Genomic DNA, 53,738 nt, shown 5'->3' with positions numbered 1-53,738 from the left:
GAATATGGTAATCACCACAGCTACCCGAGCAGGAGTTAACACGTTAGTCATAGAAAAGTACACACGAGTTGGACCAGGGCTGTCAATCGATTAAGAACAATTAAGTAATTAACCACGTGGCAGACTGCGATTAATCTCAAATCTCGACAAATTACATTTGAGAAAAAAAAATGGCGGATGTGTCGCTTTAATTTGAAACGAAACAATGAGATGACAGTGTTGTAATCAGAATCATAATCAGAATACTTTTTATTCATCCCCCTGGCGGAAACTTGGTCCTATTAGACACTCACGCTCCAGTGAAGAAAAACCAACAAGATACAAGATCACAAGAGAACAGAAATAAAAAGAAATAGAAGATGAAATAAGAAATAGAAATAAGAATAAAACATGTAAACATATGTGCACCACGCTCCAGCATATAACACCCTGTGTTACTGCAGCATGAAACAAACAGCACAGACAAACACCAGACAGGGTGAAACAAGAGGAAGGGTCAGTCTGATGACTATTGCCTCAGAGTGTCTGACACTCTGAGGGAGGAGTTGTAAAGTTTGATGGCCTCAGACAGGAATGACCTCCTGTGGCGCTCTGTCGTGCATTTCGGCAGAATGAGTCTATTACTAAAAGCACTCCTGTGCCCGACCAGCAGGTCATGGAGTGGGTGGGAGATATTGTCCATGGTGGCACATAACTTCAACAGCATCCTCCTCTCAGAAACCGCCTTCAGAGAGTCCAGCTCCACCCCCCCCACAACGTCATCGGCCTTGTGGATCAGTTTATTGGTCTTGTTTGCGTCCGCTACCCTCAACCTGCTGCCCCAACACACAACAGCAAGCAGGAGAGCACTGCCCACCACAGACTCATACCACATCCTGAGCATTGTCTGGCAGATGTTGAAGGACCCCAGCCTCCCCAAAAAGTAGAGACGACTCTGTCCCTTCTTGTAGAGTGTTATTAGCCCAGTCCAGTAAACATGAAAAAAAGATACGTCACAGATAAGGGTTATCTTTATGTCTTTAATCACAGGGCGTTCAGAGGGATTTCGAGTTGGACCTTTACTCTCAGTTTTGCTCAGGGGCTTTGTAATAATGAAACTGAAACATACAATATGACCTCAGATTCAAGAGCGCTAACTACTGGGGACGGATAACATATTGTAGCGAATTCGGGGGACAACGCAACCACAGGAAGTGCCGCGGCCGGGAAGCGAACCCGTATCGCCCGCAGCGCAGGAGACATCGCTAACCGCTAGACTCCATGCACGTTACAACATACTGCTTAATGCTCATTTTGGCCAAAACGACGGGTCTTGCCTTTACACTTGCATTGCCCTTCAGTAGTAGACTTATCTAAAGATATGACATAAAAACGCCCACATATACTTGGTTTTAGGGGTGGCATGTCTCAGGAGGTGGAATGGGTCACGTAGTAATCGAAGGTTCGTTGGTTCGATCCCCGGCTGTGTCACGTTTGTGTGGTGGCGCGGTGGTGAGCGTGGTCGCCTCACAGCAAGAAGGTCCTGGGTTCGAACCCCGGGGTAGTCCAACCTTGGGGGTCATCCTGAGTCGTCATCTGTGCGGAGTTTGCATGTTCTCCCCGTGTCTGCGTGGGTTTCCTCCGGGTGCTCCGGTTTCCTCCCACAGTCCAAAGCTACACATTCTCACTCCTAACTCGTCACATATGGACGCTTGTTGAGAACGACCTCTTCGTCACTGTTCAACGCTCGAGGTACCCCTTTAACGTCAACTTTCAACGTGGAGGGTAGTTGTAGGCACAAAACAAAACAAAACAAAAAACATTTGAGATTCTCCCGACTGTTTTTTTTTTAAATAAAAGTACAGAGTCTAGGGGTCCGCGGTGGTGTAGCGGTCTAAGCATCGGCTTTGTGTCGCTGCAGTTGCCCATTGGGGACCGGAGTTCGCGCCCCGGTCTCGTCAGATCGGACTATCGCCGGACTCTATGAAGCAGCAATAATTGACAGCGTTGTCTTGGGGAGGGGGGCGGAGTCGGCTTGTGTTGGTCACGTGAATGCGTCTCTGTGTGTGTGGGGGAAAAGCAGTGGTTCCGCCTGGATTCGCCTCGCCACTTTCGTGACGAGGCGTCTCCTTCGAGACTGCCGGCCGGAGAGATGCAGTTGGCAAACGCATGCAGTACGAGGGTGGGGGTTTGAACTAAAATAGGGATCGATTGGCCACTAAATTGGGAGAAAATCAGAAATAAAATTATTTTAAAAAAAGAAGTAGAATCTAAATCTATCTTTTGTCTGAGTGCATTCATCAACATGATCTCACAAGAAATACGTGAAATGACCACAACCTCTTAACACTCACATTATGTGGTTGTGGCACGTAACGTGTGGTTTGATTACATGTCGGCACCAGGGGCGATTTTTTTGTTCTCTAAAAACACCGATTTGTGTGTGGAAATAACTCATTTTGATGTAATGAGGTTAGGGTTAGTGTTAGTGTTAGGGTTAGGGTTAGGGTTGGGTTTTTTTGTGTGTCTATGAGTGACCTCAGACCCTCCACGACGCAAGCTGACGTTAAAGGGGTACCTCGAGCGTTGAACAGTGACGAAGAGGTCGTCCTCAACAGGCGCCCATATGTGACGAGTTGGGAGTGCGAATGGGCTCTCCAAAGACATGTAGGTCAGGTGAATCGGCCTTACTAAATTGTCCCTAGGTGTGTGTGTGTGTGTGTGTGTGTGTGTGTGTGTGTGTGTGTGTGTGTGTGTGTGTGTGTGTGTGTGGGCCCTGTGATGGACTGGCGGCCTGTCCAGGGTGTCTCCCCACCTGCCGCCCAATGACTGCTGGGATATGCTGCAGCATCCCGTGACCCGGATTGGGATAAGCGGCTTGGATAATGGACGGATGGAAGTTGTGTGAAATGGTTGTGTTTAGAATGAACATGTGTTATTTGACTAAGTTGTACTTTTTCAAAGACGTCAGCCCTTAATATATCTCAGTGTAGTCACGTTCAATCAAGCTCTTACGACTCTAAAACTATTTGTCATGTTAACCTTCTGCCAAAACAAGTGGGCAACGCTTGGAATTTCAAATACACTACACTTAATGTACTTTAATACATACCAGATCGGTCGAGACCCGGGTTAACAACGACCGCCATTGGTGCTGTGACCTCACAAGGTACCGATGGAAACTCTAAAACCCACTGTGGTGATCCCCTAAGCAACAGGGAATAAACTGAAAGTAGAAGAACACTTAATGTACCTTAGTGTAGTCAACGTCAATAAAGTTGAGAGGGACTCAATAAGGATAAGTCACATTAACTGTGCCAAAGTAAGCGAGCACTGCTTAATCCAGCCATCCATTATCCAATCTGCTTATCCTGCTCTCGGAGTCGCGGGGATGCTGGGATGCTGGAGCCTGTCCCAGTAGGGCGGCAGGCCGCTACTCTCTACACACACTTCATGCTTTTGGATACACACTGTCGTTTTACTATTCTGCCACCCCTATACGCCCTGCATAAGCTGGCAGACAGACAACTCCTCCTCCAGTCACCACGCTGAAGAGGGTGCCTACTTCCCGTCAACCATTAAACACAGTGGAACTAAGCACCCTCTTCAGTGTGGTAATTGGGGGAGGAGTTGTCTGTCTGCCAGCTTATGCAGGGCGTATAGGGGTGGCAGAATAGATACCCTGGATAGCCCGCCAGGCCATCACAGGGCCCACACACACACACACACACACACACACACACGCACACACGCACACACGCACACACACACACACACACACACACACACACATTTATACCTAGAGACTATTTAGTACGGCCGATTCAGCTGAGCTACATGTCTTTGGGCTGTGGGAGGAAACCGGAGCACCTAGAGGAAACCCACACAGCACTAAAATGAATGAATGAATGAATGATTTCAAACATGTAAATAAGCAGGATATAACGAACAGATAAGCTATTGCCAATAATCTGAAGTGATGGGGCGTCCGGGTAGTGTGGCGGTCTATTCCGTTGCCTACCAACATGGGGAGCACCGGTTCGAATCCCCGTGTTACCTCCGGCTTGGTCGGGCGTCCCTACAGACACAATTGACCGTGTTTGCGGGTGGGTAGCCGGATGTGTGCTCTGGTCGCTGCACTAGCGCCTCCTCTGGTCAGTCGGGGCGCCAGTTCAGGGGGGAGGGGGAACTGGGGGGAATAGCGTGATCCTCCCACACGCTGCGTCCCCCTGGTGAAACTCCTCACTGTCAGGTGAAAAGAAGCGGCTGGCGACTCCACATGTATCAGAGGAGGTATGCGGTAGTCTGCAGCCCTCCCCAGATCGGAAGAGGGGGTGGAGCAGCGACCGGGACGGCTCGGAAGACTGGGGTAATGGGCCGCGTACAATTGGGGAGAAAAAGGGGGGGTGGTCCAAAATAATAATAATAATCTGAAGTGATCAACAAAGCCACACTTCAAACTCAGCGAACAGATCTCTGTATGCGTCAGATTATTTGTCACATGCTGGAAAAGGAGGAGGAGGAAGTACACACTCATCTTCTTACCCCTTCTCTCCTACTCTTAAGTTAATTCAGCTACTATACATTACAAACTCAATTCCCACTGTACTGTATAGTTCAAATTCAGTGCAAGTTGCGCTGCACAATACAAACTCAACTACTGTGATCAATAAGAGAAAAAAACAACACATCAAAACACACGAGAGAAAGAGAAAAAAAAGAAAAACACATCCTAATGCCATGTCCCAAGAATAAACAGATCTAAATGCTATGTACAACCCACGTACCCACTCGGTGTCATAGAAAGACAAATGGGAAAAAAATGTAATTAGAAATGTTTGGAGATAAATAAAACTTAAACAGCTAACACAACGCTTCATCATCCCTATGTCTCTTCAGTCCTTTGTACTTCTTCTTGAACAGTGTAACGTTTGTACTTTGATGTCTTTATGCATGCTCAACAATCCAGCTAAGAATACCAGAGAGGGTTGGATCAGATTCAGTTCATCTGGACACGTTTATTGACAGATACGTTTCATCCCTCATCTAAGTGGGACCCCTTCAGTCTAAACTGACTGCAGGTGTCCCCACCCCTTTATAAACAATACAGTGGCATAACCACCGAAACCAACGATCAGTTTCATATGCAAATATGAGTGTGACCATTAACTAGAGCTTCAATGGCCATGTGTACTATTCACAGACGATTTGGGAATGTTTGCAATCACAACATTGTAAGATGGTGACAGACGTACTTAGCCCCCCCCGCCCCCCCCAGTTCACTGCAATGAGTCGACTCTTGAACAAACTGAGCGAACGAACCCAAAAATATCAACAAGCACCAGAAAGGCTTTAGTGAGAGGATCAGCAGCCTTATTCAGGTGAACATTAAAATCACCGAGCATTAGACTCTCATCAGAATGAGTAACAACACCTGAGACAAATTCTCCAAATTCTTCAAGAAGTAGTGAGTAGAGAGCCAGGTGGTCGATAGGGTATCACAATCTGGACTGAGCAGAGTCTGTTCGTGGCTGAGGGAGATGGACCTAGAGTAAGAGCCCCAAAAGATTGGAATTTAGATTCAAGTTTCGAAGTTAAATTGAAAATAGAAATATATTAAGGCAACAACACCACCTTGTTTATTTGCCCTAGCTACATGGGCAAAAGTATAGTCGGATGGAGAAGCTTCCTTTAAGGGAAGGAAAACATGTGGTTTCAGCCATGTTTCACATAACCCAATCATATCGAAACTATGTTCAAGAATCAGATCATTTTTAGTAAGGCTTTGGTAGACAGTGATCTGCTATTTGTATAAAAAAATTTAAACATCCTGTTGAAGTGATCAGTAGTAGGCAGAACTTTAGAGCTTGCAATAGGTGAAATATTAATTGGAATTAGAAACCTTGTATTATTAGTTGTCAATTTTGACGACCTATGCTTTGATATGTGGATATATGGCCCCACTTTTGAGAACGTTAACTGTTTGATTCTGTAGTTTATTAAATACTTTGTTGCACATTTCACCACTACCAGTGGTGGGAATGATTACACTGGCCAATGAAGGTTTTGCTTCCCGAACACTTTTGGGTGTATTCTATGGATTTTGGGCTGCTGACCATGAATTTTCTTATCACATACCGTTTTTTAGCTATAACCTATTGTAACCGGTTATTTTCTTGCCCGGTGCGGGATTCGATACGGGGTGTACTGCGCCACAAGGCGACATCACTAACCGCTCGGCTAAAGGGTCAGACCCGCTAGCTAGAGACTAACGTGAATTATTAGTAGTTTACACCATTTTTGTGATTTCCAGTCATAGACATATATAGTATATATAGACATATATAGTATATTGTCCACAAAGCAAGCTGTTTTGGTCAGTCCAAGCATGGCTGGGCATGCACGCAGTGTAGGCGTTAAGCAAATGTTGTCTTGGGCATGGCTGGACATGCTTAGTCAGGTTAGATGCTGGCAGACAGGCTGTAAAAGCTGCTCACATTTACAGATGCTGTTTGGATGCATGTTGATGCACATTTTCTTCAGGCAACAGCATAGTGAGTTTACCTAACAATAGGGTTTATTGTCTTCAGGAAGATTTAATACAGCAGAGATGCCTTGTCAATGTTGCAACAGCTGCAATACATTGTTACATCTGCGGTGAGTACACGCTTAAGGCTCAAAGACGCACCATGACTGCAGTGATTAAGAAAGCCTATGAGCTGTACTTCAGATGTAAAGTTGGTGACCAAGAGAAACGCTGGGCTCCTCACATTTTTTGTGCAACATGTGCAGTCAACCTGAGAGCTTGGCTCAGAGGTACTGAGAAGTCAATGCCATTTGCAGTCCCAGTGATATGGCGAGAACAGAAGGATCACGTGATAGACGGTTACCTCTGTTTGACCAGTGTATCTGACTTCTCTACTAAAAATAAGAACTCTATTGAATACATGACAGTTTGCCAGTACCGAAGCCACCAGAGACATGGAGCCTAGATGAGGCAGATAAAGATGCCACAACGCATGAACCAGATGTGGAAAATGACATTGATCCAGATTTTGAACCCTTTTATTCCTGGTTATCTTCATCTGATAACACAGCCAGATTAACTGACCTGGTCAGGGACTTAGATTTGTCAAAAGCTAAAGCAGAACTACTTGGTTCAAGATTGCAAGGATGGGGTTTGCTGTCAGCAGATACAAAAATGTCAATCTTTTGGAACTGTCAAGAACATTTGACAAACTTTACGCAGCTTGACAACCTCTGTTTCTGCACCGACATTGATGGATTGTTCATGGCTTTGGGTTGTGTGCGGGACCCACAACAATGGCATCTTTTTATAGACTCATAAAAGTTAAGCCTGAAAGCTGTCCTGTTACACAATGGCAATGTCCACCCTTCAGTACCCATTGGCTATGCAGTACACATGAAAGAAACCTACAATAACATGGAGCTGTTGTTGAAACACATACAGTAATACATTTAAAACTGGAACATCTGTGGTGATCTAAAAGTATTGGCACTGCTGCTAGGAATGCAGCTCGGATATAGAAAGTACTGTTGTTTCCTACGTGAATGGGATAGCCATGCTAAAGAGTCCCATTATATTAAAAAGAACTGGCCGCTCCGTAAGCATTTCATTGCAGGGCAGAAAAGTGGGGCGCATAAACCACTTGTCAACCCAACAAGATATTTCTGCCTCCTCTTCATATAAAACTCGGATTGATGAAAAATGTTGTGAAAGCAATGAACAAAGAAGGTGATGGATTGTGCTATTTGAGACAGATATTTACAAGAATAACTGATGCCAAGAAAAAGGAAGGCCTTTTTGTTGGTCCACAAATCAGACAGTTTATCAGTGACGGAGTGAGAAGATCTGCTAGTGGGGCCAGAGCAAATCAGAGCATCAAAGGCATTTAAGGATGTTGGTGAGAATTTTCTTGGCAACTACAGAGCACCAAACTACATCGAGCTGCTTGACAACATGCTTAAAGCATACAAAACCATGAAGTGCAACATGGCATTAAAAATTCATTTTCTGCATTCACACTTGGACGTCTTCCCTGCTGACCTTGGTGCAGTCAGTAACAAACATGGTGAAAGGTTTCACCAGGACATTTCGACCATGGAAAAGAGGTATCCAGGCAACTGGAATCCATCAATGCTGGCCAACTATTGGACACTGACACGAAAGGCACCAAATGCTGAGTACAAATGAAAATCAGCTGCAAAACATTTCAAGCTCAGTTGATTTAACACAATGTGTCATCATCATAATGCAATTAAACATGTTAAATTTAATAAAAGTAATTCTAATGTTTCTCCGAATTCATATGTGATACAGCAAATCTGAAATTATTTTTGTGTTCATATTGACATTATCTATTATAATCTCTATTTTTTTCAGGGAGCAAAACGTTTGAAATTTTTTAGGTTATTGTGAGTCAAACATTTAGGAGAGGATGGCTTGGGAGCAATACAACAGAGTAGGGAGACGGTCTCAATGTTATAAACCTAGGTGTCAATCTGATAATCTACACCATTGGAAATTCCCTGACTAAACATATTAACTAAACTAGTTGACTCCACAGCCACACAAGTTTAAACATAGTAGGCTCTCTAATCACCTGCAACCAACTGAATGCTAAGTCCCTAGTGTCACACTAAACATAGACAGCTATCTATATTGCTAGACAAAATAGCAGCACCGTCCCCAGTAGGGTAAATGCCGTCCACTTTCAGCAGATTAAGGGCGGCCTCAGAAAGAAGACTAGTTATCAACAAAGCCAAATCCCTGTTCATTACAGTAATGAGCCAGCCAGCAGTTCATTGAGGTGAGCCTACTGTACATCTCATCATTACCCCTCACAGGTAAGGGACCAGAGCCAATTAATCGATGCCGACACATCTTTCTGGCAAACTCATGCATCCTGACTAGGCTGGCTTTTGTGATCTCTGGTTGCTTCATCCTAGCATTGCTGGTGCCGACATCAATAACAATGTTGCTGAAAGTAGTGATTAGGGTTGCCAATTCCTTGAAAAGGAAATAAAGAACAGGGGGGGGGGGGGACGGGGTTTGGATGGACGGGGCGGCACAGGCATAACAAATACACACACACACACACACACACAAACATATATATATATATATATATATATATACACACATATATATATACACACACATATATATATATATATATATATATATATATATATATACACACACACATATATATATATATAAAATAAGGAATGATTCCTTATTTTAAGGAACGGTTGGCAACCCTAGTAGTGATGCTGTGTGCCTGGGTTCACTGTTTTTCCCTCCGTGATACCAGCACCCTAAGATTATTCCCTATGTCAGAGACCCAGGCCACAGATAAACAGTGAACCAAGGTTGGTTAAACTAATCTGATATTGCGGGTAATGTAGTATCCTATCACTAGCTTGTGTTGCTTTACCCTGTTGACGGGGGAGGCATGCTGGCCGACAGGACTACCAACGGGGCTGGTGAGGGGCGAAAACAAGTTTGCAGTCGTGAGAGGTGACAACAAACCAGGCCACACAACTGGTGGCTTGCTCTTGCAAGCCTTCCCATGCGATAAACAGAGACAAACTCCGCCGCATCTGCCGACGAGGCTGAGCTAGTGCTAACAATAGCATGTCTGCTGTTAGGCCCGGGGTTAATGCATACTAATCTGGAGTGCCCGTCACGTCTAAAATAATCCTAGCTGAAAGAAGCTGCTCTAACTCATGGACATGTCTTGCCAGTAGAGACAACCTTTCTGTAACTGCGGAACAGTCACCACACACCATTGTTTTAACGAGGCTGCTTTGATTGCAAAGAGCTAACTGCTAAACTGGGCTTAGCTTGAAGCTAGTAACAGACTAGGAACGAGAGGCTCCCTACTAAACACAAGAGACATTTGAAAAAGAAAACTAGAGAATTTTCAAGTCTTCAGTTGCTGACTTTGTGTGTCAAGGACAGCTTCCATGTCAATTTCAGCTCTTTTGCAGATAACCGTGCAGCTGTCTCTGCTGTCTTCGCCAATATACTTGGTAACTCTGAGAGATGGTTGGAACAGTGGCTGAGTACAATGGCTCTGGAAACTGTGGATCCATATATAGACCTGGCATATTTACTGTCAAGCAGCATGCGTAACTTTTCCTGCCTCTGCATCAAACTCTTCTCCTTCTTCAGTCAGGCGTACTCTCATCAGTCCCAATAGGTCAGCTGTTACGGCTGAGCATGCATCAGTTTTTCTTCGAATTTCTTGTCTTGGTGCCATCTAGAGTCATATGTTTTCAAATAACTCTTTCAATCCAGACTTGAGCTTCTCAACCACATCCATCATGTCATACAAGTCACTCGCAGAGCACTCATGCTTTGATTTTATATGAACATCCGTAACTTGAGTTTTCTATTTCTCATATGCTGACTTAAACTTCCTTTCTCTTTTACCCGATTCTTGCTGTTTCAGCTCTTGCATTTTAGGCGTTAAACATCTCTCACAGGAGGATTTCTTTATTTCATCTATCTTTGCTACAGCTGGCCTAAGCTCCTTAAGCACTGTCTCAGATTTCTCAGTTTTAGCGGGATGATCATTTACAAAACTCCCTATCATCTCTGTCTCTGCTGCATCAGTCTCAGAGTTTAAGACTCCCTGTGCTTCTGACCGGGAACCAATCTGCCCAGCTAACTCATCACACTGAGAAACAAAAATCCCTCTGAACTGACATTTTGTAACCTTCCAGGAATAAACACTTTAAGGAGAAGGCAATGTGACTTAAAATCACATGAATTGCAGTAATTGACAATGACGCACTTTGCTTAAGATAATTTACAATACACCTCTAACTTATAGCCAATACCCTTGCCACTCTGTACTTCCTTTGAATGATGAAATAAAGCTCCAATTGTACCAACAATTTGTGGTTTGCAAATGTCATTAACTATATCGCAATTGCCTAAACAAGAATATCATTTGCCATCAGGACAGTTGAATTTTCATCACACTCTACAGTCCTGAACACATTTATCTTCTTATTTTGCAACGATCTTCACAACTTTGTTTTGGAACTGTCCATCAATTACCAGAAGTAGAATTCTAGTACTGCACAGTCTGAACTGAAGCACGCTGAAACCTGTAGTTCACCACAGGAGATGAAGCAGAATTACATGCTGAAACCTGTAGTTCACCACAGGAGATGAAGCAGGGCTGATAGACCAGCAACAGAAATAACAGACAGGAGCATAAAAATTCGCTGTTTTCGTCCGGCATTTCCCTCGCCTTTTTGAACTTTACCCAAAACTTCCAGGTCATGTGGTCATGTGACTTACGAGTAAAACCTCTGCATCATCATGAATGTAACAAAAGGCAAAAATAATAATGAGTTTAACTCAAAAATTACCTGAAATTACAGTAAACAATATGTAAGATGGTTGCAGTAAAAGATTTTTAAAAAAAAGGAATCATAAAATATCGCGCATTTTGACTTCTGGTGTTGTCGTGGCAACACGTATAAACTGGTTTTATCGGTGTCAGCTTACAGTGAGGATGAAAAATAAATTTCAGCGCAAACCAACAATAAAGTTGCGCCGTATCGTATCGTAAAAAATAAAATACATAAAAAACTACCGCCCGAACCCTGAACCCTCAGATTAAAAGTCTGATGACCCGGGCTCTGAGTGACCCCAGGGATATCGTGTTTATCCAGCACAGTTTTATGAATAGTGTGAAGAAAACTGCTTAACCGGAGTGCTGGAGGTATTAAGACGAATCCCTTCTGCTGATGATCAGCTAATGTCAGCTAGTGTGGTGGAACTTGTAGCGCTGGCTGTTGAGAATGAGCTGTGCCCATGCATTAATGTTTCCGTGTGGATTAAGCCCATACCTACTACTACTACTGCTACTACTACTACTACTACTACTACTACTACTACTACTACTACTACTACTACTACTACTACTACTTTCGGCTGCTCCCGTTAGGGGGCGCCACAGCGGATCATCCGTTTCCATCTCTCCCTGTCCTCTGCATCTTCCTCTGTCACACCAGCCACCTGCATGTCCTCCCTCACCACATCCATAAACCGCCTCTTTGGCCTTCCTCTTTTCCTCTTCCCTGGCAGCTCCATATTCAGCATCCTTCGCCCAATATACCCAGCGTCTCTCCTCCACACATGTCCAAGCCATCTCAATCTTGCCTCTCTTGCTTTGTCTCCAAACCGTCCAATTTGAGCAGTCCCTCTAATATAATCATTCCTAATCCTGTCCTTCTTCGTCATTCCTAATGAAAATCTTAGCATCTTCAACTCTGCCACCTCCAGCGCCACCTCCTGTCAGTGCCACCTTCGTTAGTGCATTCTTAGTGCCGGTCCCAAGCCCGAATAAATGGGGAGGGTTGCGCCAGGAAGGGCATCCGGCGTAAAGTCTTTGCCAAATCAGATATGCGGATTCAGCCCATACCAAGTCATGTAAAAAAAATACATTTTAAATTTTCTTTATTTTTTTTAACCAGTCTCCATTGTTTTCCATGCTGTCGATACATGAGGTAATTGACTTGCCACACGAACCGTTTCATGTGCCGTGTGGACACGCCCATCCAGCACAAACACAGGTGTTTACTCCAGTTTGCATTAACTCTTCCCCTATTAAAAGGGCCCAGGCATTACCAAAGCAGACACCAAACGGGGGACCTTACATCACTGCTTTCTGAGAACATGTCTTCTCCACAACGAGAACATGAGGTAACCTAGGCATAGTTTGACGCAGACTTTAGTTTGTAAACTATAAGTAGCTAGATTATTTAGCTGTTTCTGTTTGTTAAAATGCAAAATCTTAATTCCTCTAGAATCAAATCCGTCAAATGCAACACGTCTTTGATGGAATGACTCACAAACTGATGGAGCTCAGAGAGCTGAAGGCACGGGTCAATGACGACAATAATACCCTGTAATTCAACAACTTGATTTCAAATACCATTTTTACAATTCAAATATCTTGAATAATATAATTTAACTTCACCTGCAACTGAAATAGTTGGTTTTACTTTGTGTTTCTTCTTGCTGCAGTAATCGGATGGGAATGGATGGAATTGCTGAAACCCTGCGGGATCTGGGCGATCTCTTAGAATTGGAAAAACAAATTTCCGAACAATCAGACCTCCTCGTTCAGACTAGCATGCCTCGGTATGGCAATGTAAACGTTGCGCTGTCCATTGGTTAACGATGCTGAACCATTTAAATCTGAAACATCCGATTCTTTCAGATATCTGGAGAAGATGAGAAAATTTGCCACCCGTCGTTCATAAAGTCAGTCTGCCCTGGATGAGGAGAACTCTGCAGAGTAGTATTTGGGGTGAAGGCCTCTTCCCCTTTCCAATAAAAGCTTAAATTGAGACCGAACCACGAAGGGAAAGCAAGGCGGAGAGAAGAAACTTCAGTTGTAATTATTTTTTTGGGTTGCATTAATGGTTTATGAAATGAAGCTTCTACTTATCTCCCTACGATTTTTTTTGTGAATAAGATAGTTTAACTCTGAGTTTGGCCCCTGTTTATATTTTATTTTGGTCTGGATTAAAATTGATTTCTTAAGTGTAGTTGGTTGCGGTGGTAAAAACCGGACCAACGCATTTTGAAAACCAAGGTCTTTATTTATTTATTTAGGGAGGGGGGGGGGACAAGGTCTTTATGCTGCAATCCTTTGCAAGTCAGAAGTCAACAGTTCCGAATGGGTATTCCCGACTTTAAAAGAGACCTATGATGGTTTGGCGGCCTGTCCAGGGTGTCTCACCGCCTGCCGCCCAACGACTGCTGGGATAGACTCCAGCGTCGCCGCGACCCTGAGAGCAGGATAAGCAGTTTGTTTGGGTAATGGATGGATGGATGGATGGATGGATGAACGGGAAGAGTAGGCTAGTACGGAGCCGTATTAGGGACGTGGTGAGAAAAAATTATCAACACCGCCTACCTTAAAGCTACCTATCTGATGATGATGAATGGTGGTGATAATGAACGCAGAAACCAGCCGGAAGTTAGCTTCTTATTCTTTTTCTCTGGTGAAAAAAGGTATTGCAAGGGAGCGCAAAGTTTTGCGCGGGAACGCAAAGTACTGCGAGGGAACGCAATACTTTTTTTCTCACCATGTCCCTACTACGGCTCCGTAGTCTAGAGTAACCTACGAAAAAAGACACCCCTTTGGTCGAGCGGTCAGCGATGTCGCCTGGTGGTTCGAATCCCGCAGCGGGCGGAAATATGCTCGGTTACGTTGGTGGCAGCAGTGGGATCCGGACGTGTCCGGAAGCGTGCAGATCCTCAGAAGTCTTTTCGGAACGTGGGAATGACTTCCTGTAAGGTAAAAAAAAAAAAAGACTCACTGACCAATCGCCAGGGGACCGCCGCCACCCCCCTTTAGTCATTGCTTAGCAATATCACCTCGTGGTGCAGTACAATTCAGATCGAATCCCGCAGCGGGCGGGAAATATCGTAGATATTGTACCAAGCACACATCAACTAAATGGAAATGGCAAGCTACAAAGTTGTTACAGCACGTTTCACAACGCACACTACATAAAGTAAAAATTGATGAAAAGGTAATCCTGCTTACCGTTCACTGTGTGCGCCGCAATATTGCTGTGACGTCAGATGTGTTTATGTCAGTGAACTCAGGCTAGTTCCCTTTCTGTAACGAGACATGTTTCATTGAGATGTTTATTTCATGTTTCTGTAATAAATTCATGGTTATTGAGTTCATTCAGCCGTTAAAAAAACATTAAAAATCTTTAATAAATAAGTGGTTAAAAAGGGTAACATTAATAAAAAATTATCTGAAATATACCACGGTAAATTTATGTTTAGTTAAAAAAATGTAGTGCCCTTTATGCAAGGTTTATTTAAATTAGAGTGTAGCGGGTCACATGACCAGAGTTTAGTTAAGGGCATAGCCGTTGCATTATGGGTCAGAACCAACATGGATGCAGAGGAAAGGCGTCTCCAGCCCTCAAAATAACTTAATTATTCATGTGGTTCAAGAGGTGCACATGGTAATTGTCCTTCATTTGTTTTATATTTGTGTATAATGTTTGTTGATGTGGCTTTGCACAATATGATATTGTAGCGAATTCGGGGGGCAGTCCGAGATACCGTGGCCACAGCTGGGACGCGAACCCGTAATTCCTGCACCGCAAGCAACAACGTTAACCAGTCGACTAAAGGTTCCGACCCGTTAGTCAAGGACCAACGTGTCTACTTGTCCATGCACGTTACAATATGTTTTCGGCAATTTTATTTGATTTCATCGCATTTCTGGCGTGCTAACGTTTGGGCCTGTTAATCAATGGACACTAGCTTGAGAGACTTTAAACAGAATGAGAGATGTATATTTTAAACTTTGTCTTTTATTTTCGTGTAGTTTTCACTGTGTCTGCTGACGATAGAGAGAGAGATATAAAATATATCTTGAGAAGACATCTGTATGTTGCGTGCATCATTGGACCAGTGTAGTTACACTTCCCATTGCACTTTCCATGTCGGAGGTAGTTTTTTTCCGAGTACAATGGATTGAAATGTAACGTGCACGGATAACTAGACTTGCTAGCCCTTGGCTAACGGGTCGGACCCTTTAGTCGACTGGTTAACATTGTTGCCCGTGGTTGGGAGACCCGGGTTCGCGTCCTGGCTGCGGCGGTTCCTGGGCTGCCCCCCGAATTCGCGACATTGGTGTCAGAAGTGGGATGGTGAGACTCCGTGAGGCCATCGGAAGCGCGTGCGCCCAGAGGCGTGAGGGAGCTGATACGCTGAAGCGCGGGGGCTTCCCGAAGGAGCGAGGTAGTGTAACGTGCACGGATAACTAGACTCACTAGCCCTTGGCTAACGGGTCGGACCCTTTAGTCGACTGGTTAAGTAGTCGTAGTAGTATCTGAGTCTAGTTATCCGTGCACGTTACAAATGAATAAACGGAAAATCTGAATCAAATAGATGAATGAAATTATCCCTTTCAACTGGCAAAGTAGAGTTTATCACTTAGTTTGGCAATGGTGTAAAAGGATATGTAATTGTGAGATTAACCAAAGAAGACGAAATGCTATGAACTGGTTAAACTCTTTCTGAGGCTTAAAATTGAGCTCTTTCATTACTATTTGCCATCAACTCTGGTCAAAGCCAGTAGATATGACTCAGGCCTACTCTGGGTGAAGCGTCGCTGTAGAGATGATTTGGTCCGATGGAGGCCGCTCTAGTCAGCGGTGCAGGCTTGTTCCCGACATCCGTGCGGAAATTAATCCACAAGTGAGTCGAGGTTGCTTGGCAACAGTGTCGAGCGTCGGCCGGTTCTTCGTTGCTGTCCCGCTACGTGGGTTGTGGCTAGATGGGCTAGAGCGCGCTACATGTTGTATGTAGTGTACCTGGTCCCTGGGCCAGATGCTGGTATGCGAGTCAGGTAGAGTAGTACCCTTGGCAAAAGTCTGGAGTTAGGAGGCGATGGGGATCATGCTCTGTTGGGCCATTGGAGCAATAATAGAATAGTAATCTACTACACTGTCCTGATCCGATTCGGTAAAAATAATCTGAAAGTAATTTAGTTGGCAGGACGATAAAACTTCTAAAATTATCACACGCGAGACTTTCCTTGTGATCAAAAGAAAAATTATTAAATTTGGCTTAATCAGTAGAAACGAGATACGGAACTGAGACTTGTTTTGAAAAGATATGAATAATAGAGTTGAACATAACTTTGTGAAATAAAGGAAAAAAATACAAAAATGCGAAGTGAATAAAAGAGAAAAAATACTTGGAAAAAGACTTAAGTGAAAACTGCAAAAATACTTTTTTTTGGAAAAAGAGACTCAGGAAAAAAAACTTAAAAGCTTGGGAAGAAACTCTAGAAAAGAACTGAACGAAAAGCGGACTCGGCTGTTTTTTCTCTACTCTTGCTCTGGATGTTCCACAGGCGGGGTAGGTGGTTTCCGCACCGTGCATCGTGAGCCACCTCCTTACTAGTATTCATTGCATGATTTTAGGAGAGCAAATTCACTCAACCAGCTGAAACACCATGGTCAAAATTGCTAGTGATTTTAAACATGGGAATTATATTACAGCGTATTGTTTAACACACCAGAGAACATATGATTTAACAGCAATAGTTCTATTACATTAAATACTTATCCAAAATGATATCTATCTAAACTGTCAGCAAGGCGAGTTACTATCAGTGGATGAACGGAAATTAATTAACGACTCATTGATTACCATATAATAAAAGTACAATCTTATACGAGAAGAGTAACTGAATAACATCAATACAATAAAATGAAAGGAAATAACAAAATCAAATAATAAAACACGGAATACAGCATGCCGTTTGACCTGAGACCTAACCACCTATGGTCACCAGATGGCAGTATGGTTATATGGTAGAAATGCCGTGGAAAATCTCGAATCGATAACTCAACCATTTTAAGCGTTATAATTATGGGGTCTAGAACATTGTTCACTGAATTGCTTACCGAGAAATACTGGTTCATTAGAGGATTAAATAATTAATTCATATCAACTCAAACAGGAAGGAATGTTTGAATGTATTACCTCAAATAAGAACAACAGCATTTAAGACATGTCAGAGAGGTTTTTTTTTAGGGTATTCATGTGATCGTCGTGTGTGTGTGTGTGTGTGTGTGTGTGTGTGTGTGTGTGTGTGTGTGTGTGTGTGTGTGTGTGTGTGTGTGTGTGTGTGTGTGTGTGTGTGTGTGTGTCAGAGTTAGGGAGAGGCAGGGACAGACAGACAGACAGAGTTAGGGAGAGAGAGAGAGAGAGAGAGAGAGAGAGAGAGAGAGAGAGAGAGAGAGAGAGAGAGAGAGAGAGAGAGAGAGAGAGAGAGAGAGAGAGAGAGAGAGAGAGAGAGAGAGAGAGAGAGAGAGAGAGAGAGAGAGAGAGAATGAAATGTGGGATTAATTCAAGTCTTGACTAAGAGGAAATGTGTTTAACCTCTAATACACAAACTATCATTTTCAACAATGATGGGATGAGAAAGTCATTTCCTCTTATATGGAAGAGTTCTTGTGTTGTGTGGAGATAGGATTTACTCCTTCCTGTAATCAACAATGAAGAAAACCTGGAACGGTCCTTAAGTGTTCTTGTATCCTGCTATAAATTGGATCATCACTTCAAAAACGTGATTCCTCTGGAAGGTCCTCTGGTCTAATTGATGTAAATTTGACACCTTTATGTGGGTTGACTAAATACTAGGTTCTAGTCTATCCTGGAGTAGTTCTGCTACTTTGGGGTTATCTTACTGGTCATGGAAAAGCTCTAGGATAGCAGGGGCCCTTATTGCTTCATTACCGCTGGACTCGCTATCTTCTTCATTTACCCTAAGATAATTGGGAGAGATTTCCCGTTCTGGTCTATTTCGTCTAATTTGCTTACCTAATCCAGTGGTGCATTTATTTAGTTTACCCTGCAGGTTCTTGGTGCATCTGATGTAGAACTAGCTTACACCAAAGTTTACACTGAAGGTTATGAGGTATCTTAATACTACCACGGATAACAACAAGACTTTTTCTGGAGTTGACCAAGCATACGTCAGGGGTTGACTGGGGGCCTTTTTCTGAAAGGCAGTTTTCTTAAGTATGTTATCTACAGGGGTTATATCGATGGTTTGGTACCCTCATATTTCATTTGGGTAATAGTGTTTGGGTCTAATTCCAGGGGGTGTTTACTGAAGAAGTCAGATATCTTAATTTTACTTTCATACTGATCAGGATTCAAGTGGTAAATAGTTAAATCTTCTATGTATAAGATAGCATTCTCTGATACACTGATCAGTAGTGTTTGGCTGGGCAACATGGTGCGAGTGGAGGTTCTCATACATCGACTTTCAATAATAGACATTTATCAATGGCTAAATGTCTAACTACATTAGAGTAATTTAATAAATGAATGAATGGAAATTCCGAATTAAACAGATCAGAGGTGGCTAACCATGTGCCATGGAGAGCCATGTGTATGCAGGTTTTCGTTCCAGCCAGACTCCACACCAGGTGATTTCACTGATTGGCAACCATTCAACCAAAGAGGAAGAATGTATCAGTGAAATCGCCTGATGTGGAGTCGGGTTGGAATGAAAACCTACATACACATGGCTCTCCATGGCACATGGGTAGCCACCACTGAAATACATGAATAAAATTATCCCTTTCAACTGGCAAACTACAGCTTATCACTTACCACAAAACACGTGTAGACTGGCTGGTCAAACTGCCATGCCTCTCTCCCTGTTCCGAGGGAGAGAGGCAATCTGTATTGTTCCGCTTGGATCTGAGGTTCGACAGTCGGTTGGAGCCTCCTTTCCAGCACTCTAGACCTTCCCAGGGAGGCTGAGAAGTGTGATGCCCCGATAATTGGAGCACACCCTCTGGTCCCCTATTTTAAATATGGTAACCACTACCCTAGTCTGCCACTTCACAGGTACTGTCCCTGACCTCCACACAACACTGAAGCGTTTTTGTCAGCCAAGACAGCCCAACAATGTCCAGAGCCTTCAGCATCTCAGGGTGAATCTCATCCACACCCAGTGCCTTGCCACCAAGGGGCTTCTTAACTATCTCAGAGACCTCTGCCAGGGATATGGATGGGGCTTCCCCCGAGTCTTCAGACTCTACCTCCTCCACTGAGGACGTGTCAGTCAGGTTCAATAACTCCTCGAAGTATTCTTTCCACTGTCCGAGAACAACACCAATCCGGGTCAGCAGTTCCTCTCCCCGGCTGAATACAGCCTGAGTAAAGCCCTGCTCCCCCTTCCTGAGTCACCGTATGGTTAGCCAGAACTTCCTTGAGGCCAACCGAAAGTCCTCCTCCAAAGCCTTGCCAAACTCCTCCCACACCCGAGTTTTTGTTTCCGTGACCACCGAAGCCGCAGCCATTCTGGCCTCCCGGTACCTGTCTGCTGCTTCAGGTGACCCCTGGGCCAACAAAGCCTGAAAGGCCTCCTTTTTCAGCCTGATGGCTTCCCTCACTGCCAGTGTCTGTCAGCGGGTTCTTAGTTTGCCACCTCGACAGGCACCGATGACCTTATGACCACAGCTCCTACCTGCTGCATCTGCAGTAGAAGCTTTGAACATGGCCCACTCAGACTCCAAGTCCCCAGCGTCCCTCGGGATACACGAGGGCTTCTTCCAGAGGTGGGAGTTGAAGACCTCATGGGCAGGGGCCTCTGCCAGACGTTCCCAGTTCACCCTCACCACACGTTTGGATTTGCCAGGTCTGTCCAGCAGCCTTCCCCGCCATTTGATCCAACTCACCACCAGGTGGTGATCAGTTGACAGCTTTGCTCCTCTCTTCACCCGAGTGTCCAAAATATACGGCCGCAGATCTGATGATACGACCACAAAGTCTATCATCGATCTTCGGCCTAAGGTGTTCTGGTACAAAGTACACTTATGAACTACCTTGCGTTCGAACATGGTGTTTGTTATGGCAAATCCATGATTCGCACAGAAGGCACCAATCAGGACCTGATCGGAACCCATTTTATTCCAATCCAAAACTCTCATTGACCTGAGAGACTGCCCAGTCTAAAGTCCCAATGCAGGTCCCAACTGCTCCTGTTTCTGGAACAGGGAGGGGAGATGCTCTCTGTTGGGGCATACATTCATTTTTATCTCCGCATGTGAAAGTAGGTGCTAACTACTCTGCCAGAAAGCAATGCCTAGAAAACTGCAGACATTGTGCTTGCCTATTGTTACATCCAGGAAAGATTGTATGGCTATCTACCCAGATTCTGCCCCTCCATGTAGAGGCCCAGAAGTTGGCTCCCCAGTTCATTGAAACTTTTAAAGTTCTGTGGTGCATCAACCTAGTGGCCTACTGATCTCTCTTGCCCAGGTCTATGTGGATATACCACACCTTACACATCTCACTCCTTAAAATTGTAGTCTCCATCCCCTTGGTCTCCCCTTCTTGGCTGTACCACTTCTGCTCATGAATGGACAATCAGCCTACACTTGGCACCACATCCTGTCCAGTCACTGAGTCAGATGAATCATCCAGGATCTGGTGGAATAAGAGGGGGGTGGTCTTGAGGAGAGGTTATAAGTTCCATCATGTGACATCCTTGATCCAGGCCTCATAGGGGATTTCCATTGGCTGTCCCCAAGAGCCCTGGAGGAGTGTCTGGGGGGGGGGGGGGGTGCTGTCATATTTCCTGCTCCTATACCTTCCTGACCTCTAAATCTCCTCTGTCCTGCAGAACTTCTTTGTAAGTCTGAATAGGTAGGCCTGCTGCTACTTTCTTGTCCAACCAGTATTTAAATCATGAATGTGTAAGGCAGGAGTAGCTGGGGAGCTCCACGAGAAAGATCCAGCATGAGTCGCCAGCTTGTGGCCGTACCCATTCCTCTCCACCTGGCTGCCTTCGGGCACAGCGTCGGACACCACACCCACAAATGGGCTGCAGGCGGAAGGGGGTCCCATGAGACAGGCCATGGCTTTCCAATGGCAGAGACAGGTGTTATGCTCGCGCACCAGAACCTGACCCGTGTGGCGAAACCCAAGGCAGACAGACACAGGATGACTTCAAAATCCAAAAAGGTGGTTTTATTGTGGGAGGGGAATGTATCGTGCGAAAAACGCTCTGTTAGTGGGATGTGTGAATAAACTATGTGTGGTGTCCCGTGGTTTGCGTGTATAACTATGTGTGAGTGTTCTTAGCCTATGTGTGGTGCGGTATGTAAATGACCAGGAGGTGTTGAAATAATGTGCGTGCACCTGGCAAGAAAGTCCAGTCCGTGATCCAAGAGGGGTTGTCCGAGGAAGTCCGGGTCCGAGATCCGGGAAGTCGAGTCTGAAAGGAGGGGTCCAGGTAGAGGGACAAGGGGGGAGATCGCAGGAGAGGTCTGGGGAGAAACGTGAAGGTCGCTGGGGACGAAGGAGACGCGGGGGGCCGTGGAAGTTGCGGAGGGAAAGTCTTGGGAGGAAGCAGAGACACGAAGATAAGACACTGGGGAATAAACAGAATGCAAGGAACGCTGGAGGGCTTGTCAGAACTTTACCGCAGGGGTTCAGTACGTCGAAGCACGGAGTGGTGTTCTGGGAGACTTCTTGTAGAGGGCTGCCTGATTGCCGCAGGTGTACCTGATGGATGATGGCAAACACCTGGTGCAGTGCAGCGCTCGTCTCCTCAGAGCGCGAGCCGAGCGCTCGGATGTTTTCGGCACGTCCGAGCTGGGGGAGTGGCTTGAACGTGCCGGGGAGGCAGCTCGGGGCGGTGTAACCACAACAGAGAGGCAGGCGATGGGGGAATACTCCCCCAGCCGCAGCGTGAGCCCAGCCCAACTGACCCAGTTGTCCAGTGGTGCAGCTACAGTCATCAAAAGCACAGGTCCAAAACATTGAAAATGATGAAATAATATAACCATAACTAACTGTAAATTGAGAGAAACTCAAAAGGTTGGTAGAAAATGTAATAAAGGCACAAGGTTAGCGAGTAAACTCCTGTGATGTGAATGATGAGTCTCGATCAGTATAAATTTGAAAATGAGTGTGGTTTCATGGACTCGCACTTAAGGACAGGAACTGGGGAGAGGTGGGGCGCCAAACCTTTGATTAGAGGGCGTTGACTTTTTTTATTATCATTGTTATTATTACACAGATAAGTCCCAACTGGTCGACTGTAGGTCAGCATTGCTCTTGCAAGGTACAGGGCTGATTTAAGATAGTAGATGGCGTCTTGAGCCATTTTCAACTCATGAAATACCGATTTTTATAAATTTGGCATGATGGCCTGGCGGCCTGTCCAGCGTGTCTCCCTGCCTGCCGCCCAATGACTGCTGGGATAGGCTCCATCATCCCCGCAACCCTGAGAGCAGGATAAGCGGTTCGGATAATGGATGGATGGATGGAGGGATGGATGGATGGATGGTAAGAAATGTCAATATTAACACCCGCATTGATGTGCTTCATCACCGTACAGTCATATCATTTAGTTTACAGCTAAAAAAAACACGTTTAAGTGTTTAGTACCTCCTAATGATGGCAGACTTCTATCAAGGCAGAATGGACCACTTAAGACAGCAGAGTTTCAAAAAGACAAACAAGGGTTTCATAGGAAAGATGAAGTGTATCACCATATCAACTCATGAAAGCCTTCCCCAGGAAGTAGCACTCAACACAAAACATTACTGGGCGAATGGAAATCTTACGTGATGTCTAGCTTACTTTCAACTAGTTGGAAGCAGCACAGAGTATTTAACTAAATTCAGAAAATATACTGTAACGTGCATGGATAGTAGACACGCTGGCCGCTGGCTGGCGGGTCTGACCCTTTAGTCGAGCGGTTAGTGATGTCTCCTGCGGTGCGTGCGGTCGATACGGGTTCGCTTCCTGGCCGCGGCAGTTCCTGTGGTTGCGTTGTCCCCCGAATTCGCTACAATACATTTGCCTACCCCTATTTAATAAAACAACTAAACAACACATAAGCAAAAGTAAGATGATGTGAAAGAAGGCAATTGCTATTAAAGAGTAAGATATTGATTTTGGTCAATGAAATTCAATACAACATGGAGGCTAAAAATAGTGATCAACTATTATTATTTTATTTTATTTCATTTTGTTTTGCTTTGCTTATCCCAAGCAACGGTTTGTGAAAGTTTATTTAGAATTTTGACAATGTATTAAACCAAAGTTAAAAACTTAAAGATTATTATGTATTTGTAGAAACAATTTACTTGTAGATTGACTTAGAGTTATTGGACAGTTTCATACAAATCAAGTGAAAATGTCAGTTGTAGTAGCAAAAAGGGTACTCTTCTGATCGCTGTCAGTGATAAAGTTTCCTGTTGGACCTCACAGAAAGTTAATAATTTCAGCGGAGTTACTTTTCACCACAACCGGTTGGAGATCTGAATCATTTGCCCCACCGTGGACGCAAACCTAGACTAGAGCCATGTCACAACCCTTGAAACTCCTGGTAAGAAATAACTGAACTTGTTAATACTGGTGCTTCACATTTATGATCAATAACTTCATGGTGTAATAGTCAGCTCCTAAAGTTGTTAAACAGTTGGACTTTGAAAATTGTGTTTTCGGGACCTAGGTAATAGTTTTCGTGAATGAGGCATGGACAAAATGCTGAGAACATTATACATTTAGAACAGACATGGAAGTTTTGTTATTCACCATGGAATAGTGAAAATGTATTTGGAAAACGTGCAAGAATGCTGTACCATAACAGTTTTGAAATGAGACATGCCAGTGTTTGGGCTTTGTTGTTGTAATTGTCTATATGTTTAATTTTCTCAGTTAGACAGCCCTGTCATAATTGCTGCCATTTTCATCTCTGGCATTGGTGGGACATTCCAGTATGGTTTTCACATATCTGTCATGACCTCCCCCTCTTTTGTGAGTATATCGTGTTTAAAAGCTCAAAGTGTCACATGGACTATCGTAAAAGTTGTTTAAAGATCTGGGGAAGTTTATAACGTTTACATTTCTTGCATCAGAGTATGTGTGTAAAATCTATGTCTAAGTTATAAACGTTGATGTACATAAAGTCCAAAATACAGCTTAATGATTGCATGTTGGATTGAATGATTAAGCGACAACTATTTGTCACATTGGGACTTTGTGTGATTGTAGTTCATAATGGAGCTGGTGAACCAAACATGTGAACAGCGCTACGGTCTCTCGTTAGAACCCTGGCAAGTTTCTCTCATTTGGTCTTTCCTTGTCTCAATATTCTGCATTGGGGGGCTGCTGGGGTCCCTCTGTAGTGGTCTACTGACCTCCAACTATGGGAGGTGAGTGTATGTTGCTGTGTATAGATAGTTAAATGAAAGAGAAAATATACAGCTTCAGGAGGACTCATCTGTCCATTGTCATCAGACACATACCATGTCTACTATTTATGTAAATTGGAGAAATTGTATATACAGTGAGGCGGCACGGTGGCGCAGTGATTAGCGCAGTCGCCTCACAGCAAGAAGGTTCTGGGTTTGAGCCCCGGGGTATTCCAACCTTGTGGGTCGTCCCGGGTCGTCCTCTGTGTGGAGTTTGCATGTTCTCCCCGTGTCTGCGTGGGTTTCCTCCGGGTGCTCCGGTTTCCTCCCACAGTCCAAAGACATGTAAGTCAGGTGAATCGGCCATACTAAATTGTCCATAGATGTGTGTGTGTCGGTCCTGTGATGGTCTGGCAGCCTGTCCAGGGTGTCTCCCCGCCTGCCGCCCAATGGCTGCTGGGATAGGCTCCAGCATCCCCGCGACCCTGCGACCCTGACAGCAGGATCAGCGGTTCCGATAATGGATGGGTGGATATACAGTGAACTTAGGTTCTATGACAACTGTCACCAAAATAAATCCTAATTCTATTTATATGTTTTCCAATGTATCCTAACTTCCATAATCCACAGAAAGCAGTGCCTGATGTTTAATAATCTTGTGGCCATCAGCGGAGGAGTTTTAATGCTGCTAAGCAAAACAGCCATATCCTTTGAAATGATCATGGTTGGACGCTTCCTCTATGGTATCAATGCAGGTGAAGGCAAAAGAAAACCACTTACTTGTCTATCTCTTTCCCTTCGTGTCCTCATAGAAAGCTGTGCCGTCACTCTTTAACCACCATTTCCACCTACAGACAACAAATCCCTGTTCTTGCGTGTGACTGGTATATTGCTTAGTCCCCCAAAGCCATTTGCCGCCTCATTATTGATTATTGACTGTTCTTATAATGCATGATACCCTCGTGTACTCTTCCAGGAATTAGTCTCAGTATTCACACAATGTACCTAGTGGAATGTGCCCCCAAGAGGCTACGAGGCATGGTGGGAGTGACTGTTGCTACCTTCATCTCCTTGGGGAAATTCTGTGGTCAGCTGTTGGGGATCAGGTGAGGCATGTAGAGTCGTAGATTCTGTAGAGAGGCTACTAATGAGTCAGGTGGTGCTGGGCTCAAGTGTCTCCAGCCAGTGCCACCTTCCAGAGAGCCAGCCATTGATGGAGGCAGTTTAATCTGAAACATGACCTTGAAATACATCTTATGTGTATTATCTATGACGGTTGTATCCCAAATGTAGAAACTGCTTTGTGGCTTTAAAGTCAAGCCGAACTTATTTAATAAGGCATCGTACAAGTTCAGTGGGCGACTGTTGGACAACTTTAACAGCCTGGCCATGAATAACGGCAGGAAGAACGGGGGGAGGCTTCTTCCTAAATCACAGGAAGTTGAATCAGTTCATCTGGACACAACGTTGTGTCCAGATGAACTGATTCAACGTTCTGTGATTTCCTTAACTGCATTATTGAGCACGCAGAAAGACAATTATTCTGAAAGTCAGTTGTCATTTCCTTTGTTTTGGACACATTTATGTCCAAGAAGGAGCATTTACTCCAGTCACTGAATCACCCACCATGAGGAAACGGACCATGGTCCATTTCATCATGACTGAGCAGGGCCACAATAATGGAATCATCTGCGAACTTGATGATGTGTCTGTCCTCATAATGACACTTTAACTCATTTGTGTGTAAAACAAATAAAAGTGGTGAGAGGACACACCCCTGGGGGGGGGGGTCCGGTGGAAGATAAAAGCTCATCAACGGAAACGCCATTGACTTTCACTTTATGTGGTGGTGAAAAAGCTGTGCAACACAGATTGAAAAGTTGCGTAATGTAAACCAATTTAAAAGACAACCCAAAACACATTTGGAGTGTCCGGGTAGCGTAGCGGTCTATTCCGTTGCCTATCAACACAAGGATCCTGGTTCGAATCCCCGTTTTGCCTCTGGCTTGGTCGGGCGTCCCTACAGACACAATTCGCCGTGTCTGCAGGTGCAAAACTGGATGTGGGTATGTGTCCTTGTCGCTGCACTAGCGCCTCCTCTGGTCGGTCGGGGCGCCTGTTCGGAGGGGAGGGGGAACTGGAGGGAATAGCGTGATCCTCCCACGAGCTATGTCCCCCCCGGGGAAACTCCTCTCTGTCAGGTGAAAAGAAGCCGCTGGCGACTCCACATGTATCGGAGGAGGCATGCGGTAGTGTGCAGCCCTCCCCGCATCGGCAGAGGGGGTGGAGCAGTGACCGGGAAGGCTCGGAAGAGTGGGGTAACTGGCTTGGCCGGATACAATTGGGGAGAAAAAGGGGGGGGGTAAAAAAAAAACAAGACAGCACATTTGCCTCCTTGATTTGTGTGTTTTAAGGTGTTGTGTCTCCCACCAAGACAGCCGTGCTGTTGGTGATGGCGATGATGTTGTTTGTGGTGCCCTTTTAGTGAGCTACTCGGAACAGAGAACCGGTGGCCCTGGCTGCTTAGTTTCAACGGTTTCACTGCCTTACTCCAGCTACTCACACTACCCTTCTTACCGGAATCACCCCGCTACCTACTGCTGGACAAGGGTGACCGCCAGGGCTGTGAAAAAGGTTTGAACCAATTTTTTTTTGCCTTTCCAGAAATTTCTAGAAAGACAACTTTCAAAGCTTTATAGAGAGGCCTAATTATCCTAACCTCAGTTTTCTGTTGAAGATGTTAGAAGCACCAACATTTACACCAGATATGAATCCACTCACCTTTTTTTAACATCCCACCAGCTCTTAGGAGACTCTGGGGCGACAGGGACCACAGTGTGGAGGTGGAGGAGATGTTGGAGGAGTATGCGGCGCTACAGGGGGTTCGCAGTCACACAGTAATGGAACTTATCCAGAATCGAACAATACGCTGGCAGCTCTTAACCATTCTTGTTACATATGTCACATTGCAACTCTGTGGCATCAATGCTGTGAGTGATCTACAACAAAGCATTCAATCTCGTGCAGGAGATAGCCTTACTTGATCAATAATCATTAATATAACTATAATTGTATAGTTACACCAATCACGCATATTTAAAGAGTATTTTCCAACCTGTGTTAAAGTATTGTTTAATAATTTTTACTGTTACATCCTTCACCACAAGTTTTTAGGGCGTCCGGGTGGCGCGGCGGTCTATTCCGTGGCCTACCAACACGGGGATCGCCAGTTTGAATCCCCGTGTTACCTCCGGCTTTGTCGGGCGTCCCTACAGACACAATTGGCCGTGTCTGCTGCGGGTGGGAAGCCGGATGTCCTGGTCGCTGCACTAGCGCCTCCTCTGGTCGGTCTGTTCGGGGGTGGCGGGCGGTGGGGGATGTAGCGCGTGATCCTCCCACGCACTACGTCCCCCTGGTGAAACTGCTCACTGTCAGGTGAAAAGAAGCGGCTGGCGACTCCACATGTATCGGAGGAGGCATGTGGTAGTCTGCACTCCTCCCCGGATCGGCAGAGGGGGTGGAGGCGCGACCGGGACGGCTTGGAAAAGTGGGGTAATTGGCTAGATACAACTGGGGAGAAAAAAAGGGGGGACACAAATTTTTAAAAATATTTTCCAATGATGAATTTACCCTCTACTACATCCTTGCTCAAAACTGACTGAAAAGTATCTTTTCAATGTTCAAATCAAAAATATATGCAGTTTATATGGCCAATTAATGCTTCACTGGGGTGTGTAATAACATCCAATATGACTCAACATTTCCCTCTACTCTTGCACAGGTTTACTTTTATTCATTTGATGTCTTCCGTGCGGCAGGAATCCAAACCCACCAGCTGCGTTACGCCGCTTTGGGAACTGGACTGTGTGAGCTCACTACCTCTGTAGTCTGTGTAAGTCCGTTTTATACATACGTAGTGTATATATCATTGAAATACGTGCACAAGGATGACTTTTAAATGTAATCTGCTCCACAAAGTAGTGCAATGGCATTCATGGAATTTCTCTGTGTAACTGTTTGTGTTGTTTAAAATCCCATATCAGCTTTAGGCTCTTACTCCTTAGTGGGATTTGGAAACGGAAAACCACGAGAGGGTCTTGCTTTTGCTCTCACATTACTATCTCAAAAGCAAGACCAAGGGGCGTCCGGGTGGCGTGGCGGTCTATTCCGTTGCCTACCAACACGGGGATCGCCAGTTCGAATCCCCGTGTTACTTCCGGCTTGGTCGGGGGTCCCTACAGACAGACACAATTGGCCGTGTCTGCGGGTGGGGAGCCAGATGTGGGTATGTGTCCTGGTTGCTGCACTAGCGCCTCCTTTGGTCAGTCGGGGCATCCCCCCTGGCGAAACTCCTCACTGTCAGGTGAAAAGAAGCGGCTGGCGACTCCACATGCATCGGAGGAGACATGCGGTAGTCTGCAGCCCTCCCTGGATCAGCAGAAGGGGTGGAGCAGCAACCGGGACGGCTCAGAAGAGCGGGGTTGGCTGGGTACAATTGAGGGGGGAGGGATCCAAAAAGAAAAAAGCTACACTTGAGTACACACTTTATGCAACGTCTTTATGTGTTCTGAGGTGTACTGTTAGCAGCCCATGTGGTTAGTCACTTCCTCACGGTTGCTGATGAGGATTCGCTCAGCCTATCTCTGACTGTCATTTGGTGTCCTAGTCTTTGGTGATTGAGAAAACAGGGAAAAAAATGCTTTTCGTGAGGGGTTACTTAGGCATGGCCGCCACCCTTGGTCTCCTCACCATCACGCTCTACTTGCAGGTAAATCAGCACACCACCAGCATACACTTTTATTACTGTGAAATGCTTTCATGACACATATGAGGACTAGTTTTCTGTGATGCGTATTTTGATCCTCCAAGCATGACTAGTGATGAAAGACGTCATCAGTCAGACTCCGTCTCTATTTTAATATTCCATCGTTACTCTATCCATTTAACAGTCCCCCTTTATCTACTTCAGAATCAGGTCGCCTGGATGCCATACAGTAGCATGGTCCTTATCTTTATCTTCATCTTCTTCTTCGCTAGTGGACCAGGTATGTTTGTCGCTCAAGGGCCCAGTTTTCTGAAAAAGTTATCAAAAGTTTGTTTTGACGTTTACAGTGATGCAAAAAGCCTTCCCTGGTCTCATTCCCCACTGCTTTAAACCCCTGTTGTATTTCTGCCCCTAAGCTGGAGTGACGGCCCCTCTGCCAGGGGAGATCTTCACTCAGTCATTCAAGTCAGCTGGATATACCATCGCTTGCACCCTGAACTGGACAGGCCTGTTTCTACTAGGAATGCTCTTTCCCCTCATCGTGGTAAGTGTGAGTTATAATGAGAAGAACAATAATGATAATATAGTTATATAGCTTATGTAGAAGTTTTTCAATTCAATTCAAATGTCTTTATTCGAGCATGCAAAATAAAAGAAAATAATGGCCAAGCATAAATAAAACAAAAAACAACAAATGACAAAAAAATAAAACCAGAAGAATTCAGCAAGAATTCTCAATAGAGAATCCAACAAATATTACATGTTCAAAGGGGAGCAGGAGGAAGTTACTACTTCCTGCCCCCTCTCTAATGCTCAATTATTATTATTTTCAACCAATAAGGTAGAAAATTTAAATATTTCAATAAAACTGGTAAAATTAGGTATCAACCATGTGGAAGGAGAGAGAGAAAATAAACAACAGACAAGGCACTACGGACAAAAATAAAGAAAAGCCATGAAATGTGGAAAGTTTTTTGTTTGTTTGTTTGTTTTGGGGGTTTTTTGGACAGTGTTTTAAAAGGTGATTCACAAGGTGATACTGAGTTTGCCTGCCCAAGCTGCTCAGGCCAAGCCCAGGGGTCATGGCAAAATAGACCTGGTTAGGTTCAGACTTTAACCCTTGCAGCCAAATGGCCTTGCCGGTGCATCTCCTGCTGTATACTGGCTCTAGCAGGGGTGGGCAACACCTTTGTCTCCTTATCAAGTTCCTCGGCAAAGACTCTACTGGTTGATTAGTGGGATCAGGTGTGTATCCGCTTCGTTGGAACAAAAACCTGCACCCACGCTGGCCCTTTCTGGACAAGCTTGCCCACCCCTAAGGGATTAGGAGTTCAGAGAGATAACCAAGTGGCACACTATGTAAAGTCTTACCAGTTAGCAAGAAAATCTTCAAATCAACTCTACAAAAGGACAGGCACCCAACAAAGAAATGCTGAAATGGAGGTGATATAGTCCTATCGCTTTTACTTTACAAAAAAAACTTTCTGTCAAATTTTGACCACACCTTCACCCCATTCACACATGTTGCCTCACCCCATAGACCTCCCCCTGTAATTTTTCCATGTGCACTCTGGGCTCCTGCAACCACAAACATTTCACTAGGTCTTTTTAGTGCTATTCTCACAGCATCAAGCTACTCGAAGTCTCTGTAAGCTTGCTTTTTGTGTAGTTTGACCCCAGATGTACAGTATAAAGTGTTGTACCGTATGCTCTGAAAAAGACATCTCACACTAACTGAACACTTACCAAACTTGTGTGAGAGTGTTTGCTTGTGCATACATCATGTGGCATGGCATTGCCTATAAATATCATCATGGTCTGTAATTTTTTCAGTAATATAATGGCCAAGATATTTCACCTTATTACATACCCCAAGATTATTATCAGACACTTTAAAATCATATATATATATATATATATATACACACACATATATATATATATACTATATATACACATACACATACACACACGCACACACACATATATATATATATATATATATATATACATACACACATACACATATATACTAATATATATATATATATATATTATATATATACTATATATACACACATATATACTATATATATATACACACACATATATATATACTATATATATATATATATATAAATGAGCATATATTAACGTATATAACATAACATATTATCACTTTCTTAAAATAATGGCCTAAGTCATATTTTCAAGTTTTTCAAAAAACAGAATAAACTGAAACTGAAACAAAATTTGTCAGTTTATTCTGTTTTTTGAAAAACTTGAAAATATGACTTAGGCCATTATTTTAAGAAGGTGACGATATGAATGTTAATGCTTATTTATATATTATCATATATATCATATCTATATATTATCAATATAATATATTGATTATCGTACATAATTCACTATATATAATAGTAGGGACAAATAAGTCAATACAGTTAAACTGATGTTTTATATGGATCTGAATGTTGCATTGTACTGCATGTGGAATGAAAATAAGCTTTTTTGGTATGCTACTAAAATGATGCCAAAGAAGAAAAAAAAAATATTCGAGAAATCTGGCATGGGACCTTTGCTGCATGTCTTGACCCCAAAGGATACTTCTTTTCTCTCTCCTCTGTAATGGCAAATGAAAGAAAAAAACCTGATCATATATGTGTCTATATAGGCAAGGCAAATGTATTTATATAGCACATTTCAGCAACAAGGCAATTCAAAGTGATTTACATAAAACATAAAATGCATTAAGAGAAGCAATATAAGGCAATAAAAGACATTTAAAAGCAAATAAAAGAGAGTAAAAGTTACAGCGCAGTATAAAATGAAAATCAAAAGCTTCAAGTTTTATTTAATGTGTGTGTGTGTGTGTGTGTGTGTGTGTGTGTGTGTGTGTGTGTGTGTGTGTGTGTGTGTGTGTGTGTGTGTGTGTGTGTGTGTGTAAAACTGTTTAAATACTTGCATGTGGGCCTAGACTAGCACTGTAATGTGGTGTAACATAAAAGCATTTGCTTAACAAAGTGGATGGTAATGAATCCGAATTGGTTTGTGGTTTGTGACATGTAAAGATGCTTACACTAATTCAAAATACGCCTTGTATTTTCAGGAACATCTGGATTACTTTTGTTTTCTTTTATTCTTGTTTTTTTGCCTCCTTTCTGGGTTGTATGTTTGGTTCAATGTCCCTGAAACCAGAAATCTGACTGTCCTGGAAATCAATGTGGAGTTTCAGAAGATGCATTCAAAATCTGAAAAATTACCCCAAAGAACTGAAAACACACCTTATGACACACAGACACACCAGACTAAACTCTGATTTTACTCAAAAGAAGTGTAACAGAGGCTGAAAACCCATGTGCAGTGCTTTAATACATTTTCACAAGGTTAGCTTCCTATTACAGCTACACAGTGGTTGTTTTGTAGTATGTGTAATAGTTGTAGGTGAAAATTATTTCTATAGAACTCGTGGTGTAAAATCGAATATTGTGATGAATGAATCATCAATACATCAATACATCAAATTATTATTCTACATAATACTGTACGTGATTATAATTTTCAGTTTGACATAACACTGCAATGCCAAAATGCCATTTAATAAAAATAAAAATCATGTAATTCAGTTTTTGTCAAGCTTTTTTCTTTACAAGGGTGATTAAATGGTAGCACTGGTTTAAAGCGAGATTATGAATCTGACTTTGGACATTCAGTCCTCTCCTCTCCAGAAGGCTTCAAATGTGCCGCTATTTATTGCTATGGGGAAAATTTTCACTAAAAGAATTTTAAATATCTCGAATACAGAATTTCGAAATGTTGAATTCATCTGCTCATCCTCTAAAGCAGTTGAACATTTGAGATTTTGAAGAGAATTTTGCTGGATCGGCTGGAAGAGCGGGGCGGGCTAAGCTAACTGCTAGCTAGCCCATGCAGACCGGCAGTCATCCTGGCTGGCGTTCGTTCCACTGGACAGTGATTTTTTGTGTAGTTTGGATATATGTGTTCGTTTGGATATGCGTGTTCTTGTAGTTTTTGTATGTTTTTTGTCTTTGTGTTGTACTGCTGTGGACTGGGGGAAACGGCATTTCCTTTCATTTCCATGTATGCAAGTGCATGAAGTGAAATGACAAAAAAGTGTTCCTGATTCCTGAAGGAGCACTCGGTGTGCACAGAAAGCTGAAAGAAAAGCCAGCAAAATAAAAAACCCGATATGACTGTCATGCAAAACACCCACCTGAGCTGCACGTTGGAGAAAATGTCCGGATGCAGCGTGGAGATGTATGGAAGCCAGCTGTGGTTCTGGGAGGGCACCAACAACAACGATCCTTTGTTGTTAAGATCCAGCACCATCCTATTTTCAGTTGCTATGCGTACAACACCATCTAAACATAACGTCGTGGCTGTAATGGCGGCCGTAGAGTGTGACGTGATATGTGACGTTCTAACACAGTAGAGAGTGACTTGATCTCGCCCTGGGCTGCGTATATACCATACGAGGGTATCAATATGCCAGATGTGTGCTGAGCAGTTGATAAGGCACGTTTAGCTTTGCAATGGAGTGATGATCATTCTGATACAGACGCCTCTCGGATTAAGGGCACAAAAAATGCAGAGTAACGCCGACTGTGGGTTTCTCTTGGAAAACAGCTATAGGCCTGGTCACCACAAATCAGATAGACCTTTTCAGGCAGTACGGGTTGCTTACTGAATGTTATCTTTACTTTCCGATTCCAGCGAGAAGTGTCTGCTGTGATTTCATAGCTGGGGTCCTGTGCACAAAGGAACATCAGGCAGGGCATGCACACACATAGGCCAAGTAAATGAACAGTTGCCAGCGAAAGACTTGGTAGAGAATATAGGTCTAGAGCAATTATACACAGTAAAACTTAAAAATACCAACTGTATTTGCAATTTCCATGGGGCTGAATTCGCCCCAGTTATAATACGATAGGTATATATTCTGATTCAGTTATAGGCGTACATTCCATATCGTTACGGCAGTTACCGGGTACGGCCAGAAACTCTACACAATATCGAAGCATTGCATTTATCATTGTTTCAGATTTAGATACTTTCCACAATACTGCGTGGTTCAACTCATGCAGCCTGTAAAGTGTATTGAATCCAGACAAGGCAATTAAGATTATATCTACCTCACTATTGGGTAGATCATAATGAATAAGCCCTGAGACATAGCAGACTGAGGATGTGTCAAATAGGTTATATTGAATACCTTAAACTCTGCTGTAGAAAACGGTAATGGAACTATAGGTGATTGAGATGATGTAGGTAATTGTTAGCAAATCCAACAATTAGTAAAGTTATGACAGGTGGCTCATTCTTTCATCATAGTTATAGCCAGATTCCCTTTATAGGTATCAAAGTGCCTTACATGCATTAGAGGGGGTTCATTTATCTGAGTGGCTACTGTGGAGTTAACATAAGATAAGATACTTTATTGTCATTCTATGTATACAACCAAATGTCATTTGGTGACTCTCAGACCAGCAGCACTAGACAAGGTAAATGGTTAAAAAACAAAATAAAAACAAGGCCAAACAACATTTAGTATAAATAAGTGAGGTAGCAAAAATAAGTGAGGTAGTAAAAATGATGATGAGACAGTAAAAGATAGCAGCAGCTTTTAAAAGTTCAAACTAGTTCATGGGGTTATTGCACATACACTATATGGACAAAGACAACCTCTTAATCATTGAATTCAGGTGTTTCATTCAGACCCATTGCCACAGGTGTATAAAATCAAGCAGCTAGCCATGCAGTCTGCATTTACAAACTTTTGTGAAAGAATGGGTCGGTCTGAAGAGCTCAGTGAATTCAAGCGTGGTACTGTCATAGGATGCCACCTTTGCAGTAACTCAATTCATGAACAACAGCAAGGAACAACAGCAAGTCAGCCACGAAGTGGCAGACCACATAAAGTTACACAGCGGGGTCAACGGGTGCTGAGGTGCATAGTGCATAAAAGTCGCCAACGCTCTGTTGACTCAACAACAGCAGAGTTCCAAACTTCCTCTGGCATTAACATCAGCACAGAAACTGTGCACCTGGAGCTTCATGGAATGGGTTTCCATGTCCGAGCAGCTGCATGCAAGCCTTACATCGCCAAGCATCGGATGGAGTGGTGTAAAGCACGCTGCCACTGGACTCTGGAGCAGTGGAAACATGTTCTGTGGCGTGACGAATCATGCTTCTCTGTCTGGCAGTCTGATGGATGAATTTGGGTTTGGCAGATACCAGGAAAACGTTACCTGCCTGACTGCATTGTGCCAACTGTAAAGTTTGGTGGAGGAGAGATAATGGTATGGAGTTGTTTTTCAGGGATTGGGCTAGGCCCCTTAGTTCCAGTGAAGGGAAATCTTGATGCTTCAGCATACCAAACATTTTGGACAATTCTATGCTTCCAAATTTGTGGGAACAGTTTGGGGAGGGCCCGTTTCTGTTCCAGCATGACTGTGCCCCAGTACACAAAGCAAGGTCAATTAAGACATGGTTGGGTGAGTTTGGTGTGGAAGAACTTGACTGGCCCACACAGAGCCCTGACCTCAACACCATCGAACACCTTTGGGATGAACTACAATGGAAATTGCAAGCCAGGTCTTCTCGTCCAACATCAGTGCCTGACCTCACAAATGCTCTTCTGGATGAATGGGCAAAAATTCCCACAGACACACTCCAAAATCTTGTGGAAAGCCTTCCCAGAAGAGCGGAAGCTGTTATAGCTGCAAAGGGGGGACCAACTCCATATCAATGCCCATGGATTTAGAATGGGATGTCATAAAAGCTCCTGTAGGTGTAATGGCCTGGTGTCCCAATACTTTTGTCTATATAACATACGTAGTTGTCCATATTGCAGTGGCTTTAAAGTGCAGAATAGTGCTACGATAGGATAGTGCAAAACAGTGCATGGAAGATATGGTAGATAATGTACATTACTGTCTCTATTGTACCAGTTAATCCTCAGCAGCTACAGGCAGGTGTGTGTGTTGGGGGGGGGGGCTACAACTCTGGGAAAGAAGCTGTTTCTCAGCCTGTTAGTCCGGGTTTTGATGGTGCGGTATCTTTTCCCCGATGGCAAGGGAACCGACAGTGACCTGGGTGTGTTGTGTCTTTGCTAATGTTGCTGGCTTTCCTCTGTAGGCGACCAGCATACACAGCATCTAGGTCCGGGAGCACAGCTCCCACAGTCCTCTGTGCTGTCTTTATCACCCAGGCCAAGTCCTTCTTGTTCTCTGCTGTGCAGCTGGCATACCGCACTGTGACACATTGACAGAGGATGCGTTCTATTGTGCTTCTGTAAAAGCTGACCAGCAGCTGAGAGGCGAGACCGCCTCTCTATAGTGTGTCTCCTCGTTATTGGTTATGAGTCCCACAATAGTGGCATCATCAGCAAACTTCACTATAGTGTTGGAGGAGTGAATGGGGTTGCAATCGTGGGGGAAAGGGTGAAGAAGGCCGGACTGAGCACACAGCCCTGCGGCACACCTGTGTTCAGGATGAGGGTTGAAAATGTATGGTTACCTATCCTGACATTTTATGGTCTGTGAGTGAGAAAGTCCGTAATCAATGAACAGAGCGAGGTGGTTAATCCTAGGTTGCTGAGTTTGTGTACCAGTTTATGGGGATTATCGTATTGAAAGTGGAGCTGAAGTCAATAAAAAGCATCCTTACATCCTGACACCCTGCTCCAGGTGGAACAGGGCTGTATGAAGAGTAATTGAGACTGCATCCTCCATAGATCTGTTCCCCTGATAGGCAAATTGGTGGCTGTCCAGATCTGTGGGGATGATGTCCTTGATTTGAGAGAGTATAATCCTCTCAAAGCACTTCATAATAACTGGGGTCAGGGCAACTGGGTGATAGAATTGAGGCAGTTGACTGCTGTCTTCTTGGGTACAGATACAATGGTGGTGGATTTAAGGCAGGTGGGGACTAAAGTCTGTTGTAAGGAGAGGTTGAAGATGTTGGTGAACACCCCTGTTAGTTGGTCAACGCATGTCTTCAGTGTGCAGCCCAACACCCTGTCTGGTCCTGCTGCTTTATAAAAGCAGAGCAATTTTATCAAAGCGTGCAACGAACTGGTTAAGCATGTCGGGGAGTGTGCTGTCACGGCTGATGTGTGGGGTGCTGCACTTGTAATCCATTATGGTTTTAATACCTCTCTACATGCTCCAGGGGTTGTTGTTGTGTGTTGTTAGCAATATCTTCACATATCTGTGACTGATACCCTGGTGGCCAATCTGCATCTATACAGCGTGTGGGGTTTCCATCTTTTTGGCACCAGACTGCGGACTGTTTCAAACCCTCAGGTGTAAATTGGTCTGTGACTAGCACTTTACAGTATCCTGTTACACATGTCTCAACACAATAGTGATTGCCGTTCATCCATGGCCAATAAACTTCACCTGGCCGACCAGGGTGAACTGTAGAGTCAATGGTTAGTAAAGAGCTATGTCTATCATACATATCTCCCCTACACAAAAAAAGACATTCATCTCCTGTCATCTGCACATTTGGTAATTTGGCTGTGGTGGGGGTTAAAGGTGGTGGACGAGAACGTAACGGGGGTTGTTGTTACAGCATTGTTATCTTGTAGAGAATCGAAAACATCACAGTAGTTATTATTGTAAAACAATACATCGTTCTCCTGATACCAAACCCCATTCTACTAAAAGGATGCCAGGGCCTGCTTGCCTTTCTGCTGGCATCATCACTACAAAGTACCTCAATGGTGCCTTATTGTGATCAGGCTCCATTAGATAAAAGAATGCCTTTCTCTATTATGTGGCAACCGTTGGCTCTTGGTAGGTTTTTAAACCTCAGTGGGAGCTGGCCACGTCTACTTCTCTTGTTCGTTTGTGAGTGGAGCGGGTCTATCACCCTGGACCTCTGTTTCCAGTAGAGGTACCGTTTTGCAGTGGCTGGCGCGTGTCCAGCTGACTCTCACGTTCCCCTTCATCGCTGGAGGTGTGGTCAAGAGCACCTGGTGGGGCCCCGCCCACTGGGGCTCCCTCCAATTTTTTCTCTTTAGTTCCTTTATCAGCACCCAATCTCCTGGCTTCAGGTCATGCCGCTGACCCTGTATCGGCTGTGGAAGTGCCGCTCTCACCTGCATGTGAATACGCAGCATTTTGTTTAACTGCACACAATAGTCACGCCTTACATCCTCCATGAGGTCCGAGCTGAGGGCCTGCTTTTGTGGGGGAAGGGCTATTCCAGTGTTCATGGGTCTGCCTCTGAGGATTTCCAAAGGCGACAGACCTGCTGCAGCCCTCCCTCTTGCTCTCCTGGCCATCAGCACTAATGGTAATGTTTTTCTTTTCTTTTTCTTCTGCCACTTCTAAAATCATTTCGAATAAAACATCAAATTTACTTATTTTTGTCACGTTGGGTGCGTCTTGGCTGTCGTGTGTGTGTGTGTGAGTGTGTGTGTGTGTGTGATGTCTGGGGTGCATTCACCAGACTCCGGAATCTCAGTCACACTTCATCTTCGGTGTACACACCGCGTGTGTGTTCAGTGTGTCCGGTCTCTTTCTTGGTTCGGTACAGTCTTTTGCCCAATGATCAGGGTCGCCACAGTTCCAGCATTTCTCGTCTCGAGGGCTTGCATTGCAGGGCCCTCTACTCGCAGCTCGACCTGTGCTCTGAGGGGGAGCGCCGCGCCCTCCACTCCTCCCTCTGCCTTTGTTGGTGCTCGGCTGAGTGTGGAGCTGTGCCAGCTGCACCATTTGAAGCTTATCAGTCAAACGAGCTTTGGGTTGTTGTGTTTTTGTCCTTGAGAGTTTCATATTTTTTTGACGTGGATGGCATGCTCTTGAACAGCAGCCAAACGTCCTCTGTCCCGGCCCACACAGTGTTTGTGCATCTGGTGGCTGGTCTCTTCCTCCATGCCGTCCAGGAAACAGCTCTTCAATTACTGTTCATACGGGGAGTCGTTTCATCCGTTCAGCGGCGCTAGACTGCTGTTTTCTCTGACTACTTTTGTCAAGCTGACTAAAATGTCAGCCTTTATTGTCCCCCGTCTCATGGTGGCCGGGCAATTGTCTCTCATTCTGCCACATAGTTCCGCTGCATGGCGCCGATAATCGGCATTGTCTGCCCAGTTATAACGGTCAGTTTCATCCTCAGCTGTTCCGCGTGACGGGCTCTGCTGCTGCAGCCAGCTGTTCTTGGGCCTCTTGATATAGACGGGCAGGGTGCCATCGATCTGCGGCAGGCTGCTTCTGGTCTGCGGGTCTTTGGTGAGTGCCTTCGATGGGGAAGAGATCTATGTCCTTCTGTGAAAACTGAGGACAGTGATTATTCGCCCCCCCCCGTATCACTTCTCACTATTCTTTTTCCTATTTCGTTTCTCTGCCTCTTTTTTCCACATCATGAACGTGTTCCAATCTACGTTACCCTTCCCCTTTTCACTTTCATATTTTCCATCTTATCCTCATCCTGCAGTTTTTTCCCCCAGCTGTTTTACAAAAAAACTACCATTTTCAGGAAATCCAAATTTCTTTCCCCACATTGAAAACTGTTTACAGGAGTCATCACCGTGTTTATCACGTGTAATTTTCGCATATCCTGTCAGACAACACTTGTCAGTTAAAAGTTGGCTTTGTTTCTTCCCCCATTCTGCTATCCTGCAGTCACTCCCTTACCTGGAAATGTACTGTCAAGACCATTCAATTGAGATTATTCATTATTTTGTTTTGCCAATGGGTCATTACCACTAAGTGAATGTCATTACCTTCAGATGTCTTCCCGTGGTCTTCAATACTGTATACTCATTTAAATAAAAAGCCATATCACACAATTCCTTTCCCCACAATCTCACAAAGTCTCTTCTCACCCCATGAGTCGGTTACGAGCTGTCCTCAGGGGAGGTAGACTTCCTGGGTCTTAGGTGATTTTTTTTAAACCACTTTACCAGACTGGCTGGCCAGAGTTAATCTGTGCAGAGAGTGGGTCAAAGAAGAATATGAGTTAGGCATCCCGGACAAGCCCCCAAATTGTCATGGCAATTATTTAATTCCACTCTGACATTAAATGAGGAGCGAGACACAAATCTCTTACAGAATCTCTTACAGTATTGTCACACTTTAACTGTTCATGAACAGATCCACAAGCCTAGATGCTTAAGTGCATGCCCTAATCTCAGAGTGCACCCCCTTTATACCGTGCAGCATGAACATGCCCATTTTTTCTTTCACAATGGTGTGTAACCAGAGTTTCTCCCTCATCCCATTTTGGAGGAAGTAGTAGTATGACTGTCAATGGATAACAGAACTTGCATATTGTTCAAAGAGTTTATAGGTCGGGTCTCCCCTCTTCCTGTCATTATTCTCCAGAACCATTCCTTCTGACCTTGTTATACTCAAGTGAGTTTCCCACACATTCCTTTGCTATCAACTAACAGTTAACCATAGGTCCTTACCAGTTCACATGGAAAAGGCACTTTCACCACCACCTTTGACCTGCTATACATGAGCCCCAAGCATCTTTTCAAGCAATGTAAACTTAGTATAGCTGATATATGGTCAAAGATTAAAAGAAGGCAAAAATTCCTATATAAATTGCCCTCACAGCCACAATCTCGCAGGACCCAAGGTGAGCATTGAACATCGACACAATCATCAAAAAGGCCCAGCAGAGGATGTACTTTTGCTGCCAGCTCAGGAAGTTCAAGCTGCCTCAGGAACTGCTAAATCAGTTCAGTTCTACACTGCAATAATCCAGTCTGCCCTCTGCACATCCATCACTTTCTGGTTTGGATCGGCCGCCAAACAGGACAGGGACAGACTACAATGGACAGTTAAGTCTACAGAGAAAATCGTTGGTGTGAACCTAACCTCCGTTCAGGACTTATACATCTCCAGAATCAGGAAATGGGCAGGCAACATCTCTGCAGACCCATCACACCCTGGCCGCAATCTGTTCCAACTTCTCCCCTCTGGTAGGCGCTACAGAGCACTGTACACCAAAACAACCAAATATAAAAACAGTTTCTTTCCGTGGGCTGTCATTCAAATTAACGCTTAACATTGTCAAATAAATCCAACCATTTTATATATACTCTGCTGTACATTGTACATATACTGTTATGCTCTGTCATCACCATCTACCCCAGGCATGTATGTAAGTAACCCTTTAACATCTATTTCAGCATCCCTGATATATTTTCTACACCATTGCACTTTTTCGCCTCTTATTTCTCCTGTATATAGTCAATCCTTGTGTATATCTCTCACGATCGTTGCGTTGTCATGTTGTTATTCTTTGGTAAGTACACTGAGAGAGCCACAAAACTGGAGTCAAATTCCATGTATGTGCAAACCTACAAGGCCAATAAACTTGATTCTGATTCTGATTCTGATAAAACGGCTATAATTAGTATATGGTTTTCAAACAAATAGCATAAAATCGCACTGCTAAGGCAAGGAAAAAAGCTGAAGGGATTAGCTGTCTATTTGAATTAACATCTGACAAACAGAAATGCAGACATCACCATAAAGTCATGCTGCCTGAGAAAGCAGAGGAAGATCCAATCTACATGGTCAGCAAACTGCAAAAGCTTCATAAAATTTAAAGGATCACCAGAAGAGGCTAAAGTGCTGGTCATCAGAGACATGGGGGAATTGAACAAATACCAGTGAGTCCAAAATAACAACACAACAAGGTAACAAAAAAACTTAAAGAGTAACTAAATAAATACACTACATACAGCCATGACAAGTTCTGAAAGAGGTCATTCATCTCCATCTGGAGATAATGCTAAACAGCAAACAACAGGGATTACAGAATATGATAAACTGGGACTGAAAACTTGAATATACTGAGCATAAATCACAAGATATGGAAAATAATAACGATCCTGAAAATAATTTCCTCAATAATATCAACAACAATTGTTGTTATTACACAGATGATCACTTTAACATGAAGATTAAGTCTGATCATAAAATATCAATTATCCACTTTAATAGCAGAAACCTAATGCCAACTTCCAAAACAGAAAATAATGTTTAAGTCAATTCAAGAAACCTTTCAATATAATACCTATATCAGAGACTTGACTCAGCCTTGAGAAGGGTGCAGAACGGATATAAATTGACTTATATGAAAAAGAAAAACAAGAATGGAGGGGGTATGTCTTTGTACGTGGATAAAAGCTTCAATTATAAGGTGCTGGAAAGCATAACAACAGCAGCTGATGACGTGCTAGAATGCATTTCAGTAAAAATCTGTGTGGGAAAAAAAAGAAACACGTAATTGTGAGCTGTATATACAGAGCACGGGGATCTAATATTGAAACATATAAGGATTGGATGGAAGAGATGTTTGCTAAAACAATTCAAACGGTTATATTCATTTGTGGGGATTTCAATATGTTTATCCAAATAAGCATAAAATGACGGACAAGTTCATCAATGCAATGTATTGCATGAGCTTATATCCAAAAATCACTTGACCTAGCAGAATTTCGTCACACTGTGCCACGCTAATAGACAATATATTCACAAAAGTTATGGAAGACAACACAGAGAACGGGCTAATAAATGACATCAGTGACTATTTACCAGTTTTTGCAGTCTATGACAATAACTACAAGAAGGATAACGATGCCATTAATGTGAAATACAAGCGAGTAAGGACAAACGAATCCATGAATGTATTTAGAAATGAGAACACATAAAACTGGACAATAATGTACAAGGAAGAAACTATCAACCAACTATATGACACATTCTTAAAATATTCAGATAATTATATGACAAAAATTACCCAATAAAACAATACAGTAGGAAAGAAAAATATACAAATAGTCCATGTCGGGATTACAAAATTCCTGCAAAAAGAAAAATACAATCGACGAATCAACAAAAATCAGCTCAGTTGAACTAAAACAATGTGCCAGCATCATTATGCGAGTAAACATGTTAAATTCAATAAAAGTTATTTTAATGTTTCTCCAAATTCCTATGTGATACAACAAATCTGAAATATTTTTTGTGTATCATAATCTCTTTTTTTTTCAGGAAGTAAACGTTTGAAAAATTTTGTTGTCCGGTGTTACTTCTCCTCTCCCTCTATCTTAAACCTGCTATTGCTTTATCCTTCCCTAGCCTTTTATTCTCATTCTACATCACTCTCTGCTACTGTAAATATGCAGCCCTTTCCAGTGGAACAGCATCACACTGTGTTCTCAGCAGTAGATAACCCAATTTCCATAAAACACAATATACACTTTTAATCTGTTAGCGATAGCAAGTTTAGCAGCAAGTATCATTGTGAATATAATGATTTAAAAGAGCACTTTACAGTTTCAACATTGCCTACCAGGTGTCAATTTTATAACTATTAGCAGGATGTTTAAACCATCTGAATCATAACATGATGAGCCACATATTTGAGGAAATAATGTTTTGTGGGTATGAGTATAATACCGGACATAGAGACAATGTTGAAAAGCCATGTAATGCCACTTTAATCATCACGAAGTAAATGTTAATTTGTGTAATGATTTCTTTATATATATATAAAGCAAGAGTGTATGTTTGTATGTTCGTGTAAAACTCCAGAAATACTCACTGTAGAGCAAAAAGAAATGTATCTTTAGAATCAGCACTTTCCAAGGATTGCACAGTTCGAAAAATATTTCAAAAATCAAGTAAAAAATTTGATGTATTTGCGAAATTGGGTTTATTTTGCTCGCTCTGGTTGTTCTTCTGTCCCCTTACAACAGTCCCTCTCCGCCATCCATCGTCTCACATGTCTGTGAATGAGACGATGTCCAAAGGAGTTGAATCAAGTGCAACTGGACTTGGTATATGTCCGTTGCACTTGATTCAACTCCTTTGGACATCGTCTCACAGTGTCACCGAGTGGCGACGGAGTGTAGTGTCCACAAACAAAACATCCCCATTACTCATGGACATACTACTGTGTCATTATGACTGAACTTAGCCTAAGCGGCTTTGAACATTTTCCATCTGGAGAAACAAGCAAAAAAAAAAAGAAAAAAGAAAAACCGTGACCTCCAGATGGACCACATACTACTTCAACAAAAAAAAAAGACATTGAAATACTGGAGCACAATTTGGTGGGTTTGTAAAATGACAGGTAGGCTTCTTAGACTGTGAAATAGCAATTAGTGATGGGGAACATTTGATGGTTGATGTTTACCATAAACCAACACGGACTTTTTAAACGATTGGAGTAGATCTTGCTCTCCACGTTTCTCACACCAGTTGTGTGTAGCTGCCTCCACAACTGGTAGTGCAGTAAAGCTTGCTATCCTCGCGCCAAATAGTAAGACACGCAGCGTGGTTTACCCGGAGGCGCTTGAGCACTGAGCTATTAATGCACACGTTGGCAAAGAAGCTTGATGAATGGATTGAAAATTATGACATTTGATTGTTTTCGTTAATACGATTCGTTTATTCGACATTCGTTTATCACATTTATCATATCATTAATTATCCTATATTTCATCATCGACTATATGGTAAAGATCAGATCGTGTTGGTTGTTTTGGTGAGAACGTTTCCCCGGGCAACGCCGGGCACCTCTGCTAGTATTTAATGTGAGGCATTAACAGTATGTTCTGGTCAGTGACGTCTATACCTTCTATCAAGTTATGTTGTGTCATTATGTACTTAATCTATAATTACAATTGTTGAAATATTTATATACAATTATATGCAGAGTGCGAACTATACAATGACAATCGGGGGTCGGCTTTTTCTTGGTTTCTTTATCTACATATATAGAAAATAAATTTAAAAAGAGATATACTATATCATTTGAAAAGGAACGTGAAGGCGAATTGCCTAAAACCCCTCCAAGGTGTCACGCAGGAGCAGGAACTGAGGACCCAAACACAGACGGCAAAGACAGGCTGGGATAGAGCAACGATTTAATGATCGGAAGTTCAAAATAACAAGCAAGGTACTAACAGCAAAGAAGGCTTGAGGACAAGGCATGAAGCACCAGGCTAACATAACAATCTGACAAAGAGACAGGGCAACCAGGGGGAATATAACTGCTGGGGAGCCAATCAGGGTATGGGGAAGAGGCGAGCAAAGCAGGGGCAGGGACAGAACTGGCAAGACCGGTGAGCCTCCCAGATAAGACAGGAAACACAGATAACTAGGACACAAGGGCTTGAAAAGTGGCCACCTCCAGGCAGCATACTACAAGAAACAATTACAGCAATGCGGTACAGGCACAATTTATATGTGTAAATCAATAATTCCAGACATAGCAAGAGGCAGACACACAGTTCAGCACAGCACCCGACAACAATGCATCCCATAAACACCCATGTTACACAAGTACAATGAATCAGTTATGGTCACCACACACACACACACACACACACACACACACACACACACACACACACACACACACACACACACACACACACACACACACAAAGTGTGCGCGCGCATTTTGGCAGCAAAAGAGGCAACTTCTCTGTTCCGACTGAGAAATTTAAAGGTTTGTTGTAATCAGTCTATTCTAGGCCTATGTTAGTGTAGTAGTTAGCTACTCCGCATTGTTTGCGGTGCCTATGTAACACCTGGTGGTGAGACTGGGTATTGCATAGTGTGTGTGTGTTTGTGTGTGTGTGCGTGTGTGTGTGTGTGTGTGTGTGTGTGTGTGTAAACGACGGTGTCGCTGTTTGGAATGAACGAGTTCAGTTCCCACGCGTTTCAAGCAGAGAGGGGCAATTGTTCTATAAGCGTCGGATCCTTGGAGCGATACGTCGGTAAGTGTTGTTTTTTTCTTGTTATATGGAAATATCATAATTAACACCTACGTGAGTATGTATATAATAGTTATAGGCATGTCATCTCATAGCGTAGCTCATTATTTTACCTCGTGTAGCCTATGCTAGTTAGCTATCTGCGTGTGAATGTGTGCGGGCTAGTTTTTGTGCGTATGAAATAGTTGATGTGAAAAGACAGAAAAGACTACTTGGGTACTTAGTAATTGTATTCTTTATTTGTGTTTCTTTAGTTTTACGGGGGTAAAAAAGGGGGAAACGAATGTATGGAGTACAGTCTTCAACGGGCTTCCATCTGAAGGAGGCGTCAGGCTCGAGCTACATTCATTCTGTCGTTCGCCATCTGCCTACGCCTTGTTAGCACTCAGTTGCTAGGGCAGAATATTCTCCATCTCCAATCAATGCAGAGTGCGGGTGGATTTTTGATCGATTGATATTTACATTTTGAAAATGTAATCTTGTTGTGTTGTGGGTTGCCAGAACAGGTCTAGCAAAACTAAAAATATTAATTTCTACCGCGTTCCATCGGGGGAAAGACCCTTTAATGACCTACGTCACGCATAGTATGCGCGCGCATTTTGGCAGCAAAATCACGTGATCATTGTTTACCGACTGTAAAAGGGTCAGTACGCAATTTATTATTCTTAGTGCTCGTTTCTGAAGACGGTACATGGGCTCAAGTTTGGTCTGATGAGTACTTTTTCTCCAGAACACAAAAGGAACCCAGTACAGCGCAGGTGCACGCTTCACTGAAGTGTACAATCCTTACAGTGTCAAGATTCAAGATTTAGTTTGTCATTTCATTATATACCTGCGTACACAAAAAAATGCAGTTTCTCCCAGCCCACAGTAGTGCAACAGAAAGGATAAAAAATATATATATCTAAAATTTCCCTAAAAACGGTACCATTAAATACATATAAAAACAGAGAGAACAAAACAAAAACCGCATAAACAGTTAACAACACAGTCCATTCAAGTGCAACACAGCCCATTAACGTGCCATTTCAGCTCAGTGTTGACAGCTGGTGTCTGTCAACGAGTGACCAGCACTAATGGGGGGGGGGTGTTAGAGGGTATGTGGGGGGACATGACCGTGGGAGGGACACAGTTTGTTAATGATCCTGAGTGCTTGTGGGTAGAAGCTATTCAGCATTCTGCTGGATTTAGCACAGGTGCTGCTGTACCTCCTCCCAGACGGCAGGAGGGACAACAGGTTGTGAGAACGGTGGTGGGGACCTTTAATGACGCTGGAGGCTCTGCGAACACAGTGTTGATGGTAAATCTCCCAACAGCAAGGAGAGAAGGGCACACATGATCTTGCTAGCTGTCTTCACCATCCTGTTCAGCCGGTGCTGTTTGGTCGCTTCGCAGTTACAGTATCTTGCTTGTTTAACGTAAAGTCTGCAGCCTGTATGACGATAAATCAACTCCATTACACCAGCTTAGGGGGCACGTACCACACAAAAATGTTTGTAGTCAGGGGTTACCAAACAAAGTATTCTAGAGCACAACTGCCAGCAAGTCAGACCCCCCCCAACACACACACACACACACACACACACACACACACACACACACACACACACACACACACACACACACACACACACACACACACACACACACACAACAGTAGACCATCGTTTCTGTTCAAACGCAGACCCACACAATGCTGTACCACAACTTTCTTTTTTATCAGTAGCCAACACTTTATTAGAAGTCCTAGCATATTAGCTGAGAACAATAGGGTATGATTGTTGTGCATCCCATTCATTTCTGAAAGTATATTAGTCTAAGTATCAGGTATAATACCATGCATCTTTAAGTGCAGTCTCCTTCGTAACTCACCTCTTTGCTGTGAGGTCCTGCCTGCTCACTGTCCTCTTGACGTCCTCCTGCCTGCTGACTGGCATTCTAACCTCTCTCTGCTCCTATACAACAGGATGGTTTAAATGCAGAGAACAAATTCGTTGTAAAAATGCAATTCGTTATAAGAGTACAATGACCAGATGAAGTGGCTTTCTTCCTTCCTTCTTAATCCCTCTGAACTGTTGATGGTTCATACAGTTGTCATGTGACACAATTGGCATGTTTCATTTTAGCCATTTTTCATTTAGTTAATTTTTGAGTGCGAGAATAGGGGTTGATTAAAATAATTTAGGTCGGTAACATATATAAACCATATGAATATAGGGTGGTAGGTGGTCTCCGCTGCACATGTAAGGGGAACCCTCAGTGGCTCAGATATGGACATGGAAGGTTCTGGTGAGTGCCACAGAGTTCATTGAGGTCCTTCCCTGGATCTTGCCTAGGGCTCCAAAAAGGCTAAGCAAGCCCTGGCTCCACCCCACAGCTTCATCCTACCAAAAATAAAAATAAAAAAAAATCATACAGCAGAATTCAAAAAACAACCCATAAGTCACCAACTCCAGGCATTAGAGAGTCTGCTTTTAAAACCTGAAAAAGCACATAATTATGTTTTTTTGAAAACCCTGTACAAGGAATATGGTCCACAAATAAAAATGTAAACTATGTGGGCTTTCAAGTGCTTCAAGTTTACAAAAGCCATATACCTATAAGCTGCTGTTTTTCCAACAAAGGGTCTACTCTCCTTCGCTGTGCCTACTGCTAAATACTGACAAGCTGTGCTCCATAGTGGAACATCAGGGTGGAGAAGCTGAGGTCTTGCCTAAAGTCAAACTTTCGTTTGTTGTTTCAGGATACTGGGAAACTGAAGTAAAAAAAAGAAAAAAAAGTATTTCTTGTCAAGGGAAGGCAAATTGTAACTGATGGTAAAAGGAATAAGGTCAGTCAATACTTATTTTCAAAGTCATGTCTGTAGCTAATTAGTATACCCTGTAACCAGCTCAGGTAGTCAATAATAGATCGATGAGAAAAAAAAACATCTTCCCTGCCTTCCAACATCTCCTCATACTAGCGTGAGCTTTCCTCAAAAGCATTTACATTAATTGCCAAGAGGTGGCAGTGGCGCAGTAATTCACTTTTCCTTTTCTTTCGAGCATGTGTCCCTTGCAGACGCTGCATAATTCTTGCAGGACGGACTATACTTCATGCAGGTGGTCACGGCACAACTGGAGGCTGCGACAGAGAAGCTCAAGGAGTCATGCCAGATACATAAGACCCTTGCAAGGAGGCAGAGAGGCATAGCAACACTTGATTATCATGAATAATGGATGTCTCACAGGTTCACTTTACAAGGACCTTTTCAGGTTCAGTCAAATGCTGAATATATTCTCGTTATTGAAGTGTGAATTCAAGTTCCTGCGGGGTGACTTAGATGGTTGCTATTTTTAAAGGTTCCCCTGTAATTTATCCAAACCTTTAAGAAGCCATAAGAGGTACTTGAAATTAAATTGTATATCTTTAATCCTTCTGATTACTGATAGAAGAAACAAACATTAAAAAAAATATGAGTCCAACTTAATATTTACTGTTTATTCTTATTTCAGAAACGCCCAATCCCAATGGCTCCCCCACCATCAGAGAATGTATACTGAAGTGTTAGAGTTCGAGGCTTACATTTCTGATACAAAATTGAATGCTGATACAAAATGAGATGGCATGGATGTTCTTCATTACAATCCTTAAAAACAACAAGCAATACCCCTATTCAGAGATAAATTGGATGTATCTCAACAAATTAAGCATGAATGATAGAAAGAAGAGGTTTTCATACCAATATATCACTTAAATTTGGTTAAGCGAATTTGGTTAAACTTTTCATTTGAGGATGTTCCACAAATGCTTCAGCATCAAGCTTTCATCAGTGGGAATGCTGAAAAGGATCTGTTCCTCATATCATCCAAAAGTGGGTTAGGGTTAGGGTTCCCTAAACTAGAACCCTAAACTAGAACCCTAAACTAGAACCCTAACCCTAAACTGGAACGCTAAACTAGAACGCTAAACTAGAACCCTAAACTAGAACCCTAAACTAGAACCCTAACCCTAAACTGGAACGCTAAACTAGAACGCTAAACTAGAACCCTAAACTAGAACCCTAAACTAGAACCCTAACCCTAAACTGGAACGCTAAACTAGAACCCTAAACTAGAACCCTAGACTAGAACCCTAAACTAGAACCCTAACCCTAAACTGGAACCCTAACCCTAAACTGGAACCCTAACCCTAAACTGGAACGCTAAACTAGAACCCTACACTAGAACCCTAAACTAGAACCCTAACCCTAAACTAGAACCCTAAACTAGAACGCTAAACTAGAACCCTAAACTAGAACCCTAGACTAGAACCCTAGACTAGAACCCTAAACTAGAACCCTAACCCTAAACTGGAACGCTAAACTAGAACGCTAAACTAGAACCCTGAACTAGAACCCTAACCCTAAACTGGAACGCTAAACTAGAACGCTAAACTAGAACCCTAAACTAGAACCCTAAACTAGAACCCTAACCCTAAACTGGAACCCTAACCCTAAACTGGAACCCTAACCCTAAACTGGAACCGTAACCCTAAACTGGAACGCTAAACTAGAACCCTACACTAGAACCCTAAACTAGAACCCTAACCCTAAACTAGAACCCTAAACTAGAACGCTAAACTAGAACCCTAAACTAGAACCCTAGACTAGAACCCTAAACTAGAACCCTAAACTAGAACCCTAACCCTAAACTGGAACGCTAAACTAGAACGCTAAACTAGAACGCTAAACTAGAACCCTAAACTAGAACCCTAACCCTAAACTGGAACGCTAAACTAGAACGCTAAACTAGAACCCTAAACTAGAACCCTAAACTAGAACCCTAACCCTAAACTGGAACGCTAAACTAGAACCCTAAACTAGAACCCTAGACTAGAACCCTAAACTGGAACCCTAACCCTAAACTGGAACCCTAACCCTAAACTAGAACCCTAACCCTAAACTGGAACGCTAAACTAGAACCCTAAACTAGAACCCTAGACTAGAACCCTAGACTAGAACCCTAAACTAGAACCCTAACCCTAAACTGGAACGCTAAACTAGAACCCTAGACTAGAACCCTAGACTAGAACCCTAAACTAGAAAACTGACCCTAAACTGGAACGCTAAACTAGAACCCTAGACTAGAACCCTAAACAAGAACCCTAGACTAGAACCCTAGACTAGAACCCTAACCCTAAACTGGAACCCTAACTCTAAACTAGAATCCTAACCCTAAACTGGAACGCTAAACTAGAACCCTAAACTAGAACCCTAAACTAGAACCCTAACCCTAAACTGGAACTCTAACTCTAAACTAGAATCCTAACCCTAAACTGGAACGCTAAACTAGAACCCTAAACTAGAACCCTAGACTAGAACCCTAGACTAGAACCCTAAACTAGAACCCTAACCCTAAACTGGAACCCTAACTCTAAACTAGAATCCTAACCCTAAACTGGAACGCTAAACTAGAACCCTAGACTAGAACCCTAGACTAGAACCCTAGACTAGAACCCTAAACTAGAACCCTAACCCTAAACTGGAACGCTAAACTAGAACGCTAAACTAGAACGCTAAACTAGAACCCTAAACTAGAACGCTAAACTAGAACCCTAAACTAGAACCCTAGACTAGAACCCTAGACTAGAACCCTAAACTAGAACCCTAACCCTAAACTGGAACGCTAAACTAGAACGCTAAACTAGAACCCTGAACTAGAACCCTAACCCTAAACTGGAACGCTAAACTAGAACGCTAAACTAGAACCCTAAACTAGAACCCTAAACTAGAACCCTAACCCTAAACTGGAACGCTAAACTAGAACCCTAAACTAGAACCCTAGACTAGAACCCTAAACTAGAACCCTAACCCTAAACTGGAACCCTAACCCTAAACTGGAACCCTAACCCTAAACTGGAACGCTAAACTAGAACCCTACACTAGAACCCTAAACTAGAACCCTAACCCTAAACTAGAACCCTAAACTAGAACGCTAAACTAGAACCCTAAACTAGAACCCTAGACTAGAACCCTAGACTAGAACCCTAAACTAGAACCCTAACCCTAAACTGGAACGCTAAACTAGAACGCTAAACTAGAACCCTGAACTAGAACCCTAACCCTAAACTGGAACGCTAAACTAGAACGCTAAACTAGAACCCTAAACTAGAACCCTAAACTAGAACCCTAACCCTAAACTGGAACCCTAACCCTAAACTGGAACCCTAACCCTAAACTGGAACCGTAACCCTAAACTGGAACGCTAAACTAGAACCCTACACTAGAACCCTAAACTAGAACCCTAACCCTAAACTAGAACCCTAAACTAGAACGCTAAACTAGAACCCTAAACTAGAACCCTAGACTAGAACCCTAAACTAGAACCCTAAACTAGAACCCTAACCCTAAACTGGAACGCTAAACTAGAACGCTAAACTAGAACGCTAAACTAGAACCCTAAACTAGAACCCTAACCCTAAACTGGAACGCTAAACTAGAACGCTAAACTAGAACCCTAAACTAGAACCCTAAACTAGAACCCTAACCCTAAACTGGAACGCTAAACTAGAACCCTAAACTAGAACCCTAGACTAGAACCCTAAACTGGAACCCTAACCCTAAACTGGAACCCTAACCTTAAACTAGAACCCTAACCCTAAACTGGAACGCTAAACTAGAACCCTAAACTAGAACCCTAGACTAGAACCCTAGACTAGAACCCTAAACTAGAACCCTAACCCTAAACTGGAACGCTAAACTAGAACCCTAGACTAGAACCCTAGACTAGAACCCTAAACTAGAAAACTGACCCTAAAGTGGAACGCTAAACTAGAACCCTAGACTAGAACCCTAAACAAGAACCCTAGACTAGAACCCTAGACTAGAACCCTAACCCTAAACTGGAACCCTAACTCTAAACTAGAATCCTAACCCTAAACTAGAACCCTAAACTAGAACCCTAAACTAGAACCCTAACCCTAAACTGGAACTCTAACTCTAAACTAGAATCCTAACCCTAAACTGGAACGCTAAACTAGAACCCTAAACTAGAACCCTAGACTAGAACCCTAGACTAGAACCCTAAACTAGAACCCTAACCCTAAACTGGAACCCTAACTCTAAACTAGAATCCTAACCCTAAACTGGAACGCTAAACTAGAACCCTAGACTAGAACCCTAGACTAGAACCCTAGACTAGAACCCTAAACTAGAACCCTAACCCTAAACTGGAACCCTAACCCTAAACTAGAACCCTAACCCTAAACTGGAACGCTAAACTAGAACCCTAAACTAGAACCCAAACCTTAAACTGGAACGCTAAGCTAGAACGCTAAACTAGAACCCTAAACTAGAACCCTAAACTAGAACCCTAAACTAGAACCCTAGACTAGAACCCCGAACTAGAACCCCGAACTAGATCCCTAAACTAGAACGCTAAACTAGAACCCTAAACTAGAACCCTAAACTAGAACCCTAGACTA

At 43.3% G+C, this 53,738-nt stretch overlaps 1 protein-coding gene across 1 annotated transcript; it reads left to right on the top strand.

Annotated features, from left to right (window-relative positions):
• The first annotated feature begins 23,918 nt into the window (after positions 1-23,918).
• Positions 23,919-32,837, top strand: slc2a11l (solute carrier family 2 member 11, like). Its single transcript, XM_056290438.1, has 12 exons — positions 23,919-23,942; positions 24,275-24,373; positions 24,611-24,771; positions 25,381-25,505; positions 25,727-25,856; positions 27,236-27,384; positions 27,553-27,740; positions 28,532-28,642; positions 29,417-29,518; positions 29,720-29,795; positions 29,932-30,059; positions 32,628-32,837. Exons 1-12 carry the CDS (start codon positions 23,919-23,921, stop codon positions 32,835-32,837), a joined length of 1,503 nt encoding a protein of 500 aa, XP_056146413.1.
• The last annotated feature ends 20,901 nt before the right edge of the window (positions 32,838-53,738 follow it).

The sequence above is a fragment of the Lampris incognitus genome, chromosome 12 (assembly GCF_029633865.1).
Source record: "Lampris incognitus isolate fLamInc1 chromosome 12, fLamInc1.hap2, whole genome shotgun sequence".
Taxonomy (NCBI): domain Eukaryota; kingdom Metazoa; phylum Chordata; class Actinopteri; order Lampriformes; family Lampridae; genus Lampris; species Lampris incognitus.
This window is presented reverse-complemented; position numbering and strand designations above follow the sequence as displayed.

Bases quoted from the DNA above. Each gene is read 5' to 3' on its own strand.
- slc2a11l (XM_056290438.1), top strand. From the start codon at position 23,919: ATGTCACAACCCTTGAAACTCCTG. The intron at 27,385-27,552 runs GTTTGAACCAAT...ACATCCCACCAG, and splicing joins CCGCCAGGGCTGTGAAAAAG to CTCTTAGGAGACTCTGGGGC. The intron at 29,519-29,719 runs GTAAATCAGCAC...TATCTACTTCAG, and splicing joins CCATCACGCTCTACTTGCAG to AATCAGGTCGCCTGGATGCC.